Source organism: Chaetodon auriga, chromosome 24, assembly GCF_051107435.1.
Source record: "Chaetodon auriga isolate fChaAug3 chromosome 24, fChaAug3.hap1, whole genome shotgun sequence".
Lineage (NCBI taxonomy): Eukaryota > Metazoa > Chordata > Actinopteri > Chaetodontiformes > Chaetodontidae > Chaetodon > Chaetodon auriga.
Genome location: NC_135097.1, coordinates 759903 through 830747, shown reverse-complemented (window position 1 = coordinate 830747; position 70845 = coordinate 759903). Strand labels below are relative to the sequence as shown.

Below are 70845 nucleotides of genomic sequence, written 5' to 3'. Positions count from 1 at the left end.
CAACGTCTCTCAACCTGCACAGGACTGTATTCTGGGGCTTACAGTCGACAAAGAGAGTGCTGATATTGAGACAAAAAATCCATCGAGCTATTATGAAAATCTTTTCCGTGGCAAAGTACCAACCATTGTGAATGACCTTAAATGTTACGTAGAGATTGCTGGCTACTCTAGTTCATCTGTGAGTGTTCCTCAGTGTCATGACTAAATACATTTGACCAGTGTTAATGTTCACTCAACACAACTTAATTTGTTGAAAAAGCTTTTGAAGGAAACTTCCTAACAGTGTCTGTATCTCCTCTGTTGACTCTTTGCAGAGTAAGTTCAATCTAGCTAACTTTGGGACACAAGCAGTGCTGTTTTTCTTCATTATGAGGACTGGTTCATTTGTGAGTATATGAAATACATACATATTTGCATCCATATAAATATACTGACGGAATGATGTAAGGCTGCAGATGATTGATGAACAGTTACAGACTGTGTAGTTTTATGTGTGTGATGTCTGTTAGGATGAAGAACTGAGTTACTTGTTGTGTGTAGGATTTAGGGGGATCCACTGGCAGAAATGTCACATAATAATCATCATCGTGTTTCCATTAGTGTATAACCACGTGAAAATAACAACAGACGTGTTCTTGTTAGCTTAGAATGAGCTCTTTCTATCTCCAGAAGGAGCAGGTCCTCCTCCACAGAGTCCACCACGTTTCTACAGTAGCCCAGAGCGGTCAAACCAAACACTGACTCTGGAGACGGACTCTGACGTTTTTCACATTTCTCAGGGCCGTCGTAGAGGAGGGTGAGACGGGGGGTGTTCAGTTGGTTGCAGTCTGCAACTTGACCTCTAGATGTCACTAACTCCTGCACACTGGACCTTTAAAGCTGCTGTGTGTAGGATCAGAACATTTCTGACTCTGGCGACTCCTAGTGGTGGTATCAGGAAACACTTTGGCTGACAGCAGTGAAACTCCGTTCTCCCCCCTCCACCCTCCCAAACTCACCCAGTGACACTGACATGAGTGGACTGAAGGCTACACAGAGACTGCACCACTTTACATCAAGATCGTCTTATTTCCCAAAAAACACGACAGCAGAATCATTTCCAAGATGCTCCAATCACATACGACACGTGGAGCGTCCCGCAACCATGACATCACAACGTCCCTGATGGAGTCCAGCCAAAGACATTTGTGGATCGTCGTCTCTCGTCTGTCTCTCTCCTCATTTCCTGTCACTTTTCTACTGTTAGCTGTCTAAATAAGACAAACATTATCCCCAAAAATACTTTAAACGAACCTGCACATGGAGTCAAGGTCACTTTTTACTCTTGTCAAAAACTGGACAAAACGTTTAGTTTAACAAGTGGACGAAGACATTTTCCCACAGAGTTTGGTCTGTGTTTATGTTAACATGTATGAATTCAGTCTCCTCTGTGACAGTAACACTGGTTGTGTTTGTTGCTGTTTAGGAGTTTGAAACTTTGGTCAATGGATCCACAATCGATACGTTCACCTTCTCAAGTGGTGCTAACATAGGAGTCAATGATGGTGGCGACATCAGTGCATGCAGACACTCAGGTTGGCAAATCCACTGATTCCACAAATGAACCTCAGAGTCTGTGACAACTAAACTGAAATATTTTAACACTCCTGTTTTTGTTTGCTTTGGGTCACAGTTTGGAAACTTGTCAGTGAACTTTGACTTTTTAACCTGATGCAAACCTTTCGTCACCTTTCAGGTGTCATGTACAAATATGGAGGAAACGCCTCTGACCCAGAAACCTGCTTCAGTCTAACCTGTAATGATGATGCAGTCCTCAGTACCACTCAGTGTGGCCCTCTGGAGTATTGTCAAGGCAATAACATGTAAATACATGTCCTACATATGAAGCTATATTTATTCAGGGAAGTTCCATTGAGGGCATCACTCTCCTTTAAGTGGATCAGGACCAGGTTCGAACACAGCACAGTTTTCATTAACTGTGATGTGGTTACTGAGATCAAGTGTCCAGTGTGTTACTGGAGAACGTTCCAGAACAACAGTGAGACGTTTCCCTGGAAATGAACCAAATGTTGATTTTTCTGCCGAGTCCTTCAAGTCACTGCTGTTGGCTGACGTGAGCCAGGCCTGTGAAAACATTACAATCAATTATTATGTAGATAAATGCCTCAATGACGACATGAACATGAACACATGAAGACTTCACTCCTGCAGTTTGTTTGTTTGAGGGCCCCCTGGTGGTCGCGGCCCTCAGCAGCAGCTGCTGATGGTGTTTGTTGTTTCTGTCCTTCTGTGCCTCCATCAGCTGCATTCGTAACTCCGTCTGCACTGTGACCGGCCCCGCTGTCATCGGCTTTTACGGTGATCTTAACACGGTCCAGGATCGGTGTGCGTACACTCTGCTGTCTGGTTCGACAGTCTCCGGCCTCACTGTGGTGGGGTATTTCCGGGAACGCCGTCGTAGAGATGTGAGCTTTTTGGACAGTGTGACACTGCAACTGGACGGAGAAGAAGATGTTCACCTGGAACAAGGGGGGATAGTTAAGGTAAGCTACCTACAGCCACAGTCAAGTCAGTGTGGACTTTGATCCCAAATCCTCGTCTCATCCTCTGCTGTGTCAGCTCTCATCTTTCTTCTCAGGGACATGAGAAGCACTTATTTTAATACTGGTGAACTTGGTGGTTGTGGCAGTGAAAACAGCCTGTTTGTGTGTGTTTGTGATGATTGAACCTGTGTTTCCTCCACTTTGTCTCTCTGCTGTGATGCAGCTGGGAAACACAATGCAGACCATCAACGGCTCGACTGTGCTGTCAAACGGTGTGGAGGTCTCTGAGGACCAAACTGGAGTCACTGCCAAGGTGTCAGTGCTCAACTACACCATTTCTGTTTTCTTTGACGGCAACACCGCACAGATCTTCTCCACAGGTACAGAAACTGAAATCCTACCACTCACCACACAGGAGTAATGATGACACTCAGCGCTCATTTGGGGCATCAGAAAGATGAACCAAGCTGTCAGTTAGTGAGCTGCTGTTCATCCAGTTTGAACGTTGATACTGATCTAACACACATTCTTTCTCGAATCTGTCCAGGACCTGCTGGAGAATATCAAGATCTGGGGGGCTTGTGTGCCAACTCCAGCACGTCTTTGAGTGATGAGAGACTTCCTGGGGACAACGAGTAAGGCTTCAATCACAACCCACTGAATACTGTTGGTCACAGCGTTCAATGTACTTGTCTCTCATTGAAATTCAGTCTCTGAACACATCTCAACTTGTCTGGAACGTTCATGTTTCGGTTGACTGACTTGACTTTAAACGATCTGGACGCCTCTTGAAAAGATGAAAGGTTCCTTTGACTTGTGGACTGAAGCAACGATACAAAGCTCATATGAATCTATAACACTCAGAAAGTGTGTTTGTGTGCATCTGAACAAGTGCGAGCAGGGTGTCAGTCCTGACTTTGTGTTGTGTGTCGCCCCCTAGCTGTGAGGTGCTGTACAATGACACTGCTGACAGTTCGATCAACTGCACCACGATGACTGAACAGTAAGCAGATGAAACAAACTCTCTGTATTATACTTTCATGTGTGCTAAATGTCATGTTACATCACATGTTTCATGTCATGTGATGTGAGGAGGGATGGAAGATGAACACACCTGAACTCAGATGATCCACCTGTAACTCAGCACTGATTGGACGTCATCCTTCATCTCTCTTTCTGTCTCTTCACATCTGTGGAACAGCTGTAATCTCCTGAATGACACGGTCTTCACCAGCTGTCACAACCACATCGATCCAACCTCCTACATAGACGCCTGCATCGACACTTTGTGCAAATACCCTGCTGTGGACGGTCTCGACTGTCAGTTCCTGGATGCCTACGCCAGACACTGCAGCCTGCAGATCAACGACACAGTGGACAGCTGGAGGTCAAAGGCCGGCTGCTGTAAGACTTCTCTCACTTCACATCAATTCAGTGAAGCTTTATCAACATGTTTTGAATAACAGAATCTAAATGTAAATGTCAACTCGTTCTACTGTATTTAACCTGAAATACTCAGAAGAAAAAATAAGTCTAAATCTAAAGACTAAAACAAGACAACAAATGTCTGACCTGAAAAAATCTTTGTCTCGTTTTTCAGTTAAACTTTCAGAGCCCAGTTTTCACAGTAGTTGTGGAGAATTGATTGATTGCTGTTGCAGTCCTTGTGTGTTTGTGACAGAATCAGCAGGTCATCTGCATTAAAAACAGTCAGCGTCTCCACTGAACTGTGTTTTTTTAGTGCTGTTTCATTATTGCAGTTTGTGTCATTATTCTTTACATGTGTCTCTCTGTCTCTCTTTCAGCCTCCCCTCAGCCCTTCTGTCAGGGAAGGATCTGCAGTGATCATGAGTTCTGTGCAGAGACCATCGGTGGTGAACTCGGCTGCTTCTGTCGGGCCGTTTTTGCCTTCCCGTACAAATCCAATGACACTTTGGGTACGACAGCTGCGACACGACACCATGACTGACTGGTGCAGAGTCCTGATCCTCAGAGGATGGAGGGTTTTCTCACAGGGAGACTTGTTTCACACAGCTGAGCTGTTGTGGAGCTGATGATAACTGACCTTCAGCACTCAGTTTGACTGAATGTTTGTTATCAGGAGCACAGATGAGACTTCATTAACTCAGCTCTTCTTTTTCACTCTGATGGTATCAAACCACAAAAACTGGTAGTTCGGTTCCGAATGAAAGAACCGACAAAGGTCACCAAAGCAGGATTGAATGGTTTGACTTGTTTTTGTCCCTCATGGTGTAAGTGTCTGTCCGGTCTGTCCTCTCTAACATGGTCTTGTATTTGTCTCCCTCGTCTGTTCTGCTGGACGTTCAGGTGACCCGACGGTCTGCGAGGAGAACTCAGCTTCACTTACTCTGGTCGGGTGTCTCCTGGAGGAGAGAGGCATCAACTACACAACCTTACACCTCAATGACCCCACCTGCACAGGTCAGATGGATGAGGTGGACCACATGGTGACCTACAGCTACAACAGCAGCGACCCCTGTGGGACGGAGGTCACGGTGGGTTCTCCATCACATCTTTACTCTCAACAAGCAGCCAAATGTCTTCCAGCACTCTGCTGAGCTTCTCCTGCTCTCCTCCAGTTTGGGATCTTTCTGTGGGTTGGGCTTCAGCTCTGACCTCCTTGGTTTCCAGTGATGATGGTCATCTATGAAGCTTATTCTAGCCAGTCAACACCTCACAAATGTCACATTTTAAGGCTGAATGTAAAGAGTTGTGATGAATTTGTGAGGAACTTGTGCCGTAACAACATCTCCATGAATCTCCATCACCCTGCAGTCCAACAACAGCCTTCTGATCTACATGAACACCATCACAGCCCAGGACAGCTCCTCTGACAACATCACTCGCCAGGACCAAGTCGACATCGACTTCTCCTGCTACTATACTCAGCCAGATGTCAACAATATGACCTTCAGAATCAAGGACAGGTGAGTGGAGGCTGTTATCTTTGTGTTGTGAAAAGGTTTGTGAGTATAAGACAGCTGAAGTGTATTTGTTCTCTGCAGCTCTGTGATCCAGAAGATCATATCTGGAACTTGGAATTACACTCTGACCATGAAAGCCTACACTGACGCCAGACATACAGAAGCTGTGGACTCCAACACCGAAGTCCAGCTGAACCAGAAGATCTGGGTGGTGCTGGAGACTGACGGGCTGGATGACGGTCTGGTCGCCCTGGTGACGGACTCCTGCTGGGTAACCAACCAGGCTGAGACTCTGAGATACAACCTGATCAAAGATGGGTGAGATGAACACAGAGGTGGTTGCTGCTCGCTGCTGTTCCAAATGAATCAGAAGCAGGGACTCGTTAATAAATGTGCTTCTTGATTCCTGAAAACAAAGTGTGCTCTGATGTGATGTGTGTTTAACTGTTTGTGAGCAGCTGTGCGAAAAGCGATGATGAGACGGTGGATGTGGAGGGAAACGGAGAGGGACTGTCCAACTACTTCTCCTTCAACATGTTCCAGTTCACTCGGAGCTCTGGTGACGTCGACCTGCACTGCAAACTCCACCTGTGCGCCACCCTGAACCAGACCTGCACCCCGGTACGCCTCCCAAACACACCACACACACACTCGTGAAACCAGCTGCTCCTCCCTGGATAACAGTTAGAACAGGGTGTCTGCCGGCCTGGTGGTTAACTCACGTACCGCAATCTGTGATGGCAGCGTCCCCGGGTCGATTCCAGCTCAGGGCGTTCATTCCACATTCATCCTCGTTTCCTGTCACCTGTATATTTTCCTCTTCAGAATAAATGCATAAATGCCCCAAACAATCTTGATTAAAAGCAGTTAGAAGAGCAGTTACAGATGTGTCAGCTGCTGCTGAGCTTCCATCACCTCCACCAGAGACCGTCTGTTTCCTGTTGCTTTGTTCACTCTTCTAGTCCTGACCTGCATCACATGAACGCCCTCACTCTCAAACACTCGCTGCTGCCGTAACTAATTTTGGATCATCCAGAAACAGTTGATGGCTTTTTTTTTCCAGTTGTTCTCCCGAAATCACAGCTGCCATCAGCCAATCAGAGTGTCTGTCAGTCACTGTGTGTATTTAGACTTACATTTCTAAATACTTTCTCCCATTACAATAAGAAACGTAAAGGCTTGACAGAGGAGTACTTTCTGCTCACTGTTCCAGTGTAAAACATGTAGATGTTCAAACTGAAGGACACGAAAGGTGAGATGTTTGCTCTCAGCAGCATCGGTCCACCATGAATGGATCAGTGTTGATCTTCCAAAGTCTGGACTTCATCTCTCTGTCTTGAACTTCCAGGACTGTGGTGGAGCTCCTCGGAGACGCAGATCTGCCACGCTGAAATATGAAGATGAAGCCCCAGCCTTCATCACCATGACCTGGACTAATTAGGTAAGATACAACTCTGCTGCTGACTGGTGACATCAGAGCAGCTGACCAATGAGGCGACAGCAGAGTCCTGCTGACCAGTGAAGGTGTGGTCGACCAAAACACCTCAAGTCCAGCTCCAAAATCTCCTCTTTGTGTTGATGCAGAGGTGATGTGAGGTGAAGTCCAACCTCTGAATGTGTTTGAACAAGCAGGATAAAAGCTGCTTTAGTCATGTTGACCTCTGAAACAAAGCTACAGGATCATCATCATCATCATCATCATCATCATCATCATCTGTGGTCACCACTGCTGTATGAGAGTCCAATAATAAGCAAAAGGAGCCTCATTGTGCCTTCAGCCAGAGAGAGAACTAGATGCTGCATCTCTATCTACTAAATCAACCATCAGACGAGCAAACAGAGTTCAACAGTTTCCTCTTTATCAGGCGTTGGTGGCAGGTCAGCAGTGGGCGGGTGGCGCTCTCTAGTGGTGAAAAACGTGGTCAACATGTAAATGTGTTACTCAGAGACGCTCATGCTTTCAGACCGGTGGAGACGGATCAAAGAGAGTCAGAAGGAAGAACCGTGACATGAGTGATGTTTGATGATCCGATGTAGAAAGTAAGATGTGAGTCTGACAGGGAGGACAGGAGGGTTTTTCTGCTCAGCTTTCAGACTCATCACAAAACAACAGAATGAAGACAGTTCAAGAGTCACACATGCTGACTTCAGTCGGGATGCAGGTTTGGAGAAAAGTCATCACTCACACTTTGGTCTGCTTGTCTTCTCAGGTGGTTTCCACGGTGACTGGGACCGACCAACAGGCTGTCCACCTTCACAGCAATTGACTGTTGCTCGGTCCTGATCCAGAGCCCGGGCGAGTTCATCCTGCGCTCTCAGAACGACATCTCCTGAAAGGATTAGCTCAGTCCTCACAGCAGATTTTATGCAACTGGAAAACACTCTTTTGATTTCACCTTTTTTCACTGAAATAAGAAACAGTATAAAATCATCATTATCAAGAACTATATGGTGAAGGGAAGTGTGTGAGGAAGTTTGGCGTGAATTCCAATCATGTTATTCATGGTGTCGTATGTCTACTCTCCTACTAATCACAATAATCAGATGGTATTCAGGAACTCTCAGGGTGATTAATGATAAGTATAAGAACAGGTTCCATGTTGAAGACACTTCTTAGAAAAGAGGCAGCGATGTGGACACCACAGTAGAACTTTAAACTGCTTTATATGCACTTCTGTTCTTTTTCTGGAGACAGCAGTTTCTGTCAGCTTGTGCCTGTAACATGATATCAGTTCATCACATCAGCTCACTTTGATCCGTGGTTGAGAAGAGAAGCTTTGACACTACAAGGTTTAGAAGTGATCTCTGAGGAAAACAGTGAATTCAGTGCAAACGCAGCATCAACACATTGATGATTTACAGATTCCAGGTCAGTCAGAACTGATCTGTGCAGCCTCACTGTACCAACAATGTCAACACAAGACTGGATCCTGCTGTCATTCTCAAAGACATTCACAGGTTTTCTAATACAAGCTGCAACTCAGGACACCGACTAAAACGAAATCTGAACTCTTTAATAACTTTAAAAACTTACCCTTATTATTGTTGTTGTGAACGTTGCTTCCAAAACCTCATTTTGAATCATGAACACAAAATATCTTCTTTTATAACTCAAAATTATGTTATTGCACCTCAATTTTAACTGGCCAACAACAACATATCACATAAGTTAAAGCCTGAGAAACTGATTCTTTCAAATAAATATCAACTGACAAACTGCTGCTTTCATAACACTGAGATGTGGGTTGTGCTGTTTATCTTTATTACGTTACTGTTATTGCAACCAAAAAAAAAAAAAAAATCAATAAAAGGTTTGTGGGAAAAACTATGACTTTGGATCATTTTATTTCTTTATTTCTTAATGAAAATGAAGTCATTTCTTGATGACATCATCAAGCTTCTTATATTTACTTGTCGTATCTTATAGTTAATCTGTTGCTGTTTAAGTCCACGTTAAGATAACTTCATTGATGCCACGCCGGGGAAATTAAGTTGTTACAACAAGCAAAGTATAATTAGAGCATATGTTAGCATAAATCATGGTAGTGCAACAACAGTCGGTTTGTGATTGGAAATGGGAGACAACATCAGCACAGTGCTACATTCAGCAGTCCCTCAGTGCCATTCTGGACTCCTCTGACCATCTTCTCACATACCTTATGGTTGGCACTTGTTTATTCATCAGAGGTATGGAGGCAGGGAGCAGATGAACCTGATTGTGATCAGAACTACCCAGCAGGGGGAGGGGTGAAGAACAGTCGGCATCCTTAGTGTTTGCATACAGTAAGTCCAGTCTTCTGTTGTCTCTGGTGTGGCATTTAACATACTGGGTGAAGGTGGGGAGAGTGGAGGACAGGGAAGCAGGACTGAAGGCTCCAGAGATGAGGAGGAGGGCCTGTTGTCAGCTGTCTGTTATGATGTTGAGGCCGAGCAAAAAAAACAAGGACGTGAACCCAACAGACAAACAAAAAGGGCAGGACGGAAGCAGTTCAGGGAGGTATTCCAGGTAGGAGGTTCAACAAACTGAGTCTATCCCTGAACTCTGAGTTGACTTACCCTCAGATGGGAAACTCTGAGTATCCGGTTCCAGAACAGCCGATCTGAGTTCGTTCAATCAACTCTGAGTATGTTCACCTTGAGTTAAGCGCGTGCACAACCACTATAAAAAGCCATCATCAATGGAGCCCCGATACCACGAGTCACCATGACAACTGACAAACAAAGATCAAGTTATTTTACCCTGATGGAGCTGGAGGTCTGACTGCAGGCCTGAGTTTGAATGTACTATTCCACTGACTTAACCTTCAACCGTACCTACGATTGTAGCGTACAGTTACGAATATAAATAGGAATAAAATCTGATTTTCATTTAGGTGCAATCCAACAGGGGAGAAACAAACTTGGGAGCAGCTAAAAAGGAAAAATAAAAACACCATTCAAAAAGGTAAGGCATGTTTTGCCAGGCTGTGATTGAACCTCACTTTGATGTTAATTTGATTTTTTTCAATTGATTTATTAAACAAAGTAAATATTAATGCACTTCAAATAGTAATTTAAAGCCCTAACAACATGTTGTTTTAACACGTCATCTCACTTGATCCCCGACCCGGGGATTGAACCAGCGACCTCCTTGCTGTGAGGCACGCGCACTACCTGCTGCGCCACCGTGCTGCCGAGACAGCTGAAGATGTGACAGGAAATTGGGCAGAGAAAGGGGATGACACACAGGAAATGAGCCACAGGTGGGATTCGAACCTGCGGCCACTGCAGAGGACTGACAGCCTCAATACATGGGGGTAAACCCTACCAACTGAGCTATAGGGGCACCCTGTCTACACGAAAACTCAATAAAATACTAATTTAGAAAAGATTAACATTTGAGTTCTGTTCAGCCAACAGAAAGAAGGCAGAGGCCCTCACAGAAAAACCACATGAATTTCACATGTGATTTTGCACATGTTAAGCATAGGAAACATGTGGTTTTGGAACATTTTTCATGGTGTAATGTGTGAAACCCATGTAAATTCCTATGTGAAGCCATGTGATCAGATGTGAAACACATGTGGTACCACATGTTACAACATGTGATCACATGGCTTCACATCATCCATTTCCTGGAATACACCCCGGCTCTGCCTGGGGGGGAAGGGCAGTGGCACTGTATACATCTTTTGCATTTTCATACAGTAAGTCTAGTGTGGCGCGTTCTTTGGCAGGACAGTTGATAAACTGGTTGAAAGTTGGCAGAGTTTATTCCAAAGTATTGTGGTTAAAGTCTTCAGTAATGACTACAAATGCATTTGGTTGCTGCATTTGTAGCTCTGCTACGGTGGAGTGGATGACGTCACGCGCTGCTCCCCCGTCAGCCTTTGGAGGGATGTAAACAGTGACCACGATGGCAGACGTGAAGTGCCGAGGCAAATAATAAGGCCGCATCCTCACAGCTAGCAGCTCAATGTCCGGGCTACAGAAACGTTCCTTACGGTAACAGTAGCATGTCCCGGATTACACCGCTTCTCACTCACAAACATGCCTCCTCCCTTCTTCTGACCGCTCCGAGCCACGTGTCTGTCCGCCTGCACGCAGCTGAAGACGGGTACCTCCACACTCCGGTCTGGGACGTCTGAATGCAACCACGACTCAGTGAAGGCCATAAGGCTGCACTGTCGGTATTCCCACTGAGTCCTGACCAGCGCCACAAGCTCGTCTGTCTCATTTGCTAAGGACCTCACGTTCCCTGTGATGATCACCGGAACAGACAGTCTGTATTTGCGTGCCCTCACCCTCCGTTTGGCTCCAGCTCTGCAGCCCGGACGTCGTCTCTTCATCTTGTCTGGGACTACAATCCTCTCTCCGGGCAGCAGCGTGGGTTTACACAACGTGATCAGCTGCTCGCATGTGTAGACAATGTCCTCACTCCCCTCTGTACGGCCCTCCATTGTAAAGAGTGTAAAAAGACCAAAAGAAACTGCGCTAACATTGCGGCCCAACTACCAAGAACACAGTTAAGAAGCAGACATTAAAAAAACTCACTAAATGAACAAAAATGAAGGAAAAGGACAGAGCTACTGCAACAGGCTGCCACCTAACACAGCGCCATCTTGCATTGTTAACTTTTTGGACAAAAGTGGAGCTCTGTGCCACAGAAGAAGGAGATCTATCAGGCTGTGGCACACAATACTTGTTGGTAGATATATTCACTGCTGGTTTGTCACCAGACTCGTATTTAAATCATTGTGTCATAAAATGGTTCAGGTCATTAGTAACATAACTGTATGATCTACCTTTACTCGGACATACAGGGCCGATCTTCCTGTCCCAGTGGATTTGATGGACCTTTGGATCTCCTCTGGCGTCCGTGTCTGTAGGTTCAGTGGCGTCAGTTTCCTGCTTGCGTTGGTTGTGAAGACATCAAACCGTCCGGTCAGCTGAGGGAAGGTGGCCCTCAGCAGGTCCGGAAGTCAGGCTCCTGCAGGCCTTGACGACACCTCAGGTCCTTCATCGGGGACATTAACACTACCACACCATCAAATCCACCATCGCAACATTCAAGGAACAAATTGTTTTATTATGATTTGTTCTGACAAAACTCTCCAACAGTGAAGTTTCCACCCAATGTGCCACATGTTTTGACCAAACTAGTAAAGTAAGTACTTCATTTATATATCCTCTATCTCTGTGTCGCATTTCGTTTTACAACACACCAACATTTCCACACATAAACTGGATCACTGTGATACTGAAGAAAATGTAAAAGCTTGATTGATGATTGACAGACAGCTTGTGCAGTTGTAAGGAGTGTCTGTGTTTCCTAAAAGTCATTCATGAGGGACATTATAATGAGAATGTCCTCCGAAGGTGTAAGTCACACTGAAGCCTGTAGCGTGTGCATGTTTGAAATTCGACACAGAACACGCTTGAAGTTTCTCCTGAAGTGCGCCAAGCAGCAGGATTTTAAAGGTCCTGTTGTCTAAGCCCAGCTTTAGTTTTAGCTGGAAGTACCTGATGACCTGAGAGGACATTTCACTTGTATGCTGGACTCCTACCGCCATTTTTGAGCACACTGATGTGGGAGTCCTGTAACACACAGACTCTGAGGTTTAGAGGACCCCTCCTCCTGCACTTCACAGACTGACCTCTGCAAGAACATAAACCAATCAAGGAAAAATGGAACAATCCTTCAGTGAAGATCTGTGTGTCAGTGTTATTCACCCACAGACCTACATCTCTGTCTCACTCCAAGAAAACATATTAAATGGCAATATATTCTATCAAACCGTGTATTTGGTGTCTGATGATCCAGATCCCTCAGATCCTCCTGATCTGGACTGGAGCTCTGCACTGGCTCCTCAGCAGACTCCTTCTCCTGATCTTCACCATCCTCTTCCTCAGCATGGCCCAAGACATCCCGGCTCCCTGAGTCCTCCACATCTGAACAGAGAAAAAAAATAAACATACAAAATTAATAAATAAATCAAGACAACAAACCTCTTTAAAAGAGTACAGTGAGGACGTACACATAGGCACAAATACCACGCTGTACAAATACTCCAACAAAAAACAGACTTGTGTGTATATATTTATATTGTTATACTTTGTGCTCTTATTTTTAGTAGATGTGTCCTACACCAACTTCACCACAACAAATTCCTCGTATGTGTAAAATCATACTTGGCAATAAAGCTTTTTCTTCTTTCTTCTTCTTCAATGTTACTAAACTAAAAGTATAGAGTATAATCAGGACAATGTACTTTAAGTATTCAAAGTACTCATTGCAGTAAAGCGTCTCCTGTGTCTGTTGTCCTCTTGTCTCTGGTCTCTGTAGATCATTGTGTGTCTGTGTCTGTTGTCCTCATGTCTCTGGTCTTTAGATCATTGTGTCTCTGTGTCTGTTGTCCTCTTGTCTCTGGTCTTTAGATCATTGTGTCTCTGTGTCTGTTGTCCTCTTGTCTCTGGTCTTTAGATCATTGTGTCTCTGTGTCTGTTGTCCTCTTGTCTCTGGTCTTTAGATCATTGTGTCTCTGTGTCTGTTGTCCTCATGTCTCTGGTCTTTAGATCAGTGTGTCTCTGTGTCTGTTGTCCTCTTGTCTCTGGTCTTTAGATCATTGTGTCTCTGTGTCTGTTGTCCTCTTGTCTCTGGTCTTTAGATCAGTGTGTCTCCTCATTCATGTCTCAGCAGGATGTTCCTGTTGGAGTTGGTTGAGGTGGAGCTCATTTTAACTCAGACTAATGATTCTTTTCATTCTGGATCAATCAGCTGATCATTTCCTCCATCGATTGATCGATTGATCGTCCAAAGCTCCACATTATTACAAACACATTGAGATCATTGAGAGGAAAAGCAGCAAATCAAACATCTGAGAACATCAAACATCTCACAGCAGAGATCAATGAAACCATTAAAACAACAGACGACCAATCATTTTCTGTCAATTGACTAATGGACTGATCGTTTCAGTTGTACTTGTATAAACTGTTTACTTTATCACAAAACATCATATTTGATCAACTCTTCACGTGTTTTATGTGTAAAACTCTTAATTTGCAAAGTACCTAAAGTAATCAAATACATGCAGTGCAGTAAAAAGTACAATGTTTCAATGTAGAAGGAGAAAGTAGCATGAAGACACTCCAACAGTCCGTGATTAGAAGCTGAGGTACAGATGAGCTCCAGCTGTTTCCGGTCAGCATGGATGAAAACAGTCCACGCACCGACCGTGCGTGCGTGCGTGAGGGGAAAGACGTCTGTCTTTGTTTAACTGTTCACAAAGTTCCTCGCGCCACGCCAGCCCTTCGGGTTGTTATGACGGAGCGCACGAGGAGGCGTTTTTCAGGCGGCCGTCAGAACGTCGTTGCGCGCGTGCGACGCTCGCGGAGCTCCGTAGATGAGGAGAATCACACTTTTTTTGACGTTGTCAGAGGAACGGCTTGTTTTTACTTCCACTCGGACTTCGCGCGCTCTTCAGTCACTTTACGGCTTTTTAGCAAACGTTCAAATGAAACAAGCCTCAAATCTTCTCTTTGACTTTATTGTTCACTCGTTTCTTCTTAAATCGAATCTTTCACCGATTTTATCCACATTTCGACATTTGTACCGGCTCCGAGTCGCTCACATGCGTTTTCAAGCCGCAGGTGGATTTTAGCTCGTTTCCGTTCCGAACCGGACCGGACCGGACGGAGTGGGACAGGTAACCGGCCGAGTGAGTGACGCGGGTCCGGGGACAGAGGAAGACGATGCCGTCCCGGGTCAGCCTGCTTCTGCTGTCCGCGGTGTGCATGTGGAGCCAGAGCCAGCGCCTGGACGACGACAGGTCCACAATTTATCTCTGTTTCCAATCAGCGTCCGGTTCGTGACTTCAACCTGTCTTGTGTGGACAGACTGAAGTCTCCCCTCAGCCTTGTTTCTGGTGTTTTAAACCAACTGTCCTGCAGACGAGCTTAAAAAGGTCTCATTGTCCATCGGAGCCCAGCAGTGGACTGACAACGTCTCTGTGTGCTTTCAAACTGCTCGTCTTTCACATTTGGCTCATTGAACTGATGCTGTTTGTGGGCTTTGGTAGACGGCAGCTAAAAGTGGCAAAATCCACTGACAGCCGTGAATATTGATTATTGATTCAGTCATAAAGAATTGGGTCTGAAATCAAACAAACACGAGCATCCAGACTGAGGAGAGGAGGTCTGAAGAGAGGGTGGAGAAAGAGAACACCACCCTCCCTGAGGAAATCATGTTCAGACAGGCACGCGGAAACAGGGCACACACACACACACACACACACTCGAGCCGGTCCAAACATGTAGAGCCGACATAACCTGAAGAGCTTCAACTTTTTACAAAGGAAGGACCCCCCCCCCCGCCCCCCCGCGCGCGCATGTGTTTCTGTGCATGTGCATGTTCTGAAAATCTAGTCATCCAAACATCCCGTCGCACTCTGAAAATGTTTGTGGATCTGTGTGTTTCAGCTGGACGGACCAGACGGTGTCACCCAATGGCCTCTGTCGCTATGGCAACAGCGTGGAGTGTTGCTGGGGCTGGAGACAGATGGACAAGGAACGCTGTCAACGTGAGAAGACACACACACACACACACACACACACACACACACACACATGATTATGATAATTAATTTGTACAACACCCTTCATACAGGAAGAGCTTTACAAGAAAAGACAGAACGCACAGAAAAGAGAGAAATAAGACGTGTGTGTGTGTGTGTGTGTGTGTGTGTGTGTGTGTGTGTGTAGCTCACTGTCAGCAGGGTTGTAAACATGGAGAGTGTGTCGGACCAGAAAGATGCAAATGTCACCCAGGATACACCGGCATGGCCTGCAACCAAGGTATCTGTGTGTGTGTGTGTGTGTGTGTGTGTGTGTGTGTGTGTGTGTAGTGTTAAATTACAGAGTGAGAGAGCGTGTGTGTGTGTGTGTGTGTGTGTGTGTGTGTGTGTGTGTAGTGTTAAATTACAGAGTGAGAGAGCGTGTGTGTGTGTGTGTGTGTGTGTGTGTGTGTGTGTGTCTCGTTCCCACCTCTCTGTAGTGTCACACAGATTCAATTTCCCATCATGCCTCACAGAGATGCACACATTCCTGTCATGCTTGTTTGACCTGCAAAGGCGTGTTTTACCTGAAGACCCCCAAAATACACACACACATGTGTAATCTTCTGATTAGAGGCTAAATAATGAGTCATATCCTGACTATAAAACACCATCTGGCTTTAAACTGGGGCTTCACACACACACACACACACACACACATACACATACACACACACACTTAAAATGCTCTTTGTGACTAAGAGAAATCAGTATCAGAATCAGAAAAAGCTTTATTGCCAGGTATGATTTTACACATACGAGGAATTTGTTGTGGTGCAGTTGGTGCAGACACATCTACTAAAATAAGAGCACAAAATATAACAGTTTAAATATATATACACAAGTCTGTGTTTTGTTGTTATTTTCCGGAAACACAGTCTGTTTTTCAGAAAGAAGTCCAAGCTGAGCGTTAATGTAACACATAGAGTTGTATTTATGTCAGAGTGACAGATGAGGCAGAGGTGGAGTGTGAAGAGTGTCGGGGGGGTTCCGGGCCTTGTTGGTCAGGCTGACAGCAGACGGGAAAAAACTGTTCTTGTGGCGTGAGGTTTTGGTCCTGATGGACCGCAGCCTCCTGCCAGAGGGGAGTGGCTCAAAGAGTTTGTGTCCGGGGTGAGAGGGATCAGCCACAATCTTTCCTGCACGCCTCAGGGTCCTGGAGGCGTACAGGTCCTGAAGAGATGGGAGATTACAGCCAATCACCTTCTCTGCAGACCGAATGACACGCTGCAGTCTGCCCTTGTCCTTGGCAGTGGCAGCAGCGTACCAGACGGTGATGGAGGAGGTGAGGATGGACTCAATGATGGCTGTGTAGAAGTGCACCATCGTTGTCTTTGGCAGGCTGAATTTCTTCAGCTGCCATAGGAAGAACATCCTCTGCTGTGCTTTCCTGATGAGGGAGCTGATGTTCGGCTCCCACTTGAGGTCCTGGGAGATGATAGTTCCCAGGAAGCGGAAAGACTCCACAGTGTCAGTAGTGGAATCACAGAGGGTGATGGGGGCGGGTGAGGCTGAGTTCTTCCTGTAGTCCACAACCATCTCCACTGTCTTTAGAGCATTGAGCTCCAGGTTGTTCTGGTTGCACCAGGTCACCAGATGGTCAACCTCCCACCTGTAGGCGGACTCGTCGCCATCAGAGATGAGTCCGATGAGGGTGGTGTCGTCCGCAAACTTCAGGAGCTTGATGGACTGGTGACTGGAGGTGCAGCTGTTCGTGTACAGGGAGAAGAGCAGAGGAGAAAGAACACAGCCCTGGGGGGATCCGGTGCTGATGGTCTTAGCGTCGGAGAAGTGTTTCCCCAGCTTCACGCACTGTTTCCTGTCAGACAGGAAGTCTGTGATCCACCTGCAGGTGGAGTCAGGCACGCTCAGCTGGGAGAGCTTCTCCTGAAGCAGAGTTGGGACGATGGTGTTGAAGGCAGAGCTGAAATCCACAAACAGGATCCTGGCGTAGGTTCCTGCGGAGTCCAGGTGCTGGAGGATGAAGTGGAGGGCCAAGTTGACTGCATCGTCTACAGACCTGTTGGCTCTGTAGGCAAACTGCAGGGGGTCCAGGAGAGGGTCAGTGATGTCTCTGATGTGTGAGAGCACAAGGCGCTCAAAGGACTTCATGACCACAGAGGTCAGGGCGACGGGTCTGAAGTCATTAAGTCCTGTGGTCCTTGGCTTCTTGGGAACAGGGATGATGGTTGAAGACTTGAAGCAGGCTGGCACGTGACATGTCTCCAGTGAGGTGTTAAAAATGTCTGTGAACACTGGGGACAGCTGATCAGCGCAGTGCTTCAAGGCAGATGGGGAGACAGAATCCGGTCCAGCTGCTTTCCGGGGGTTCTGTCTCCTGAAGAGTCTGTTGACGTCCCTTTCATGGATGGAAAGAGTCGTCACTGAGGTGGGTGGGTGGGGGGGGGGCTTTAAGGTGGGCGTTGGTGGAGGTGACTGGAGCTGGAGCTGTTCAGAGGTGTCGTGGGGGATGGTTGCTGGACTGTCCCTTTGTCTTTCAAAGCGGCAGTAGAACTGGTTCAGGTCGTTGGCTAGGCGTCGATCGTTGATGGAGTGGGGGGCTTTAGGCTTGAAGTTAGTGATCTGCCTGAGCCCTTTCCAGACAGACGCAGAGTCGTTAGCTTGTCAGAGTACAGTCGTTTAGCCTCTTTCACCGCCTTGCTAAACTTGTACTTCGACTCTTTGTATCTGTCTTTGTCCCCACTCCTGAAGGTCTCTTCCTTTGCCAACCTTAGCTGCCTGAGTTGGGCTGTGAACCAGGGTTTGTCATTGTTGTAACTCACCCTGGTGCGTGATGGAACACAGCAGTCCTCACAGAAGCTGATGTAGGACGTCACAGTCTCCGTGTACTCATCCAGACTGTTGGTAGCAGTCCTGAACACATCCCAGTCAGTAGAGTCCAAACACGCCTGGAGATCCTCCACAGCCTCACTGGTCCACTTCCTTGATGTCCTCACTACAGGTTTGCAGAGCTTTAGTTTCTGCCTGTACGCAGGAATCAGGTGCACCATGACGTGGTCAGAGTGGCCCAGTGCAGCACGGGGGACGGCGTGATAAGCATCCCTGACGGTGGTGTAACAGTGATCCAGAATGTTCTCCTCTCTGGTCGGGCACTTGATAAACTGTCTGTATTTAGGGAGTTCGTGGGTGAGGTTACCTTTGTTAAAGTCGCCAAGGACAATAACTAAAGAGTCCGGGTTGGTCCGCTCCACACGCAGTATCTGGTCAGCGAGCATACGCTGTGCGTCCTGCACGCTGGCTTGCGGCGGGATGTAAACGCTGAAAGTCAAAGGGTAATCCGACAAGTTGACAAGGAGTGAAAACAGAGAAAAGGAGCCTCTCACTTTAATGTTTGTTCCTGCCCTTTGACCTGTGTGTGTGTGTGTGTGTTCGTGTGTCAGATCTGAACGAGTGCGGCGTGAAGCCTCGGCCCTGTAAGCATCGCTGCATGAACACACCGGGCAGCTACAAGTGTTTCTGTCTGGATGGATACGCAGCGCAGCCAGACGGCAGCTGTAGGAGTGAGTCCACACACACACACACACACACACACACACACACAGAGAGTCAGCTGTCAGTCACCATTTCCTGTAGTTATTATCAAAGAATTTCAAAATAAGAGCATGATGTGTGATGAAATCAACATACACAACGATGGGCTTAGACCATCAGAGGTCAGGTGTGTCTCTGGGCGTCAGGTACAGAAAGAGAAACCAGGTGTGCAGCTGTGTCACTTCAAGGTGAATCGACGTTGTGCTGTCAGCTCATATCAAGTCAAACATTCAGGCCAGTGTCTTTATGGGTGAAAAGTTTTGGACATCTTGTGCATCATATTGGACAATTACCCATAATTCAGTCTGACACGTTGTAAATAAAGTTCTCTGTGTTTGAACTGACTGATTACATGCATGTTTGTACTTGAAGATGCTCGCACCTGTTACCATGCCAACTGTCAGTACGGCTGTGAGGTCATCAAGGGGGTGGTCCGATGTACCTGTCCGTCGCCAGGGTTACAGATTGGACCAGACAGACGCACCTGCATCGGTCAGTCAGCCTGTTTCACTTTGCTGCTGGATGACGAGATGTCGACCGAGATGAGGTTCATCCTCAACCTCTCTGTCTGTCTCTCTCTGTCTCTCTGCAGACATTGATGAGTGTGTGTTTGGCGGAGGTGTGTGTCCTCGTCGCAGGAAGTGTGTCAACACGTTTGGGAGCTTCATGTGTAAATGTCACCTCGGTTTCAAACTCGCGTACATCAACGGACGGTACTCCTGCGTCGGTGAGGCTGTGTGTGTTATGTTGTATTCAGTTCTGTGGAGACACAGACTCACATCAGGGCCCGTATTCACAAAACATCCTGAGGCTAAAAGCAGCTCTTTGTGACGTCATTCTCAGAAAAATCTTCCTCGAATTGAACAGTGATTTAATAAGACGCTGCCGGCTCGATCGTGCAGGGATAATGTTTGTGCTTGACCTCATCAGGGATGAGCTTACTTGTCCCACCCAGCGCAGTAATGCTCTCGCTTGGGATTGCAGCACGTAGCAGCGCTTCTCACACTCGTCTGTCGCTCGTCGTAAAGGAGAGCGAACGACGCGTTGATCTGCGGCAGTGCGCTCCCAAGGCTGCCTCTTCCTGTGGGCTGTGATCCCGGGACCCAGTTTCCCTTTAATACTGTTTTATTTCCATCCACGAGCTGTGCCGACAGCAGGCTGCTCTCGTGTCCGGTTTGGCTTCTTCTTCTCTTTTTATCCATTTCGTTAGTTGTTTTGGTCTTTCTGCCAAACCAAACCGCTTTTTATAAGGACGCCAGCAGTCACAGGAGGTGCTGACTGCTGAGTCTGCGTCCACCATTAATATCAAATACATGAAGGAGTAAAATTACCCACATGGACAGAAAACAGAACAGTAAGCCAATCAATACAACCGGCATGTGAACGAGGTCCGTTCAAACATTTTGAATTAGTGTCACAATTCATTTCATTTTGCTGAGTTTCATGAAATTAATGTCACGATTCCACGTTTCTTAATACAGTCCAAATATATGATGGGTTGATTTTACCGTCCATTCATTTTTGTCTCTTTCCCTTTTTGTAACAACCAATCACAGCCTTTAGAAGACTGCGTCATACCTATCAACGGGGTCAGCCACATCTCCTCACTCAGATCGAAGTTTCTGTTCCCTCCTTGCTCAGAGTTGCTCTCACACACTTCCTGAATCACTCTTAAGCTCAGATTCCTTGCTCGCAGTTTTAAGGCTACGTTAGGAGCTCTGTCAGAGGACTCTAAGAAGCTTTGTGAATACGGGAAGCTGATGTGGGACTGGATCCAGTTTGAGTCAGATGGACCAGGTCTGCTTCTGTCCACGCAGGATCTCACCAGACTCTGAGCTTTTTTCCTCCAGCACTGATGTTATCCGTCCATATCTCAAAGCAGTCTTCTGTCCAGCAGAGGTCATCTCAGTTCATCGACTGTCACAGTGTCTTCTGAAGGTCCAACAAACAGAAAGTACAGCAGAACACAAGTGTCATACCTCCAGAGCGACAGCGTCTGTCTTTGTCTTACAGATAAGGACACTCGGCCGTTCTGTTCTCTGAATCCGGCCTCTCCAAAGTGCAGGTGTAAGGACAGCAGCTGTACAGGTAACAGCACCTTCACGGGGCTCTTTGGCAGTTGTCAACACCTTCTTCTTCTTCTCGGACTCCTCTGAAAAGTTGCTTTGACAGTTCAGGTGACTCCCGATGAAACACAGAGAGAATCCAAGGAGGGACCTTTTCTGGAAACTTGTCACTTATGTGTCAGATTAGCAACAGGAAAATGGCGTCAGAGTCCTTACGAACAAGTTCACTGCTGTAATATTACCTCGAGATTTGGCAGTTGCAGAACATCTTAAAAAACGTCTTGAAAAGGGCAATAAAGCTTTTTACGTTGTGGTGGAAACACAGCTCTCGGTGTACGTCACTGACAAAGTTCAGCTGTAGTGTCTGTTTTCTCCCAGCTGTCCTCAAAGTCACGCTGGAGCCTCAGAGACCAAGAAGTACAAGTCCAGCACTTGCAAGAACCACCACCCGCCTCACCACCACCGCCACTGCTACCAGTACCACCACCACCACTGCTACCAGTACCACCAACACTACTGCTGTGCGAATGACGACCACTACAATGTCAGCAACCACCACGGCCACATCTACTTCTACCAAAACCACGCCAATACCTACTCCTACCACTACATCTGCTGCTACTACTACTACTACTACTACTACCTTCACTGCTGTTTCAAGTAAAATGCCTGCTACTACTACCACTGCTGGTACAACTACCTCAACAATGCTGCCAACTACAACTGAACTGGATACTTCAACTCGTACAACTCCTCATCCTACTACTATTACTACTACTACTACTGCAACTACTGTTTCAAGTCTTACTATTACTACTCCAACTATTCCTCAATCTACAGAGGAACCAACAAGCACGAGGCCCAGCAGCACCTCCCTGCTAACGACCACAGTGAACAACAGGCTTAATAAGGAGGTGACACACCGACAGAGAGGAGACGTGCACAGTGAGGACGCGTGCACACACACACACACACACACACACACACACACACACACACACACACCATTATTTTACATGTTGAATGTCTGTGTGTGTCGCAGTCCCTCGACACCCCACTTATAACCACGTGTGGGAGTTTGACATCGAGCTGGGAAACACAGCCAAGGACGCCGGAGATGATCCTGGTGAGTGTGTGTGTGTGTGTGTGTGTGTGTGTGTGTGTGTGTGTGTGTGTGTGTGTGTGTGTGTGTGTGTGTGTTTTAGTCGTCTTCGTGAGCCAGAGAGTTAGTAGCCAACCTGAAAGTGACCTAACGTGGAGAGACTCAAACCGTGACGTCCTCAACCTCAGCAGGACCTGCTACTGCTGGTCTGTCCCCCAATTTCAGCTTGGAACTACCATAGTTACTGTATTTGTGTGTGCACAATTTTCCTGAGCACTGAGGGATTATCAGCGACATTTGAGGTGTGCTCACGTTCAGTCTGACCTCCAGCTCGCTAACACATGTGAACGTCCTCACTCACACTCTGAACAAACACTGATCAGGGGCCGGACTCACAAAGCAGGTTACTGATGGGCTCTTCACTCCGGGTTTGCCAATCCAACTTTGAGCTTGTGATTTCATTTTTACAAGCTATTCCATGAAAAGCCAAAGTCATATTCATGAAATAATGCTGAAATATTTTAGAGGCTTTCATGCTCAGCTAAAATGTAACATTTTAAGCAGCTGAAGCAGAATGTTGTTGGCCTGAAGTTCTGGTTTGTTTCATTCATTTCTGTGTAAATTAGCCTAAAAGGCCATCTAAAGTACATCTGAAGTAAACTGAAAGCTGTTCTCGAACCGTCTGGAGTCGCTGCATGGTTTCGGTCTCTTTTCAAAGATAACACTCGGAACTTGTATCTCCCACAGGCAGAATCACTTTAAGTGCTGCTGACATCAAGGAACAGAAGTTTGAACACACTGAAGTAGAAGGTTTTCATTTCTGCCTAAATATTTTCTTGAGAGATGCTTGCAGGTGACGATATCTGGGACTTATGAGCTGGAAAACATAAAGGAACCACAGCATGCGCCCTTAGCCTGGCCCAACTTCAATAATTTACCACAGAAAATTCATATTTTACATATGTTTTCCAACAGTATGTCCAGGTGTTCCCCAAAAAGGCTTTGTACTACATTTATCAACATAAATATTTGAATTTATATTCAGGCAATCTATTTGTAGGCCAACTATACTTCTATTTAGGCTTAAATCTTCCTATTGAGGCCATGTTCGGTCATAATCATTTCAAAAAAAATGTTTTGCATCAATCGAATCACACATTTTTTTAAATTTGTTTTCCGACAATGAATGGCACGAGTCAAACCTTTGACACAGCAGTTCTGTCACTAAATGGGCGAACCACTGAACACTCTGGTGACCCATGGGCGGGCTGTTGTAGTAGAGGTGTAAATGCAGTATTTTGTCCTCTCTGGGCTCCTGTAGGAATAATGGCTCCATTTTTGGCTAACCACGTGTGTGTGTTTGTGTGTGTTGTAGAGGTTGGTGTGCTCCGCTGTACCTTCGATCGTGGACTGTGTGACTGGATGTCAGACAGAGACGGAGATCTATACTGGGAGACGACTCACAACCCTGCCGGTAAAACTCACACACACACAATTTATCATATTTAATTAATATATGACCTGTGTATTTCTAATATATGATGACGATTTTTTTCAACTTATTCTGGCGTCGCCCTTCGTTTTCATGGGAGGGTCTTCACCCACGTAAGTTAGTAGTGGGTTTTTGGTCCAATGGTTGTGGCTAACCAGTAGCTTGCTGTACGGTCCTCCCTCTCTCTTCTCCTTTCTCTTAGCTGCCCACTAAAAACGAACATGCACCTTCTGCATCACAAGCACCCCCATGTGGCCCCATGTTCAATTATTTTTTCTAAAAAAAACATTGATTCAAACCATTCAAATATCTATTTTTGCAGATTATGTCCATAAGAGGGACAACCAATACAACAGAGACATTCTGCTTGTACATTATGTCAATATAAAAATGTCTTTTAAAGGTCTACATACGTATGCATCACAAAATAAACAAATAAAATAATGTCCTGTCCCCTGTTGTTGAGTTACTCGGGCATATCAGCTTGACCCACATTGCAATAAAATGATAAAGAATGATTTTGCTCACACACCTACAGTTCATGGTCAGTCAATGAACAGTCAACACATCTGGAGATACAAGCTTTTCAGTGGACAGGAAGGAATCTGAAAGTAATGAGTAACTATAGCCGAGAGACAAATGTAAAGTAAAGCAATAATATGAAAACATCTACGGGTTGTTGTGAATCACTGTACACCTTGACCTTTTTAAGAAAAGATAAGTAGAAGTAGAAGTAGAAGTAGCACTATAGGCTCTGTGCACAAGCCTCGTGACGTACTTCCGATTCCGTCTGAAATCGGCAAACCAGTTTCCGGTTTACTTCCCTCTCCAGTCAAAACAGCGCTAAAATAAATACAAGGAATGAAAAATGAATCAACATCCACGAAAGGAGACGAAGTATAATGTGAGAGGGACTTTTAAGTTCCAGAAGACGGTGAATGGCTCTAATGAGCACTGTTGTGTGCCACTTTGTGCCAGCTCAAGTCGCTATAACAGCGAGCTTAGCTTCCACTGCTTCCCGAAGGACACCGAACTTCGTGCACAGTGGCTGCAGAAAATATGCAGAACGGGATTTTCGGTAACAGTTAGCAACAGTAAAGAACATACGAAGCAAACACAAAACTAAAAAATTAGCACGTTGCTAACGTCAGCTAGTCAGCTAACGTCACCAATAAATCACTTATCCTCGTACTGGTGAACGTAACTAGAGATGTAGAGACGAAACCCTTTTTCCCGTTTGCTCTTCGGAGCAGGAGAGTGGGCATCCACGATACGATGAACATCGTTGATAGATATCATTGACAGGCATCTTGTAAAGTTCATTGTGATGACTAGCTGACGTTAGCAACGTATGTTCTTTACTGTTACTTGTTGTGCTAACTGTGTTGACTTTATGTCCATTTCAGTGTCAGACAAAGATCAGGGCACAGGTGAGGTTTCTCGGCTTGATGTCAGTCGAGGGCGGCGATCCCAAACACCGGCTCTTGTCTTGGTTGCTGTGTAGCTGTTCCATTCAAACAGTGTTGGCACTGCGTTTGCTGCTAAAACCCGTCTACCTTTGGGGGTATTTCGAATTTGGGCATTTTCGAAATGTCGGCTGCATACCTTCGTATGCTGAGTTACCGAAAATCCCGTTCTGCATATTTTCTGCAGCCACTGTGCACGAAGTTCGGTGTCCTTCGGGAAGCAGTGGAAGCTAAGCTCGCTGCGACTTGAGCTGGCACAAAGTGTCACACAACAGTGCTCATTAGAGCCACCCACCGTCTTCTGGAACTTAAAAGTCCCTCTCACATTATACTTCGTCTTCTTTCGTGGATGTTGATTCATTTTTCATTCCTTGTATTTATTTTAGCGCTGTTTTGACTGGAGAGGGAAGCAAACCGGAAACTGGTTTGCCGATTTCAGGCGGAATCGGAAGTACGTCACGAGGCTTGTGCACAGAGCCTATTAAAGTCATTAACGCTGACAAGAATTTGAACTCCAGTATTAATATATATGAATTTTGCCTCTCAGGTGGGCAGTACCTGTCCATCCCGGAGCTGAAGGCAGGACAGAGGAGCGTCCGCGGTGCTCGGCTGGCCGTCCGAATAGTTCCACCCTGGAGCCATGGCGACCTGTGTTTCTCCTTCTCCCATTGGCTGACGGGGCATCATGTGGGCGTGTTGCAGCTGTTTGTCAGGAAAAGAGACCGAAGGTGCCAGAGCCAATTACAGATGACAGTAAACTTACAGTAAATGATGTGTTACAATTGTTTTCACTCATTTACAATAACTTCTGTTAGAATCACCTGTGTAAAGTCTTGTTCCTGATTGGCTGTTGCAGGTATAGCCCCGCCCTCTGGAGCAGGACAGGTGGACACGGTTGGAGACACACACAGGTTACCTTAATGACGCACTTTGTTGACAAGGTGAGACACACACGTGAGCTCAGTTATGTGGGTGAGTGTTTGTGTTGCTGATGTCAGGTGTGTGTGTGTGTGTGTGTGTGTGTGTGTGTGTGTGTGTGTGTCTGCAGGTGTTGCTGAAGGCTGAACGTAGGAAAGGGCAGCGAGGACAGATTGCTGTTGATGATGTCACACTAAGACAGGGGCCGTGTCGATGACATCACTGCGTCATGAGTCGCTCTTTCCATGAACGACTCAAAAGTTTGCTTGAGAATTTTCTGCCGTGTTTGTTCAAGAAGCAGGAGCGTTAATTTAAAGCCTGACAGACTAAACACACACACACCAGCTGTGTGTGCGTGCGTGCGTGCGTGCGTGTGTGCGCGTGCGTGCGTGTGCGCGTGTGTGTGCGTGCGTGTGTGTGCGTGTGTGTGTGTGTGCGCGTGTGTGCGTGCGTGTGTGTGTGTGCGTGTGTGTGTGTGTGTTTTGCTGATTGACAGGCTGACCTTCCTGTGACCTTGACCTTCATTCTTTGCAGTTGAAAGTGAAGCTGCAGGTCAAACGTTCACTGCAGACTGAACTTTGCTCTCGTGTTAAATATTCTCTCAGGGTTTTAGTTCAGTGACTTTCTCCGTTTCTTTGTTCCTTTTTGTTGTTTTTTGGAAATATTTTCATTTTTTTGTCTTTTTGCTCGTCGGGCAGGTCGTGAACTCCTGGTCAAACACTCTGCGCTGCTGTCTTTAAATCAAAATACTCACATTCAGATGCAGCCTGTCCTGCTTCCTGCTCTCATGTGACTCTTCAAAAGCAGCATCTTTAGCACATCTGCTTCCCGCACTGACACATCCCAGCTGCCGTACTTGTGTCTATGCAAGGCCTCATGGCTGGTGTGTGTTGAGACTGCAGCAGCACCGTTCACAGACTTCTCTGCATACTTTGTCAGGGAACAGACTGAGCATTACTTCTGATGTTCAAAATGGAAAACCACTGGGACTCGAATAAATTTCTCCTAAACTCTTTGCCAAAATCGCCTTTGAAGACACTTGTGGTATTGAACCACAGCAGTGACTTCAGATATTATCTGGAATCATTGTTATTGTAATACTGTGATCCCAAAAGCTTTAATCAACTGTCAGTCGAACTTGTTGTAGTTGTGTTTAAGTATTCTTTGAACAATCGGATGATTTATTGATTGATTGTTAAATTTGTAATACTTTAAACAAACCACTCTTCCTCTTCTTCATTTGCTCCTCTAAATAGCAGTTTACATACTTTAAACAAATACTTACTCTGACAGATCTTAGTCCCTCCCACACAGCTTGACTGACATGTGACATCACATCCCCTGTTGAAATTATTATATGACTACTTGTTTATTTGACAATAGCTGCAACTAATGGTCATTTTCACTGATGATTAACCCAGTGGTTCATCTTTTAGCCAATGAGAAGCATCATGCAGAGGGTGGGATGGGTGGTCCATCCCATCGATGCCAGCCTGGCTAACATCCTCCTCTCACCCACCTCCTCGATGGTGTCCTGACGGCAGTCCAGGACAGAGCCAGCTCTCCTGACCAGTTGGTTAATCTTTTCCTATCCGTCTCAGACCTTCCACAGCCCCAGCAGAAAAACCTGGATGGAAAACTGCAGATGCCACCACAGAGTCATAAAATGTTTTTTACAGTGTCCTACAAACTCCAAAAGACCTCAGTCTTCTTAGCAGAAGACTCATTTTAACTCAAACTAATGATTCTTTTCATTCTGGATCAATCTGCTGATCATCTCCTCCATCAATCAATTGATCGTTTGCTTCGGAAACATTGTGAAAATAGTGAGAAATGTGGTGACAATGAGCCCAAAGTGACGCCTTCACCATGTTTGTTTGGTCCAACCAACAGTCCAAAGCTCCACATGATTCCAAACACATTCAGATCATTGAGAGGAAAAGCAGCAGATCAAACATCTGAGAAGATCAAACATCAGATGATTCCATATTTTTATGAACTATTTATGTGTGAAAGATCTTAATCTATAAAGTCACAACCACTCTGACTCCAAACAGCTGTGAAACATCAACCAATCAGAGGTGATCACCTGATCTGATCCTCTCTGACAGAAACGGACCTGAAACCAGCTCAAAGTCAATATATTTAATGTTCTTCCTCCTCAGCCTCATTGATTTCTGTAAATATCTGTTATTGTGTATTACAGTGACCAGATGTCCCGCTTTGTGCTGGACAGTCACACAATTCCATTACTTTTCACACGTCCTGCAAATTGTGACGTAACGAATTGTTATTGACAGTGTCGCTAACAATTCACAATCGGTTGCCCTATTGTGAGTCTGATGCAGCGACACGTTTCACAGACTGAAAGATGTGGAACGCTCCGAAAACACCTGTTTGGAACATTCCACAGGTAAACAGGCTGATTGGTGACAGGTGAGAGGATCATGATTGGGTACGAAAGGTGAACACATGATTGAATGAAGGATGTGACGACATGAAGCTGCTGTCAGTGAACAGTTTGATTATTGATGATTGATTCTGGTTATTGATGTTTCAGAGTCCAGACTTTGACTATCAGGGTTGTAGTGACTAAAGCTGATGAACGCAGAAGAAGAAAGTAGTGTGAAAAGAAAATACTTCTGCAGTAAAGTACCTAAAATTTACCTGAGTAAATGTAGTTAGTAACTTTCAATCATAATACCACTCTTAGAAGCTGAATATGGTGAATATTACACCTGCTAAACATGATCAAAATAGCTGCCAATCAACTGTCTGTCAACCAATCAACTTATCTTTTTATTGACTGATTATTTTCACTTCGCCTCAGACTGAATAATCACTCGCAGGTGTACAGTCTCCACCTCAGTTCTCCACCTTCAGCCTCTGACCTCTGCAGCATCGCCTGCAGGAAGAGCGAGAGGAAGAAGCTGGTGATTTGTGTGCTGAACATCTGCTTTGGAGCCTACACACACACACACACACACACACACACACACACACACAGATGGGTGGAGCATCCTGATTGGTGCTTTACTGTGAGCTCAACGGATTCCTGACTTTATAGACACATGTACATAAGCAGTCAGTTCTGTGATTTAGCAGCTTCCTGTGGTATCAACACTGTGTGTGTGTGTGTGTGTGTGTGTGTGTGTGTGTGTGTGTGTGTGTGTGTGTGTGTGTGTGTGTGTGTGTGTGTGTGTGTGAAAGATGCTGGAGTTAAACAGTCTGACCTGTAGGAATGAAGGACCTGTGGTAACGTTCTTTCTTTCCACTGCATGGAAAACCACAGATGCCACCACAAAGTCATAAAAATTTTTGTAATAGTGTCCTCCACACTCCAAAGGTCCTCGGTCTTCTTAGCAGGTGCAGACTTTGGTTTAAGACTTTGGTTCTTCCTGAGCAGGACATCTGTGTTGTTTGCCCAGTCCAGTTTGTGGTTGAGGTGAACATCCAGATATATGTAATCCCCCACGATCTCAATGTTCACAAGTGTAGTCTGTGGTACATTCTGTGGTACATTCATTCAGTTTGAATGAATGAGATATTCCACAAACTGATTTCTCCCTATGACATAATTTTGGACCAAGAGGGGGAATGAAACCAACGTTTTCAATTCAATATTCCTTTATTTGTCCCGCGAGGGGAAATTCCAGTATTGTTGTGAGGTGAAATTAGATGGTGCAAAAGCAGTCCTTGTGATTTTGTGGAATTTCCACCAGACTGTGCTTAATGTGGTTAAACAAGGATGGTGTTTATTAGGCTGACTGAGAAAAGGTAAAACTGAAATCTGAATATCTTTCCAAAACTGTTCTATATCTAATCACGTGTGGTCTGATTGATTGGGGTGGATCTATTTGAATATGTATTGGCGTTGATTTGCTAGAGAGTGATCGTAAACATTTGGTGCTTCTTGTCCTCCTTGTGTTTTCAGTTTTTGCAGGGTTACCAGTTTGTTTCTTGGTGAACCAGGAGAGGGTGGGGTGGGTTGGAATCACTGTCAAAACATTATTTATTTTAGCAAGTATTGTCATTCTAACGGTGGGTATTCTGCCCATAAAGGATGGTGGAAGGTTAATGTTTTGAGTAGTGGGGTGAAGTGAAGCAGCTCTGACAGCCTGGGGGAAACATTAATGCCTAAATACATGATGTGACCTGTGCATAAAGGGGTAGGTGGTGTGTGGGTTATTCCAATTAATGGAGCAATCAGAAGTTTTAGAGTATTCTTTAAATGATTGTCGTAGCCACGAGTGATTGCAAAAACAGCAATATATTGTTTCCATAGAGACTGATCTTATGACGTGTATTGGGTGTGTGGTTTCCCTTCATGTGGAAGCTCTGATGAATGGCTGCAGCGAATGGTTCGACGAAGAACGTGAACAGGGAGGGACGGAGTAGGCGTGCTTGGCTGGTCCTCCTCTGCACTGTGAAACTTGGTGAGGTTTGTCCGTTGCCTCAAGGTCAGGCGTCCACAATCTTGACCCAGTTAATAAATGACTCCCCAAAGCCAAACTATTGTCATGTGGTTATGAGGAAGCACCAGTTTACTCTTAGGCACATTTAGAAGATTGTTTGGTGTATTCGTTTTTGAATATATTGTACAGTATTTTGAAATATTGAAGTCTTTCAGAACTGTTTTATTCTATTGAAGTGCTATCATGGAAATTGTTTAAAAGCACTCAAAAACACAGCATATAATGAACAAACACGCTGATGTAAGATAAAAAAGATAATTATTATGGTCATTACAATAAAGAGACGCACCTTTGTAAAAACTGAGATCAGGAAAAGTGAGTGACAGGCAGCAGTCTCAAAATGTTTCTGCTACATTTTGCGACGTGGACTTAAACAGCAACAAATTAACTATAAGATACGACAAGTAAATACAAGAAGCTTTGATGATGTCATCAATAAATGACTTAATTTCCAGAAGAATTGATGAAGAAATGAAATTACCCAAAGTCATATTTTTTCCCACAAACCTTTTTATTGATTTTTTTGGTTGAAATAACAGTAACATAATAAAGATAAACAGCACAACCCACATCTCAGTGTTATGAAAGCAGCAGTTTGTCAGTTGAGATTTATTTGAAAGAATCAGTTTCTCAGGCTTTAACTTATGTGATATGTTGTTGTTGGCCAGTTAAATTTGAGGTGCAATAACATAATTTTGAGTTATAAAAGAAGATATTTTGTGTTTATGATTCAAAATGAGGTTTTGGAAGCAGCGTTCACAACAACAATAATAAGGGTAAGTTTTTAAAGTTATTAAAGAGTTCAGATTTCGTTTTAGTCGGTGTCCTGAGCTGCAGCTTGTATTAGAAAACCTGTGAATGTCTCTGAGAATGACAGCAGGATCCAGTCTTGTGTTGACATTGTTGGTACAGTGAGGCTGCACAGATCAGTTCTGACTGACCTGGAATCTGTAAATCATCAAAGTGTTGATGCTGCGTTTGCACTGAATTCACTGTTTTCCTCAGAGATCACTTCTAAACCTTGTAGTGTCAAAGCTTCTCTTCTCAACCACGGATCAAAGTGAGCTGATGTGATGAACTGATATCATGTTACAGGCACAAGCTGACAGAAACTGCTGTCTCCAGAAAAAGAACAGAAGTGCATATAAAGCAGTTTAAAGTTCTACTGTGGTGTCCACATCACTGCCTCTTTTCTAAGAAGTGTCTTCAACATGGAACCTGTTCTTATACTTATCATTAATCACCCTGAGAGTTCCTGAATACCATCTGATTATTGTGATTAGTAGGAGAGTAGACATACGACACCATGAATAACATGATTGGAATTCACGCCAAACTTCCTCACACACTTCCCTTCACCATATAGTTCTTGATAATGATGATTTTATACTGTTTCTTATTTCAGTGAAAAAAGGTGAAATCAAAAGAGTGTTTTCCAGTTGCATAAAATCTGCTGTGAGGACTGAGCTAATCCTTTCAGGAGATGTCGTTCTGAGAGCGCAGGATGAACTCGCCCGGGCTCTGGATCAGGACCGAGCAACAGTCAATCGCTGTGAAGGTGGACAGCCTGTTGGTCGGTCCCAGTCACCGTGGAAACCACCTGAGAAGACAAGCAGACCAAAGTGTGAGTGATGACTTTTCTCCAAACCTGCATCCTGACTGAAGTCAGCATGTGTGACTCTTGAACTGTCTTCATTCTGTTGTTTTGTGATGAGTCTGAAAGCTGAGCAGAAAAACCCTCCTGTCCTCCCTGTCAGACTCACATCTTACTTTCTACATCGGATCATCAAACATCACTCATGTCACGGTTCTTCCTTCTGACTCTCTTTGATCCGTCTCCACCGGTCTGAAAGCATGAGCGTCTCTGAGTAACACATTTACATGTTGACCACGTTTTTCACCACTAGAGAGCGCCACCCGCCCACTGCTGACCTGCCACCAACGCCTGATAAAGAGGAAACTGTTGAACTCTGTTTGCTCGTCTGATGGTTGATTTAGTAGATAGAGATGCAGCATCTAGTTCTCTCTCTGGCTGAAGGCACAATGAGGCTCCTTTTGCTTATTATTGGACTCTCATACAGCAGTGGTGGCCACAGATGATGATGATGATGATGATGATGATGATGATGATGATCCTGTAGCTTTGTTTCAGAGGTCAACATGACTAAAGCAGCTTTTATCCTGCTTGTTCAAACACATTCAGAGGTTGGACTTCACCTCACATCACCTCTGCATCAACACAAAGAGGAGATTTTGGAGCTGGACTTGAGGTGTTTTGGTCGACCACACCTTCACTGGTCAGCAGGACTGCTGTCACCTCATTGGTCAGCTGCTCTGATGTCACCAGTCAGCAGCAGAGTTGTATCTTACCTAATTAGTCCAGGTCATGGTGATGAAGGCTGGGGCTTCATCTTCATATTTCAGCGTGGCAGATCTGCGTCTCCGAGTAGCTCCACCACAGTCCTGGAAGTTCAAGACAGAGAGATGAAGTCCAGACTTTGGAAGATCAACACTGATCCATTCATGGTGGACCGATGCTGCTGAGAGCAAACATCTCACCTTTCGTGTCCTTCAGTTTGAACATCTACATGTTTTACACTGGAACAGTGAGCAGAAAGTACTCCTCTGTCAAGCCTTTACGTTTCTTATTGTAATGGGAGAAAGTATTTAGAAATGTAAGTCTAAATACACACAGTGACTGACAGACACTCTGATTGGCTGATGGCAGCTGTGATTTCTGGAGAACAACTGGAAAAAAAAAGCCATCAACTGTTTCTGGATGATCCAAAATTAGTTACGGCAGCAGCGAGTGTTTGAGAGTGAGGGCGTTCATGTGATGCAGGTCAGGACTAGAAGAGTGAACAAAGCAACAGGAAACAGACGGTCTCTGGTGGAGGTGATGGAAGCTCAGCAGCAGCTGACACATCTGTAACTGCTCTTCTAACTGCTTTTAATCAAGATTGTTTGGGGCATTTATGCATTTATTCTGAAGAGGAAAATATACAGGTGACAGGAAACGAGGATGAATGTGGAATGAACGCCCTGAGCTGGAATCGACCCGGGGACGCTGCCATCACAGATTGCGGTACGTGAGTTAACCACCAGGCCGGCAGACACCCTGTTCTAACTGTAATCCAGGGAGGAGCAGCTGGTTTCACGAGTGTGTGTGTGTGGTGTGTTTGGGAGGCGTACCGGGGTGCAGCTGTGGCTCTGTTCAGCACACAGGTGGAGTTTGCAGTGCAGGTAGACGTCACCAGATTTCCTAGTGAACTGGAACATGTTGAAGGAGAAAGAGCTGTACTTTCCTTCTCCGTTTCTCTCCACTTTCACCGTCGGGTCCATGTGGTTCGCACAGCTGCTCACAAACAGTTAAACACTCATCACATCAGAGCACACTTTGCTTTCAGGAATCAAGAAGCACATTTATTAATGAGTCCCTGCTTCTGATTCATTTGGAACAGCATAGACCAGCTGCCTTCTCTATGCGCGTCTCACCCATCTTCAATCAGGTTGTATCTCAGACTCCCAGCCTGGTTGGTTGCCCAGCAGGAGTCTGTCACCACAGCGATCAAACTGTCGTCAAGCCCATCAGTCTCCAGCACCACCCAGATCTTCTGGTTCAGTTGGACCTCGGTGAACGAGTCCACAGATTGTGTGTGACCGGCATTGGTGTAGGCTTTCATGGTCAGAGTGTAATTCCAAAATCCAGATGTTATCTGCTGTATCACAGAGCTGCACAAAACACAAACAGACGCACACATTTGTGTTTCTATCATTTTTCAGGACATTACATAGACAGAGACTTGTCCTGACCCTAGCTTTAACCTAATTGTAACCCAATTCTTGACCCTAAAATTTAATGATTGACATTAGGGGGACTTGTATTTTGTCCCCATAAGAAAGGCAATAAAGCTTTTGACCAAGCTTGTAGTTAAGGCTGGCTCAGGCTTGCTTTGGACGATCCCCTACTAATGCTGCTATCGGATTAGACCGTCCCATGCTACACTGAGCTCCTCTGTTCTTCTCTTCCTCTCCATCTGCATGCATTCACGTCCTACTAAGGCCTGTTACTAACTTAGCTTCTTCCCTGGAGTCATCTCGCAGGTTCCCATGGATTGTGGCTGAACCTGGATTGTGGATTACAGCTATGTCTCCTGCCACGCCCCTGCTTGACATCCACTGCAACTACTACTGCTATTAGTCATACTTCCATTATTATTAAATCAATAGTGCTGTATTGTGTACATATGCTATCTGTTACTAATATGTACATATATGACATACATAAATATATAATGTACGTATATACTTTGCTATATTCTACATATAATTAAGAGTCAATGATTAGAACTGTCACATTCATTCCATTCCGTTCTCCTCCCAACAAGTTGCACAACACAAAGTTGACAACCTGCACTCACCTGTCCTTGATACTGAAGGTCATAGTGTCGACATCTGGTTGAGTGTAGAAGCAGGAGAAGTCAATGTAGACTTGGTCTTCATAAGTTATGATGGCAGAGGACCTGTTGTGGCCCGTGATTGTATTCTTGTAGATCAGTAGGCTGTTGTTTGCCTGCAGGTTCATAGAGATTCAGATGTTGTAATGGCACAAGTTCCTCACAAATTCATCACATCCTTACATTTGTGAGGTGTTGACTGGCTAGAATAAGCTTCATAGATGACCATCATCACTAGAAACCAAGGAGGTCAGAGCTGAAGCCCAACCCACAGAAAGATCCCGAACTGGAGGAAAGCAGGAGAAGCTCAGCAGAGTGCTGGAAGACATTTGGCTGCTTGTTGAGAGTAAAGACGTGATGGAGAACCCACCGTGACCTCCGTCCCACAGGGGTCGCTGCTGTCGAAGTTGAAGGTCACCATGTGGTCAACCTCATCCATCTGACCTGTGCAGTTCTGGTCATTGAGGTGTAAGGTTGTGTAGTCGATGCCTCTCTCCTCCAGGAGACACCCGACCAGAGTAAGTGAAGCTGAGTTCTCCTCGCAGACCGTCGGGTCACCTGAACGTCCAGCAGGACAGACGAGGGAGACAAATACAAGACCATGTTAGAGAGGACAGACAGGACAGACACTTACACCATGAGGGACAAAAACAAGTCAAACCATTCAATCCTGCTTTGGTGACCTTTGTCGGTTCTTTCATTTGGAACCAAACTACCAGTTTTTGTGGTTTGATACCATAAGAGTGAAAAAAAAGGGCTGAGTTAATGAAGTCTCATCTGTGCTCCTGATAACAAACATTCAGTCAAACTGAGTGCTGAAGGTCAGTTATCATCAGCTCCACAACAGCTCAGCTGTGTGAAACAAGTCTCCCTGTGAGAAAACCCTCCATCCTCTGAGGATCAGGACTCTGCACCAGTCAGTCATGGTGTCGTGTCGCAGCTGTCGTACCCAAAGTGTCATTGGATTTGTACGGGAAGGCAAAAATGGCCCGACAGAAGCAGCCGAGTTCACCACCGATGGTCTCTGCACAGAACTCATGATCACTGCAGATCCTTCCCTGACAGAAGGGCTGAGGGGAGGCTGAAAGAGAGACAGAGAGACACATGGAAAGAATAATGACACAAACTGCAATAATGAAACAGCACTAATTTAGATTCTGTTATTCAAAACATGTTGATAAAGCTTCACTGAATTGATGTGAAGTGAGAGAAGTCTTACAGCAGCCGGCCTTTGACCTCCAGCTGTCCACTGTGTCGTTGATCTGCAGGCTGCAGTGTCTGGCGTAGGCATCCAGGAACTGACAGTCAAGACCGTCCACAGCAGAGTATTTGCACAAAGTGTCGATGCAGGCGTCTATGTAGGGGGTTGGATCGATGTGGTTGTGACAGCTGGTGAAGACCGGGTCATTCAGGAGATTACAGCTGTTCCACAGATGTGAAGAGACAGAAAGAGAGATGAAGGATGACGTCCAATCAGTGCTGAGTTACAGGTGGATCATCTGAGTTCAGGTGTGTTCATCTTCCATCCCTCCTCACATCACATGACATGAAACGTGATGTAACATGACATTTAGCACACATGAAAGTAGAATACAGAGAGTTTGTTTCATCTGCTTACTGTTCAGTCATCGTGGTGCAGTTGATCGAACTGTCAGCAGTGTCATTGTACAGCACCTCACAGCTAGGGGGCGACACACAACACAAAGTCAGGACTGATACCCTGCTCGCACTTGTTCAGATGCACACAAACACACTTTCTGAGTGTTATAGATTCATATGAGCTTTGTATCGTTGCTTCAGTCCACAAGTCAAAGGAACCTTTCATCTTTTCAAGAGGCGTCCAGATCGTTTAAAGTCAAGTCAGAGTCAACCGAAACATTAACGTTCCAGACAAGTTGAGATGTGTTCAGAGACTGAATTTCAATGAGAGACAAGTACATTGAACCCTGTGACCAACAGTATTCAGTGGGTTGTGATTGAAGCCTTACTTGTTGTCTCCAGGAAGTCTCTCATCACTCAAAGACGTGCTGGAGTTGGCACACAGGCCCCCCAGATCTTGATATTGTCCAGCAGGTCCTGGACAGATTCGAGAAAGAATGTGTGTTAGATCAGTATCAACTTTTAAAGTGGATGAACAGCAGCTCACTAAAGCTTAACTTGTGCCAGGATCAGACTGCACAATATTTCTTGTCTTAAACGATGGTCAACGTGTCACAACAAACGACCACAGTGCCATAAACTCTTGCCATGTCTTGGTTGGGTGACTGACAGGACTATATGTATGACCTTGACCAATCACAGCACGTCTACTGGAGTAATGGTAAGCATGTTCCCACAGTTTGGACCGGGGATAATGTTATGACAGCACATTTCCTTGAGGAAATGTCAAATAGACAGGGGTACTGTTGCCACAGCTCAATGAACTTTGCCTCTGTTTCACTGTCCCACCCAACAGCAACAACCTCAGCAACCCTCCTCCTCCTCCTCCTCTCCATCATGCTTGTCCTGACTGCACTCTGGAGAGAGCACCTGATTTATCAATACTCTAGGAACTAATAGGAACATGTTGTGGGAGATGTCAGATTAGATGTGAGTCTTCAGGAAGTTGTGGGGCATCCCAGATGCTGCACGACAGGTCGTTTTGTATGTCACATTACAGGGGTATACACCCCCAACTTTCATTCATCATTGGCCAGGACGCTGGTGATTCATCGACCACAACAAAATCATCTCAAAATCAGGATAGATTTGTATAGTCTGATCCAGGCATTAGCTGACATTCCTGATGCCCCAAATGAGTGTCATCATTACTCCCGTGTGGTGAGTGGTAGGATTTCAGTTTCTGTACCTGTCAAGAAGATCTGTGCAGTGTTGCCATCAAAGAAAACAGAAACAGTGTTGCTGCCGATTGTCTTCACAGCAGTGACTCCAGTTTGGTCCTCAGAGACCTCCACACCGTTTGACAGCACAGTCGAGCCGTTGATGGTCTGCATTGTGTTTCCCAGCTGCATCACAGCAGAGAGACAAAGTGGAGGAAACACAGGTTCAATCATCACAAACACACACAAACAGGCTGTTTTCACTGCAACAACCACCGAGTTCACCAGTATTAAAATAAGTGCTTCTCATGTCCCTGAGAAGAAAGATGAGAGCTGACACAGCAGAGGATGAGACGAGGATTTGGGATCAAAGTCCACACTGACTTGACTGTGGCTGTAGGTAGCTTACCTTAACTATCCCCCCTTGTTCCAGGTGAACATCTTCTTCTCCGTCCAGTTGCAGTGTCACACTGTCCAAAAAGCTCACATCTCTACGACGGCGTTCCCGGAAATACCCCACCACAGTGAGGCCGGAGACTGTCGAACCAGACAGCAGAGTGTACGCACACCGATCCTGGACCGTGTTAAGATCACCGTAAAAGTCGATGACAGCGGGGCCGGTCACAGTGCAGATGGGGTTAAGAATGCAGCTGATGGAGGCACAGAAGGACAGAAACAACAAACACCATCAGCAGCTGCTGCTGAGGGCCGCGACCACCAGGGGGCCCTCAAACAAACAAACTACAGGAGTGAAGTCTTCATGTGTTCATGTTCATGCCGTCATTGAGGCATTTATCTACATAATATTTGATTGTAATGTTTTCACAGGCCTGGCTCACGTCAGCCAACAGCAGTGACTTGAAGGACTCAGCAGAAAAATCAACATTTGGTTCATTTCCAGGGAAACGTCTCACTGTTGTTCTGGAACGTTCTCCAGTAACACACTGGACACTTGATCTCAGTAACCACATCACAGTTAATGAAAACTGTGCTGTGTTCGAACCTGGTCCTGATCCACTTAAAGGAGAGCGATGCCCTCAATGGAACTTCCCTGAATAAATATAGCTTCATATGTAGGACATATATTTACGTGTTATTGCCTTGACAATACTCCAGAGGGCCACACTGAGTGGTACTGAGGACTGCAGAGTCATTACAGGTTAGACTGAAGCAGGTTTCTGGGTCAGAGGCGTTTGCTCCATATTCGTACATGACACCTGAAAGGTGACGAAAGGTTTGCATCAGGTTAAAAAGTCAAAGTTCACTGACAAGTTTCCAAACTGTGACCCAAAGCAAACAAAAACAGGAGTGTTAAAATATTTCAGTTTAGTTGTCACAGACTCTGAGGTTCATTTGTGGAATCAGTGGATTTGCCAACCTGAGTGTCTGCATGCACTGATGTCGACAGATCGCTCGATATTTGTTCTTCCAGTACTTGAGAAGGTGAACGTATCGATTGTGGATCCATTAACCAAAGTTTTAAATGTCTAAACAGCAACAAACACAACCAGTGTTACTGTCACAGAGGAGACTGAATTCATACATGTTAACATAAACACAGACCAAACTCTGTGGAAAAATGAGAGAAATGCCCACTTGTTAAAACCCCTTATCATTCCAGTAAAATTGAGCCAAAAATGCCATCCAAAGCAGAACCAAGGAAACTGAAAGCTGTTCTTGACCCATGTGGAGTCCATGCATGGTCTTGATGTCTTTTGAAAGGTGACTCTCTGAACTTTTAGCTCCAGCCGTCAGAATCCTTGTAAGTGATGCTGGCTTTGCGTAATCGAAGTTTGAACACACTAACACATAGTTTGAACACACACACACACACACTATATATATATATATATATATATATATATAGAGAGAGAGAGAGAGAGAGAGAGAGAGAGAGAGAGAGAGAGCAAGTAGATGCTTGCAGATGGCTCTATGTGGGACCTATTAGCGGGAAAACACAATGGACACAGACGTCACACACATAAAACTACACAGCCTATTAAAGGAGCTAGTCTGTTAAGCCTGGTTTATGCTTCTGCGTCACGGCGACGCCGTACCTACGGCGTACACCTGACGCCGTCACTGAGCATTCGTAGTTCTGCGTCGAGGGAACGTGTTGCTCCGCAATTCACCGCCAAGCCGCTAGGGGGGTGTGGCTGTGTCTTTGTATGGTTTCGGGGGGCTCTTGTTAGTTGTAGAGGTGGTCGTACTTGCGTACCTCCTCGATAATTCTTTCTTCGGCTTGGTCCATTTTTTCTTGTAGCTCTCACCACAGAAACTTTGAAAATGGCGGCGTTGTTGTGCTGCGACCATAGAGCTGCTACTGAACCGAAAATTACGTTCTGAACGGACCAATCACAGTCCTCGACGTTCACATCACGACGCGTCGACGCGATGCGTAGTCAGGATTTTTTGGAGGTGCGCATCAGGCTACGGCGTAGGGTCCGCGTAGGGGTCTGCGTCAACGGCGTAGGTACGGCGTCGCCACGACGCAGTAGCATAACCACGCTTTACCAGCCACTGAGATGTCTTACCCCGGTGTGACCTGGTTGACGCACTTCGCTTGGTTGATTACTGTAACTGTGTGTTGCTTCCTCCAAGAATCTACAGGCAGTCATCGTTGCAGCATAACAATTTCTTTATTGCTTTAATGTGCTCAACGTGAACAACAACCATTTCTTCTTTTACCAATAGACCAAACACTCAGCTTCCCAGCAATCGTTTCGGCGTCACAGCAGTCAAAACCTGTTTGCCCCTCCGGGGTTTAACACCTGACATCAACAGGAATCCTCCTACATTTGTACCTGAGCCCATACACTTACAGCGACACCCGTGTTCACAACAGTGAATAGCACATATAAACCTCATGACAAATTAAACACATTTTTGGCTCCTACACAGTCTGTAACTGTTTATCAATCATCTGCAGCCTTACATCATTCCGTCAACATATTTATATGTATGCAAATATTTGTGTATTTCTTATACTCACGAATGGACCATTGCTGTTATGGTAGAAACGCAGCACTGCTTGTGTCCCAAAGTTAGCTAGAGTGACAGTACTCTGCAAAGAGTCAACAGAGGAGATACAGACACTGTTAGGAAGTTTCCTTCAAAAGCTTTTTCAAAAGGTTTTCATGTCAAATCCTTTATATACCTAAAAATTAACTTGTGTTGAGTGAACATTAACACTGGTCAAATGTATTTAGTCATGACACTGAGGAACACTCACAGATATATCACTGTAGTCAGTGATCTCTATGTCACATTCAAGGTCATTCACAATGGTTGTTGCTGAGCCACGGTAAAGATTTTCATAATAGCTCGTTGGATCGTATGTGTCAATATCAGCGCTTTCTCTGTCGACTGGAGGCCCCAGAATACAGTCCTGTGCAGGTTGAGAAACGTCGTACTGGGCATCGAAACAGACGACTAACTGTTGACTCTCGAAGCTCACCTGAGAAAATCAGAGACAAGAAGTAAAATACCAACAATAACTTTTGTACAAAACTGAACTTTGACTCAGAGAGTTGCAGAGGTTTCATTCAGTTCGCTCTCCAATGAAAGACATTCAGAAGATGAAGACACGATGAGAGGACGACGGTTTTCATTATTGATCTGACTGATGGAATCAATCGACCACACAACATTCAGCGTGTTAACAGAATAAACCTTCAGAGGACAAAATCTGACTAACACAGTCAGAATCTCTCCAATTCAACACAAAATGAAAAGTTTCTATGAAACGTCATGTTTGATCCAACATCTAAACCAATCAGCTCTTAGATCAGGGGAGAGTCAGCCGTTTCCCATCATGCCCTGAGGTTTTACATTCGGAGGAGATCAACTGCGACACCTGGCTCAGAATCTGCAGCGTCTTGATCTCGTCAGGTTATGGTTTCATCGACTGGTGACGTTCCCTCAGTCTGCACACATCATCTCTACCACAGCTGGACGCTGAGCATCGGTAGTGACGGCAGATGGAAGCAAACAAAGACATTCTCAAGCATCAGGCCTCATCCTACTCACATAGAGTTCTTCATACTGCTTTCCATAAAACGTGATGGAACAATTGCTGATGTCGACGACTGAAGAACCATTGACCAGCTCAGCACCTGAAGACGATGGAGACACATGAGAGGTCAGAACTGTCTGTGAGCTGGTTGGACAGCAGAGAAGGATTCAAATGTGGACTTCATGAAGGAAAATAAAACAGAGTTTGTTTATCAGTCAAATCTCTTCGTGTCTCATCATCAGTTACTGCTTCTTCTTAGAAACAAACAGATGTCAGCAACGTTTCTGCACATCTGGCAGATTATCAGCTCTTAAAGTTACTGATGGACTTAAAGTCATTCTGCTCTTCGCTCTGAGATCGTTTGCTCTTCGTTCATGTTGCTTCTACTGAACTCCCTCAACTCGTCTTGTGGCTGAAGATTCAAAATAGCGTGTGCTTACCTGCCAGCCCAATGAGAGCAGACAGGAAGAGCAGGGGGCGGAGCATGTTGGAGGCGGCCAATCAGCTGAGAGAGAGCTGGAAGACACACAGATGGACATCTTTGATTGGACAGAGTCACAGCCACATTTTAGATTTCCAGGACTTGTTCATGATTTTCCAGGTTTTCCATCACTCTCTAAACCTCGCCATGTATGTGATGGGTCATGTTTGTAAATGCTGCAACATTCACTCACTCAAACAGGCATTACTTAGAAGAGCAGCTCAACTTTTCTAACTGAATCGAGAAATTATTGTCACAATCATTTATTTGGTTTACAAAATGTTAAAAGGCAGTGAGTGCTTTCATCACAGCTCCCCAGAGTCCAAAGTGACGTCTTTAAATGACTCATGCAATACCCAAAGGTATTCAGTTTACAATAAAGTGTATTTAAATCTTAAAATAAGCTTTGATAACCCTTTCATTCAAATGTTTCCACATTTTAAGAGTAAAGTGTCATCCTTTGGCTTCTTGTTCAAACAGCATTCAGCAGCATAAAATAGTTGGACGCCCTATGTGTTAAATGTGTACATCCCTCAACAGGAGGCATGACACACCATCATGTTGTTGAATGTGTTCTTTTGTTACCTGCCTCTAATGGGTCAGTGTAGAGAGACATCATGTTTCCTTAATTATGATTGGCCAGGAGGTGGGACAAGTGGAGAGGAGAGGGGGGGTATCGTGGTGATCGACAGAGCTGTCTGACCTCCCAGACAGCAGCGCGTGTGGCTTTTTTTAGCGTGGCGATTTGCCACTAGCTAGTTAAGCTAAAAGTGAGGGAAAGTAAACTTGGTAGTAGCCTAACCGTTTTGTGAACAAGATGTTAAACCGCTACAGGCTGTGTTTGAAAGCTAACTGTAACTCAGTCGGCTTACTATCGGTTAGCATGCGTGCTAATGTTGTTCAAGTGCTTGAGGTACAACGAGCACGGAGCTCCCGACAATGCACCGCGGGAGGGGACTAGCATAGTTGCCTCACTGTCTAGAGGAAGAGCCGCCGTTTCCCTCCTCCATCGCACTTGGACTTTCCACATCGCCGCGTGGACGTTCTTATTTCCCAGCCCAGACGGAGTGTGGAGGTTACGGACCTTCGTTCTTCATCATCCGCAGTTACCGTAAGGAGACAGTTGAGCTGCTGGTTTGCCGCGGGTGAGTGAGTTAGCGATGTGTCGGTCGCAGCAGGAGCCGCTTTTTTTCCGACTTTTTTTCTGTTCAAGCCGCACGTGGGGGGGGGGGCGCAGAGGCATAGCGCGCGCGCGCACACACACACACACACAGAGCCGCGACAGACAAAACGCTTAAAAGGTGAGAAAATTAGTGACCACAGGAAATTCAGTAAAATTTGCTATGAAGTATGTTTTGTACATTAGCAATTAATTGTACTCATAATTTTACATTATTTTGGTAATAAATCAATTTAAGCAACATAAAATCTGAGGAGCCACTTGGGAGCGGGAAGAGCGGCTCCCTTAAAGTGAGTGAACGTTTCTTCACGCAGCACCTGAGCTTCGTTCCAGCCTGCAACTGGGTTTGGTTTTTATTGATTGCCTGCTGTTATTTTTCTGTGGGCCGACATAGAGTGTAAACAGTGAACATTTAAGTTATTGAGGATTTGAGCATAACTGTGGGAACAGCAGGTGTTTTGTATCTGATAAAGGTATTTTTTGTGGCCTATATAAGTATTTTTGGACCAAGTTTAATTAATACCCTAGAAAAGTAACTTTTTTTATTTTAATTTATATGAAATGTTATGAATAAGAGTAGTTTTCTTTTTTCTACTGGAAAAAAATGCATACTTGCTTAATTGCTTAATTTAATAAATAAGGACCATTAATAACAAAGGTTAACAGTGAGAAAAGGTCAAAAATATATCATTACACTGTGGTACTTAAATTTCATTTGTGGTACAGGGGAAAGTGAGTTCAGGTAGGTTTTAATGCAGGACATCTAAACTTAAAGGAGAAATCCAAGAAATAACTCTACAGTCAAATTTAAGTTAAAGAACCCAGAGCACTGTGTCTCGAAAGAGCTGATAGAAAGAAAGTACTGCAAATGTTTTTAACATCTGCTGTTGTAACTTCCATGAAAACAAACTGTGATGAGCCAGCTTGTCTGGAAAGATTCTCGTTCATCCAGGCTGAGGTACTTCTAAGTGCTTTCCAAAGGTAACTGGACTTGTTTGTGGTCCTAGAAGATGTTCTACCTTCTGTAGGTAGCACAGGCTTCTTCAGGTCTAACTGACTGCTGAGGAGTCTGAGGCATGAGGCAAGAGAATAAATGCCTGGGACTCCTCACCTCTTGGATGAGAGGTGGAACGTCTTCTAGAACCAGTCTAGTTACCTTTGGAAAAGCAGCCAATTTGCATGTTTTTCTCACCTCAGTTCATATCTTTAACCCTGATGAGTGCTGAAACAATGTTTGAATATTAAAATAACACAGTTTCAAGTCAGCCAACCATTTTAATAAGTCATCCCAAAGAGAGCATGTAGATGATTAATCAGTCATTTGGTTGACAGAAAATTGATCTTAAACTTTTTTTTCCCAGCCAAAATTTTCTGGTTTCATCTTCTGTGAGACTGTGCAGTTGTCAGATTAATCAATAATGAAAGTATCTGTTATTTTCAGCCCCTGTTTGACTAGATCCGACACAGTTAATTGACTAATGGATCAGTCTATTGACTACTTTGATAAATGGTTAATCACACAAGTTATCACCATTCTTTGGTTCCAGCTTCTAAATTGTGAGGCAGAACAAATTTGCTATTTTCTTTGTCTGCTGTGGCAGTAAACTGAATATCTTCTGGTTTCACACTGTCACATTAAAGAAACAATCTGAATTTGTTTTGGACAATTTTTGAGTATTACCTGGGGGGGGGGTAGAAGAAGAGAGGAGGACTGTGCAGGTTGTCTTACCGTCTGGAGGTTTGATGGAGGAAGAAGAGGATGAAGGCTGATGTTCAGGAGACTGATGATTATGCAGCTGTTTGTCCGTTTCTCTCTTGCTGTGGAGGATGCTGCTGTCTCTGTCACGTTCTCTCTTTTTAAGTGCATCCTCACTGCTCTTCACACCCTGGCAGGTAGAAGAGGTGGGGTGGGGGTGGAGTCAACAGTGGTGATACCTGTTGTTACCACTCCTTTCATTTTTCCTCTGCACCTTTTCACACAGCCCAGTCGGGAACAAAGATGAAACACAGCCAAGAAGACAAAAGAAATGTTAAAGAAATTACAATATAGTAATGGTTTCAGATAAAGTATTACTTAGCTATTATTAATCAATTAATTTAATTAAAACATTAATGCAGATCTGATTTTGAATGATTTCTCTTGTTTTAAAGCCACTTAAAATTTAGTTATTGCATCTTTCAAATTATTGTCATGATGGAAGTTTTTATTTCTAGGAACATGAAAGAATCTCAGTGAAACTCGAGGCAGTTTATGTATTGCTTCCAGTCCATTCATGTCAGTGTCCCCAGGTCAGATATGTGGAGGCCCTGTGTCTTCTATTGATGCTATGACAAAGAGTCACCAATCTCAGAGAGTTAAAACTCCTTCACCCAGGGAGATTAAATAAAGACAAAACTCAGATTACTTTGTTGATGTCAAAGAAGAAAGAGAAGACCAGCTTTAACTGCCACATCAAGACAAAGATATATTATTTCCACTTGAATGTAGCAAGAATTAAGACAATGTCTAAAAAAAGATTTAGGTAAACTAATCCATGTGCACTGATGATGGCCTTTCCCAAGGTCATTGTGAAAAAACTAAAGACAAAAGTGGTGGTCTGCACAACCACAAAAACCTCATAGGTACTGGATAAAACTTGTTAGGAATGCACTGATCCAGCATTCCCTCTCCTGGTACAGAATTTGGTACCCACAATCTGATGATACCAATCTGATATTGGTGTCTGCTTTTTCCCAAATTTAATATCAGTAAGACTCACTGTGCGGAACTCTCTATTCAGTCATTGGTCACCTCTGTGATTCTCTAGAGGCCACAAAAGTTTGAGGGGTTCAGCAAAATGGCAATGTTGGGGAGGAGAGTTTTTTTCAGTACCGCGGCAACATGGCTTTAATTGCTGACAGATCACTGAAACAAACTGGGGAACCCCAAAGAACTGCTGCAGCTAATTTAGGGAAGATGGTGTCAGCCACTCTACCACCGCCTGACTTCACCCTCCCGCTTTTAGTGATGTAGCCCAGGAAACCAACATGGGAGTCAACATGGGATTGACACTTTTCGTCTTTGACAAAGTTTGCTTTCCAAAAGTCTTTGGAGCACCTGCCTGACATACAGTTCCACCATGGTCATGGAGATGAGCTCTTCACCAGAAAATGAAAAACCGCAGGAGCCTTAGTTTAACCCAGAGGCAAGGCCAGACATTTGATGTCACCAAGGGCTGTGTTGAATGATCTCTTCTACTCATATACTTCTTGGATTCAAACCAAGAGGTAGGCATTATGATGATCCAGTTTTGTGACATGCCATGGAGCATCTCAAAATCAAAGAGGGAGAGGATATTTGTTCCTAACCTTAATTCGGTTGAAGCAATCAAAATCTATACAGGGGTTAAGAGTCTGGTCGTTCTTGGCAACAGAGATGGGGAGGAGGAGGATCTGGTGATCCCAGCAGTCATTGAGTCATGGATGCACTTTTCCATGGATTCCAATTTTGGATGGGATAGATTGCAATGGCAGCTGGAAGGCAGGGGAGCTCCCAGTAGGTCAATATCACAGTCATAGGGATGATGCATGGGCAGACAGTCTTCACCTAGATCATGGTGGCCCACCAGGAGGGAGGAAACATCAGGGGGCTCAGGAACAGACAGAGGAGCAGTGGCCCCCCCGGGAGCCAAAGCAGAGATTAAACAGTTATGGCAAAAAGAACTTCAACTCACCTCTCAGCCAGAGTCCCAATCAAGTGGGGATCATGTCTCTGTAGCCAGCGGTGACCAAGGCAGCATGAGGAGATGGAATGACACAAGACCAAATGGACTCATGAAGGTTGCCAGAAAGTACCAGATCCAAGGGGGATGTGTGCAAAAAGGACTGAGACTTGGGACAGTTAGCTGTCTCTCTAAGCCTCTTACAAAGTCGACCATCTAACCTGATGCCTTGAGGGATTAGCTTCACTGAACTGCTGTTTCATCCTTAGCACCTAAGCCAACCTTTTATGAACTTGCTGAGCCCATTGATGAATATGTCATAATAGACTCATCATTCCACCTACACTCAGCTGTCCTAAACTGTACAAAAGTCAGCTATACTATATACTACCTGGTTGATAGATAATAGCCATGAAGTGGCATCACCGCCAATAACAGGGTGATCAGTCTTGGAGAGATGTCAACCTTCATTCTTCTCCTTCTCCTGTATGGACAAGAGTGGAGTGGAGTTCAGAGGTCGTCACAGATGTTTTTCAAGCCACAGTCTGTTATCTACAAGGTTGTGGATCCTGCTAGTCATCACTGTTGAGCTGCTGCAGACTGGGACTGGGATAAGTCTGGTGAGAGGGGAATCTACAGATGAGTTAGGAACTGTTCTCATGCGACAAAAGGAGGTATTGCTGTACTTCATGAGCTCCAGCGTTAAGCATGCCAACAAATCCTACTGCAGGGTTGCTCCAAAACCACACTTACACAAAAGGTGCACTCAACGCAGACTGATTACCAACATAAACTACGCTCTGAACACACACATCACGAACACTCTTCTACCAACACTGAAGTTTGAAAGTATCATTTGCATTTGGGAAAACAGCAAATGTAACAAATTACTCAGTCCAGAACGGTATGAAGGGAAATGTGGGCTGTTGCATTTAGAAGAAGTGTGACAGTGTATACGTGTTATTAAAACAGTCAGTGATTATGTGAGATGGTGATTGCATTACCTTAAATAGCTTTGACAGGTACCTCATAAACTAGTCACCCGATGTTCTTGGCTGAGTGTAAGGGCGTAGTGTAAGGTATTGTGCCTTGATTAGAATAATTACAGTTAACAACAATAAAATCATAAGTGCTGTGGAATGTAAGTCAACTAGAAATAGTCTGAAAGGTATTTTAGTTGTGACTGATTGTTTATTGTTGTGACTGATGACTTTTTACCTGCAGGTTTTCACAGGGCTCAAATGCTATCTTCTGTATGATCTTAGATGGAATAAACTCATGAGCTCTCTCATCTATTTAGAATAACCCTCGCAACCCCCCCACCCACACACACCTGTGGATAAAGGAGTCCCTCACTAAAAGCCCACAGACTGTTAAATTGGGCCCAGTCTCTCCAGGCACTCCATGTAGCTGTGTGCTGAGTCCATTACTCTATGCTCTATACACCTGTGACTGCACTCCAACCCACCCCACCCCAAAAACAGAGGAAATCATCATTGACTGTAGGTAGCACAGAGCAGACCCTGCCCCACTCTACATCAATGGGGACTGTGTGGAAAGGGCTCCAACCTCCAAATTCCTGTGAACCTACACCTCCAAGCACCTCTACTGGTCTGGTCTGGTTGTTTAGAGCTGCTGCGACTACACTTGCTGAGAGGGTTCAGGAGAAATAGGCTCAAATAAACGCTGCAGGTGGTCTTATACCACTCCTCCATCCAGAGTGTCGTACTCTTGTTTGCTCAGCAGGAGACAAGAGAGCTCATCGGAGGATCATCAACAGATAATCAATCTTTCACAGTCTTTGATCCACACCTCCTCCTGTCCACATGTGGAAGTGCACTTGCTCCCATCATAAAGTGAGTGAGTGTTGAATGGGTGACTGAGCAGCAAAAGCCTTGTCAGGGGCTTTTGATAAACGTGCTATATAAGTGTAGCCATTTGTCATTTCTTGGACAAGTCTTTAGATGTCCCGGACCTTCAAAGTGCTGTTCATTGTCACAGGATAACTCCAACAGATGCTCGAGTGTCAGGCCAATAAAATCACTTGTAGTAGTTGCAGCAGGGACAAAAAGGACGACACACCCAGTTCCACAAAGCATTGTTGACGTTTTAGACGAGTGGTGTGATTAAGTGGTTGACGCAGGCATCAACCACTTAATTACAATAATCATTCAGAATGTGACTAATCACGTTCTGACAAAGAAAGCTGAACACATCAAACCGGTTCTCTGATCTCTGCACTGGCTTCCAGTGCGTCACAAAATAGACATTAAAGTATTGCTGATTGTCTATAAATAGAAAGATGTGTTGCTGTTTAGTTGAAGTTTAACAGTCATATTTCAGTGCTGTGACCATTACATGCTAAATGTTATTCATCTCCATTGTTTTGGACTGGAAGCAGAAGTCTGAAAGACAGAAATGTCAAAAGTTGGACAAAGAAAGTTAAACTTATCAGTGTAGACAGATGCCACTAGAGGGAAATGAGAAATGTGTTTGTTTGTAATTTGAGTGAAATTATGCTTTAGTGATTATGTCTAATGCATGTGGGCATGTTGTTTGAAAAACAATACGTGATAGAAATAGAATTTAAAATAGATAATAGAAAGTGAAATAAGTGAGCCAATATGAAGGAGACGCAGAGGTGTTTTCTCTTTTTTCAGTCTCTCTGAACACAGTCTTTCTGCTCAGTCGACTGCTCTCAATTAAAAGGGATTTGCTTTGTTGAGAGACTGATTGATCTCAATGGTGAACTGAAACTTTGCTCATTTGAAATCATGTTAAGTGAAAATGTGGTTTATGATAACAGTAGTTTATACGTGTATATAGGAGGGCCACCCACGGAGCATGTAATTTCTAACACATTATTAATGCAGTCGATCTCTGATGATGTGCTTTGCTGTGTTGATTGTTGCTTAAAATAACACCAAATATGCCGCCACAGTGTTCTGACCTGGAACAGATGTCATCAACAACTTACACACAATGTTGCTGGCTGAGTGTGAGAAACTATAGTAAGTGCATGTTGTGCTTAAAATTCAATTCAATTCAATATTCCTTTATTTGTCCCGCGAGGGGAAATTCCAGATTACAGCAGCATCAGTAGAGCAGATTAATATAAGAAGTGCATGCAAATTAGAAACATCAGTATATATACAAAAGAGTGAGAGTGGCGTGAGGTTTTGGTCCTGATGGACCGCAGCCTCCTGCCAGAGGGGAGTGGCTCAAAGAGTTTGTGTCCGGGGTGAGAGGGATCAGCCACAATCTTTTCTGCACGCCTCAGGGTCCTGGAGGCGTACAGGTCCTGAAGAGATGGTAGATTGCAGCCAATCACCTTCTCTGCAGACCGAATGACACGCTGCAGTCTGCCCTTGTCCTTGGCGGTGGCAGCAGCGTACCAGATGGTGATGGAGGAGGTGAGGATGGACTGATCCTGGACTTGCACTGATTACTTGGAGTAGTTTTTATTGTACAATCTGACAGCTGCAGGGAGGAATGACCTGCGATACCGCTCTTTCACACACTTTGGATGTAGCATCCTGTCACTGATGGAGCTCCTCAGTGCAGTGAGTGTGTGTTGGAGGGGGTGAGAGTCATTGTCTGTCATGGAGGACAGCTTGGCTGTCATCCTCCCCCCCCCCCCACTTCCTCCACCAGTTCCAGAGGGCATCCCAGGACAGAGCTGGCCTTCCTGATGAGTTTGTCCAGCCTCTTCCTGTCAGCTGTAGTGATGCTGCTCCCCCAGCAGACTACACCATAAAAAATGGCAGAGGCCACAACAGAGTCATAGAAGGTCTTTAGGAGTGTCCCACGCACCCCAAAAGACCTCAGCCTCCTGAGCAGATAGAGTCTGCTCTGTCCTTTTTTGTAAAGTGGAGTGGTGTTATGAGTCCAGTCCAGTTTGTTGTTCAGATGAACAGCCAGGTACTTATAAGATGTCACCATCTCAATGTCCCTTCCCTGGATGTTCACTGGTGTTGGTGAAGAGTGCGGGCGCCGGCGAAAGTCCACAACCAGCTCCTTGGTTTTATCCGCATTAATCTGGAGGTGGTTCTGCTGGCACCAGTCCACAAAATCCTGGATGAGTCCTCTGTATGACCTGTTGTCCCCATCTGTGATGAGGCCGCCAATGGCAGAGTCATCAGAGAACTTCTGCAAGTGGCAGGTGGGTGACAGGTGGGAAAAGTCAGCTGTGTAGAGGGTGAAGAGGAACGGTGCCAGCACCGTTCCCTGGGGGGCCCCCACCCTGACACACAGTCCCATGTCCTCACATACTGTGGGCGGTTGGAAAGATAGTCCACTATCCAGCATGTGAGGTATTGGTCCACTCCCGAAAGTTCCAGTTTGTTTCTCAGGGTGGCAGGCCTGATGTTGTTAAAAGCACTGCTAAGGTCCAGGAAAAGGACCCGAACAGAGCTCCCAGGTGATTCCAGGTGAGATAGAGCTCGATGGAGGTAGTGGGGTACTCGGGCAGGGTGCTGGCAGATCAAAAGAGGTCTGCTGCAGAGCTGGGGCAGATGTTTTCTTCAAATCTACAGCTTGTTGCTTTGCAGCTCAGTGGTTTCATGTTGTCAGTTGTCAGAAACATCACCTGGTGCCACCTTCAACAGCAAATATGTTCAGCTCCTTTTGTCGACTCTTTGTGTCCTAAAACTTCTCCCCAAATGACTGATGGAGTTTCCCCCTCAGCGCTGTTTCCTCCTCAGCTTTAATTTCACTTCACATGGTTTCACGCTTGACAGCAGAGAGCTGAGAAGCTGCTGGAGCTTCAGCTTCAGCTCTGAGCTTCTTGGTAATGTCCACCATGAAGGTCAGATCACACGGACACTTTCTATCACTGAGCTTCATGTCAGCTTCTCCTTCATCTCTGTGAACTGACACTTTGGACAGTTTGACTTTGTCTGCTGCTCTCAGCTCCACAGCAGCAACGAGGCTCTCCTTCACTAACCCTGTGTTCCCACCAAACGCGATGTCGCAAGATCGCGCAACAAGATTACATAAAAAGTCAATGCAAAGATGCGATTTGAGGCGTCATCGCGCCGGGCGATGCGCTGGACGCGATCGCGCGGCGCGATGGACGTGTTGGCCGTGAAAATCACTCCCATCGTGTCGCCCCATCGCCTCATCGCTTCATCGCTCGAGTTGAAATAATTGAACTTTTGCGGCGGCCTATCAGCGTTGAGATCGCCATCGACGTGCTGACGTACGGATGTCCTGGTGTTCCCTCGCTGCGCAAACCAAACCGCCAGAAACAATGGAGGAGCAGCTAATTGTTGCCGTCACCGCTCACCCAGAGCTGTATGACAGTTCCTGTCCCCTCTACAGGGTCACTGTCACACTGTCTCATTCAGGACGAGGTCTGTGAAAGCTGCTTGTTGAGCATCAAACTCCACTGAAGAGCGCTCACTTTGTCCGAGAGCGTTTTTCCTCCACTTTGGCATGTTTCAGTCTGTAATGACTCTTGAGATTAGTCTTTTTCATCGCTGCGAGCTCGTCCCAACAAACTTACTTAGACACATTGACTTTTCTCTCACTTCAACAAAAAGCGTAATCGTTTGACCACCAAGCATGACATCCCACTCCCACTTCTGTTTTGTTGATGGGATGCATTGATTTATTTGATTTGTTTTTATTTATTTTTTACATTTTCTGTATTTACTTGTGAACTGGTGAAATTAATGTGATGTGGAAACATACCAATGTATGCAGTGATTGACGTAGATCTAAGTGTAAACGAAACATTCATGAACATTTTCGATGGTTCCAGGGAAAATATTGTGCAGTCATGGTGCATCTGTGTCTCTCTGAGTACTCTCTGATAATGAGTGTGTATTAATGTTGCTGCAGATTAAGAAGATTTGGTACATGTTGCCCATCAAAATTCGCTTGCCACATATTCTTTCATTCTGTACAAATTTTACTCTCATCTACTCTAACACACTTAAAGGTAGAAACTTTCTTGAAATATTCACACCTTGGGCTCATTTAGAAGATACTTGGTCTATTCAGATTTTGAAAATATGTCACATTTTGAGATATCGAAATCTTCATGAATTTTTCTTTCTTCTCTATTGGAGTGCACATGAAATTATGCAAATTCTGCAATTCATGTCCTAGTTTGAATTCATTTTATGTTGGTTTAGTTTCTGCTACACTTGCAACATGAACCTAAACAACAAGAAATTCACAGTAAGTTATGACAAGTAAATATAAGAAGCTGTGATGATGTCATCAAGAAATGGCTGAATTTTCATCAAGGAATGATGAAGAAATGAAGTGATCCAAAGTCATAGTTTTTCCCACAAACCTTTTTATTTATTTATTTATTTGGTAGAAATAACAGTAACATAATAAAGATAAACAGCACAACCCACATCTCACTTTCATGAAAGCAGCAGTTTTTGACATTTATTTCAAGTCGTTCTGTGAGGATTTAATTTATGTCATGTATTGTTGGTGGCCAGTTGAATTAGAGGTATGATGTAATTTTGAGTTCTAAAAAAGTTTTCTGTTTACTTCTAAACCTTGTAGTGTCAAAGTGAGCTGATGTGATGAACTGATATCATGTTACAGGCACAAGCTGACAGAAACTGCTGTCTCCAGAAAAAGAACAGAAGTGCATATAAAGCAGTTTAAAGTTCTACTGTGGTGTCCACATCGCTGCCTCTTTTCTAAGAAGTGTCTTCAACATGGAACCTGTTCTTATACTTATCATTAATCACCCTGAGAGTTCCTGAATACCATCTGATTATTGTGATTAGTAGGAGAGTAGACATACGACACCATGAATAACATGATTGGAATTCACGCCAAACTTCCTCACACACTTCCCTTCACCATATAGTTCTTGATAATGATGATTTTATACTGTTTCTTATTTCAGTGAAAAAAGGTGAAATCAAAAGAGTGTTTTCCAGTTGCATAAAATCTGCTGTGAGGACTGAGCTAATCCTTTCAGGAGATGTCGTTCTGAGAGCGCAGGATGAACTCGCCCGGGCTCTGGATCAGGACCGAGCAACAGTCAATCGCTGTGAAGGTGGACAGCCTGTTGGTCGGTCCCAGTCACCGTGGAAACCACCTGAGAAGACAAGCAGACCAAAGTGTGAGTGATGACTTTTCTCCAAACCTGCATCCCGACTGAAGTCAGCATGTGTGACTCTTGAACTGTCTTCATTCTGTTGTTTTGTGATGAGTCTGAAAGCTGAGCAGAAAAACCCTCCTGTCCTCCCTGTCAGACTCACATCTTACTTTCTACATCGGATCATCAAACATCACTCATGTCACGGTTCTTCCTTCTGACTCTCTTTGATCCGTCTCCACCGGTCTGAAAGCATGAGCGTCTCTGAGTAACACATTTACATGTTGACCCCGTTTTTCACCACTAGAGAGCGCCACCCGCCCACTGCTGACCTGCCACCAACACCTGATAAAGAGGAAACTGTTGAACTCTGTTTGCTCGTCTGATGGTTGATTTAGTAGATAGAGATGCAGCATCTAGTTCTCTCTCTGGCTGAAGGCACAATGAGGCTCCTTTTGCTTATTATTGGACTCTCATACAGCAGTGGTGACCACAGATGATGATGATGATGATGATGATGATCCTGTAGCTTTGTTTCAGAGGTCAACATGACTAAAGCAGCTTTTATCCTGCTTGTTCAAACACATTCAGAGGTTGGACTTCACCTCACATCACCTCTGCATCAACACAAAGAGGAGATTTTGGAGCTGGACTTGAGGTGTTTTGGTCGACCACACCTTCACTGGTCAGCAGGACTCTGCTGTCACCTCATTGGTCAGCTGCTCTGATGTCACCGGTCAGCAGCAGAGTTGTATCTTACCTAATTAGTCCAGGCCATGGTGATGAAGGCTGGGGCTTCATCTTCATATTTCAGCGTGGCAGATCTGCGTCTCCGAGTAGCTCCACCACAGTCCTGGAAGTTCAAGACAGAGAGATGAAGTCCAGACTTTGGAAGATCAACACTGATCCATTCATGGTGGACCGATGCTGCTGAGAGCAAACATCTCACCTTTCGTGTCCTTCAGTTTGAACATCTACATGTTTTACACTGGAACAGTGAGCAGAAAGTACTCCTCTGTCAAGCCTTTACGTTTCTTATTGTAATGGGAGAAAGTATTTAGAAATTTAAGTCTAAATACACACAGTGACTGACAGACACTCTGATTGGCTGATGGCAGCTGTGATTTCTGGAGAACAACTGAAAAAAAAAAGCCATCAACTGTTTCTGGATGATCCAAAATTAGTTACGGCAGCAGCGAGTGTTTGAGAGTGAGGGCGTTCATGTGATGCAGGTCAGGACTAGAAGAGTGAACAAAGCAACAGGAAACAGACGGTCTCTGGTGGAGGTGATGGAAGCTCAGCAGCAGCTGACACATCTGTAACTGCTCTTCTAACTGCTTTTAATCAAGATTGTTTGGGGCATTTATGCATTTATTCTGAAGAGGAAAATATACAGGTGACAGGAAACGAGGATGAATGTGGAATGAACGCCCTGAGCTGGAATCGACCCGGGGACGCTGCCATCACAGATTGCGGTACGTGAGTTAACCACCAGGCCGGCAGACACCCTGTTCTAACTGTAATCCAGGGAGGAGCAGCTGGTTTCACGAGTGTGTGTGTGGTGTGTTTGGGAGGCGTACCGGGGTGCAGGTCTGGTTCAGGGTGGCGCACAGGTGGAGTTTGCAGTGCAGGTCGACGTCACCAGAGCTCCGAGTGAACTTAAACATGTTGAAGGAGAAGTAGTTGGACAGTCCCTCTCCGTTTCCCACCACATCCACCGTCTCATCATCGCTTTTTGCACAGCTGCTCACAAACAGTTAAACACACATCACATCAGAGCACACTTTGTTTTCAGGAATCAAGAAGCACATTTATTAACGAGTCCCTGCCTCTGATTCATTTGGAACAGCAGCGAGCAGCAACCACCTCTGTGTTCATCTCACCCATCTTTGATCAGGTTGTATCTCAGAGTCTCAGCCTGGTTGGTTACCCAGCAGGAGTCCGTCACCAGGGCGACCAGACCGTCATCCAGCCCGTCAGTCTCCAGCACCACCCAGATCTTCTGGTTCAGCTGGACTTCGGTGTTGGAGTCCACAGCTTCTGTATGTCTGGCGTCAGTGTAGGCTTTCATGGTCAGAGTGTAATTCCAAGTTCCAGATGTGAACTGCTCGATCACAGGGCTGCAGAGAACACACACACTTCAGCTGTCTTATACTCACAAACCTTTTCACGACACAAAGATAACAGCCTCCACTCACGTTTCTTTGATTCTGAAGGTCATATTGTTGACATCTGGCTGAGTATAGTAGCAGGAGAAGTCGATGTCGACTCGGTCCTGGCGAGTGATGTTGTCAGAGGAGCTGTTCAGGGCTGTGATGGTGTTCATGTAGATCAGTAGGCTGTTGTTGGACTGCAGGGTGATGGAGATTCATGGAGATGTTGTTACAGCACAAGTTCCTCACAAATTCATCACAACTCTTTACATTCAGCCTTAAAATGTGACATTTGTGAGGTGTTGACTGGCTAGAATAAGCTTCATAGATGACCATCATCACTGGAAACCAAAGAGGTCAGAGCTGAAGCCCAACCCACAGAAAGATCCCAAACTGGAGGAAAGCAGGAGAAGCTCAGCAGAGTGCTGGAAGACATTTGGCTGCTTGTTGAGAGTAAAGACGTGATGGAGAACCCACCGTGACCTCCGTCCCACAGGGGTCGCTGCTGTTGAAGCTGAAGGTCACCATGTGGTCAACCTCATCCATCTGACCTGTGCAGTTCTGGTCATTGAGGTGTAAGGTTGTGTAGTTGATGCCTCTCTCCTCCAAGAGACACCCGACCAGAGTAAGTGAAGCTGAGTTCTCCTCGCAGACCGTCGGGTCACCTGAACGTCCAGCAGGACAGACGAGGGAGACAAATACAAGACCATGTTAGAGAGGACAGACCGGACAGACACTTACACCATGAGGGACAAAAACAAGTCAAACCATTCAATCCTGCTTTGGTGACCTTTGTCGGTTCTTTCATTTGGAACCAAACTACCAGTTTTTGTGGTTTGATACCATCAGAGTGAAAAAGAAGAGCTGAGTTAATGAAGTCTCATCTGTGCTCCTGATAACAAACATTCAGTCAAACTGAGTGCTGAAGGTCAGTTATCATCAGCTCCACAACAGCTCAGCTGTGTGAAACAAGTCTCCCTGTGAGAAAACCCTCCATCCTCTGAGGATCAGGACTCTGCACCAGTCAGTCATGGTGTCGTGTTGCAGCTGTCGTACCTATAGTGTCATTGGATTTGTACGGGAAGGCAAAAATGGCCCGACAGAAGCAGCCGATTTCACCACCGATGGTCTCTGCACAGAACTCATGATCACTGCAGATCCTTCCCTGACAGAAGGGCTGAGGGGAGGCTGAAAGAGAGACAGAGAGACACATGTAAAGAATAATGACACAAACTGCAATAATGAAACAGCACTAAAAAAACACAGTTCAGTGGAGACGCTGACTGTTTTTAATGCAGATGACCTGCTGATTCTGTCACAAACACACAAGGACTGCAACAGCAATCAATCAATTCTCCACAACTACTGTGAAAACTGGGCTCTGAAAGTTTAACTGAAAAACGAGACAAAGATTTTTTCAGGTCAGACATTTGTTGTCTTGTTTTAGTCTTTAGATTTAGACTTATTTTTTCTTCTGAGTATTTCAGTTTAAATACAGTAGAACGAGTTCACATTTACATTTAGATTCTGTTATTCAAAACATGTTGATAAAGCTTCACTGAATTGATGTGAAGTGAGAGAAGTCTTACAGCAGCCGGCCTTTGACCTCCAGCTGTCCACTGTGTCGTTGATCTGCAGGCTGCAGTGTCTGGCGTAGGCATCCAGGAACTGACAGTCGAGACCGTCCACAGCAGAGTATTTGCACAAAGTGTCGATGCAGGCGTCTATGTAGGAGGCTGGACTGATGCGGTTGTGACAGCTGGTGAAGACCGTGTCATTCAGGAGATTACAGCTGTTCCACAGATGTGAAGAGACAGAAAGAGAGATGAAGGATGACGTCCAATCAGTGCTGAGTTACAGGTGGATCATCTGAGTTCAGGTGTGTTCATCTTCCATCCCTCCTCACATCACATGACATGAAACATGTGATGTAACATGACATTTATCACACATGAAAGTATAATACAGAGAGTTTGTTTCATCTGCTTACTGTTCAGTCATCGTGGTGCAGTTGATCGAACTGTCAGCAGTGTCATTGTACAGCACCTCACAGCTAGGGGGCGACACACAACACAAAGTCAGGACTGATACCCTGCTCTCACTTGTTCAGATGCACACAAACACACTTTCTGAGTGTTATAGATTCATATGAGCTTTGTATCGTTGCTTCAGTCCACAAGTCAAAAGACCTTTTCTTCTTTTCAAGAGGCGTCCGGATCGTTTAAAGTCAAGTCAGAGTCAACCGAAACATTAACGTTCCAGAGAAGTTGAGATGTGTTCAGAGACTGAATTTCAATGAGAGACAAGTACATTGAACCCTGTGACCAACAGTATTCAGTGGGTTGTGATTGAAGCCTTACTCGTTGTCCCCAGGAAGTCTCTCATCACTCAAAGACGTGCTGGAGTCGGCACACAGGCCCCCCAGATTTGGATCCTCTCCAGGAGGTCCTGGACAGATTCAGGACAGAATCAGTATCAACGTTCAAACTGGATGAACAGCAGCTCACTAACTGACAGCTTGGTTCATGTTTCTGATGCCCCAAATGAGCGCTGAGTGTCATCATTACTCCTGTGTGGTGAGTGGTAGGATTTCAGTTTCTGTACCTGTCAAGAGGATCTGTGCGGTGTTGCCGTCAAAGAAAACAGAAACAGTGTTGCTGCCGATTGTCTTCACAGCAGTGACTCCAGTTTGGTCCTCAGAGACCTCCACACCGTTTGACAGCACAGTCGAGCCGTTGATGGTCTGCGTTGTGTTTCCCAGCTGCATCACAGCAGAGAGACAAAGTGGAGGAAACACAGGTTCAATCATCACAAACACACACAAACAGGCTGTTTTCACTGCCACAACCACCGAGTTCACCAGTATTAAAATAAGTGCTTCTCATGTCCCTGAGAAGAAAGATGAGAGCTGACACAGCAGAGGATGAGACGAGGATTTGGGATCAAAGTCCACACTGACTTGACTGTGGCTGTAGGTAGCTTACCTTAACTGTCCCCCCTTGTTCCAGGTGAACATCTTCTTCTCCGTCCAGTTGCAGTGTCACACTATCCAAAAAGCTCACATCTCTACGACGGCGTTCCCGGAAATACCCCACCACAGTGAGGCCGGAGACTGTCGAACCAGACAGCAGAGTGTATGCACACCGATCCGGGACCGTGTTAAGATCACCGTAAAAGTCGATGACAGCGGGGCCGGTCACAGTGCAGATGGGGTTAAGAATGCAGCTGATGGAGGCACAGAAGGACAGAAACAACAAACACCATCAGCTGCTGCTGCCGAGGGCCGCGACCACCAGGGGGCCCTCAAACAACAAACTGCAGGAGTGAAGTCTTCATGTGTTCATGTTCATGTCTTCATTGAGGCATTTATCTACATAATAATTGATTGTAATGTTTTCACAGGCCTGACTCACGTCAGCCAACAGCAGTGACTTGAAGGACTCGGCAGAAAAATCAACATTTGGTTAATTTCCAGGGAAACGTCTCACTGTTGTTTTGGAACGTTCTCCAGTAACACACTGGACACTTGATCTCAGTAACCACATCACAGTTAATGAATACTGTGCTGTGTTCGAACCTGGTCCTGATCCAGATAAAGTGTCAGCTGCTTTTAAACTGATTGGAGGTCAGGCAGCGTTTTGCTGTGAGCTCTGTATGGCCTGCAGAGTTTCCACTGCAGCCCCACAGCAGAGGATAACTGCTCTGACTCTGTTGTGGTCCGGCTTGGAGACAGAGCCGACCGGGGCCGACCTGTGACGGTCTCCTCCCTCAAAACAGATCCTGGTCTCTCACTAAACTGATGTGTGGACTTTGCTGGACACCAGAGAGAAGACACTGATTTGCAAAGTCTGTCAGTGTTCAGCTCTCAGAAACTGAATGTCTGTGTTTTTGGAGTTTAGGTTCACTTCTACGTTCCTGTTCTTGCTTTGGTCTCACAGATATCAGCCTCACGGTTTACTCATCTCTTTGCTCCTATCAGAGCAGCGTTTGAGCTGTGTTGAGTTACTGCTGATGCAAACCCAACATTTCCTGCTGCTGCTGCTGCTTCACATTAAAAGCTTTCTACTGTTGAACCTGCAAAGGAGAGCGATGCCCTCAGTGAAACTTCCCTGAATAAATGAAGCTTTAGGAAGTCCTCGTCAAGTCCTCATATCATCACAGCTCTTTCTGCTAAATATGTAGGACATATAATTACATGGTGTTATCTTGACAATAATCCAGAGGGCCACACTGAGTGATACCGAGGACTGCAGTGTCATTACAGGTTTGAAAGTAGCAGATGTCTGGTTCAGAGGCGTTTGTTCCAGGTTTGTGCACAACACCTGAAAGGTGACGAAAGGTTTGCATCAGGTTAAAAAGTCAAAGTTCACTGACAAGTTTCCAAACTGTGACCCAAAGCAAACAAAAACAGGAGTGTTAAAATATTTCAGTTTAGTTGTTACAGACTCTGAGGTTAATTTGTGGAATCAGTGGATTTGCCAACCTGAGTGTCTGCATCCACTGATGTCACCACCATCACTGATTTCTGTGCCATTACCACTTGTGAAGTTGAACGTATCGATTGTGGATCCATTGACCAAAGTTTCAAACTCCTAAACAGCAACAAACACAACCAGTGTTACTGTCACAGAGGAGACTGAATTCATACATGTTAACATAAACACAGACCAAACTCTGTGGGAAAATGTCTTCGTCCACTTGTTAAACTAAACGTTTTGTCCAGTTTTTGACAAGAGTAAAAAGTGACCTTGACTCCATGTGCAGGTTCGTTTAAAGTATTTTTGGGGATAATGTTTGTCTTATTTAGACAGCTAACAGTAGAAAAGTGACAGGAAATGAGGAGAGAGACAGACGAGAGACGACGATCCACAAATGTCTCTGGCTGGACTCCATCAGGGACGTTGTGATGTCATGGTTGCGGGACGCTCCACGTGTCGTATGTGATTGGAGCATCTTGGAAATGATTCTGCTGTCGTGTTTTTTGGGAAATAAGACAATCTTGATGTAAAGTGGTGCAGTCTCTGTGTAGCCTTCAGTCCACTCATGTCAGTGTCACTGGGTGAGTTTGGGAGGGTGGAGGGGGGAGAACGGAGTTTCACTGCTGTCAGCCAAAGTGTTTCCTGATACCACCACTAGGAGTCGCCAGAGTCAGAAATGTTCTGATCCTACACACAGCAGCTTTAAAGGTCCAGTGTGCAGGAGTTAGTGACATCTAGAGGTCAAGTTGCAGACTGCAACCAACTGAACACCCCCCGTCTCACCCTCCTCTACGACGGCCCTGAGAAATGTGAAAAACGTCAGAGTCCGTCTCCAGAGTCAGTGTTTGGTTTGACCGCTCTGGGCTACTGTAGAAACGTGGTGGACTCTGTGGAGGAGGACCTGCTCCTTCTGGAGATAGAAAGAGCTCATTCTAAGCTAACAAGAACACGTCTGTTGTTATTTTCACGTGGTTATACGCTAATGGAAACACGATGATGATTATTATGTGACATTTCTGCCAGTGGATCCCCCTAAATCCTACACACAACAAGTAACTCAGTTCTTCATCCTAACAGACATCACACACATAAAACCACACAGTCTGTAACTGTTCATCAATCATCTGCAGCCTTACATCATTCCGTCAGTATATTTATATGGATGCAAATATGTATGTATTTCATATACTCACAAATGAACCAGTATTGAGAAAGGAGAAATACATCATTGCTTGTGTCCCAAAGTTAGCTAGATTGAAAGTACTCTGAAAAAGAGTCAACAGAGGAGATACAGACACTGTTAGGAAGTTTCCTTCAAAAGCTTTTCAAAAGGTTTTCATGTCAAATCCTTTATATTCCTAAAAATTAAGTTGTGTTGAGTGAACATTAACACTGGTCAAACGTATTTAGTCATGACACTGAGGAACACTCACAGGTGTATTAGAGTAGTCAGTCATCCGTATGTCACATTCAAGGTCATTCAACATGGTTGGTACTGCAGCTAGGTAAAGATTTGCATTGTCATCATTTAGATATATTAAAACATTAGCAGTCTCTTTGTCGACTGGAGGCCCCAGAATACAGTCCTGTGCAGGTTGAGAGACGTCGCAATAGTCGTCGAAACAGACGACTAACTGTTGACTCTCGAAGCTCACCTGAGAAAATCAGAGACAAGAAGTAAAATACCAACAATAACTTTTGTACAAAACTGAACTTTGACTCAGAGAGTTGCAGAGGTTTCATTCAGTTCGCTCTCCAACGAAAGACATTCAGAAGATGAAAAGACACGATGAGAGGACGACGGTTTTCATTATTGATCTGACTGATGGAATCAATCGACCACACAACATTCAGCGTGTTAACAGAATAAACCTTCAGAGGACAAAATCTGACTAACACAGTCAGAATCTCTCCAATTCAACACAAAATGAAAAGTTTCTATGAAACGTCATGTTTGATCCAACATCTAAACCAATCAGCTCTTAGATCAGGGGAGAGTCAGCCGTTTCCCATCATGCCCTGAGGTTTTACATTCGGAGGAGATCAACTGCGACACCTGGCTCAGAATCTGCAGCGTCTTGATCTCGTCAGGTTATGGTTTCATCGACTGGTGACGTTCCCTCAGTCTGCACACATCATCTCTACCACAGCTGGACGCTGAGCATCGGTAGTGACGGCAGATGGAAGCAAACAAAGACATTCTCAAGCATCAGGCCTCATCCTACTCACATAGAGTTCTTCATACTGCTTTCCATAAAACGTGATGGGACAATCGCTGATGTTGACGACTGAAGAACCATTGACCAGCTCAGCACCTGAAGACGATGGAGACACATGAGAGGTCAGAACTGTCTGTGAGCTGGTTGGACAGCAGAGAAGGATTCAAATGTGGACTTCATGAAGGAAAATAAAACAGAGTTTGTTTATCAGTCAAATCTCTTCGTGTCTCATCATCAGTTACTGCTTCTTCTTAGAAACAAACAGATGTCAGCAACGTTTCTGCACATCTGGCAGATTATCAGCTCTTAAAGTTACTGATGGACTTAAAGTCATTCTGCTCTTCGCTCTGAGATCGTTTGCTCTTCGTTCATGTTGCTTCTACTGAACTCTCTCAACTCGTCTTGTGGCTGAAGATTCAAAATGGCTGCCGTGCGTGTGCTTACCTGCCAGCCCAATGAGAGCAGACAGGAAGAGCAGGGGGCGGAGCATGTTGGAGGCGGCCAATCAGCTGAAGACAGAGCTGGAAGACACACAGTTGGACATCTTTGATTGGACAGAGTCACAGCCACATTCAGAGGTCATTCAAAAAGGTTTGGACTCATTCACATTTTGGATTTCCAGGACTTTAAACCATCAAAGAAATAAAAACTAACTATTCCAAAGTGTGTTTGTACACAGCAGAGTGATGATTTGATGACATCACGCTGTCATTTTATCAACTTTTGAAATGAGAATCATGAGCTGAATCTGCTGTGGGGATCCACAGTTCCCGTCCTCTTTCCCCTCCGTGTCTCCTCTCCCTCTGTCTCCTGTCTGTCTCTCCAGTGACACCTTTTCCTTGCCTGCCTTCCTGACTCTTGTCTTTTGTGCACGTTCAGGTGCCTTGCCCTCACCTGTCTCCGTCCATGCCCTGTCTGTCTGTCTGTCTGTCTGTCTGTCTGTCTGTCTGTCTGCGTCTTTTGAAAGGTTTTCATCTACACTCGTCTGGCTTACTCCTCCTCAAGCTTTGGAAACTCATCGACTCCATCGGTTTGCTTCAGTTATCACTCATCATTAAAGACTTTAAACCTTTTTGATCTCCTGTCCTCTCTGTCTAAATGTGGCATTTTGGTTCCTATCTAATTAATCAAATTAATCTAATTTTAACATTAACACAACATCTGTGGCTCCCCTCGGCTTCACCGAGCTTTATAATGACTTTCAGCTCATTGATTATCTGTCTGGACACAGCGTCACTGCTGGGGTTCACGCTCAGCGCTCTCATAGCCTCGTTTTCAAAGAAAATGCTGTAAAAAGCTGCTGTACACTGAAATAAGCAAGTTCCACATATCAACTGCAAAGGTGATGATGTGTCAATGTTTTGTTCATAACTTGTTTGTGCTGAAAACAAATGATTTTTTGCAGATTGAAATATGAATTTAGTGAATATCTTCCAAAGTTACAGTCTTTTCAGTGTGAATTTCCTCCTTCTGTTATTATCTCTCCAAAGCAAAAGAGGGCATTTGGTACTAAACAGACTGTAGCTGGGGAAGATCCACTCATACTGAGTTCAGATCAGCTTTCAAAGGAAGCTTTACACACAAGGAGGACTGTGGACTTTGTCCCCCATCCCTTGAGTTAAAGTGCATGATGAACACATCTCTTAAGGTCCGGTGTGCACAGGAGGAGTGATTACAGCAAGCGCCGTTCACATGGGCACCTGACCACTGTTTTAAGACAGACTTGAAAAATGATGAACTTGTCCTTTAAATGGGGATTCAGTCATGTAATAATTTACACTCTGACGTCTTTAATTTTCCTTTATGAAACCAAAACATGTCTTTCCTTTTGTTAAAGCCACTGTGCCGCATGTGTGACACAACCTGTTGATACATAACCTGTTTGTATTCTTCTCCTTCAGCACCTTTGTCACAGTCCTCAAACACATTTGAAATGTCCATGTGTCCACTGAGCGTCCTGCTGTGTGTCTGAACATGTGATTATCAGCTGAGGTGTGCAGATTGTCTTACCCTCTGGAGGTCTGCTGGAGGATGAGGAAGATGAAGGCTGCTGTTCAGGAGACTCTGATGGTTCTGTTGGACGACTCGTCTGTCTCTCTCTCTCTGTCTGTCTCTGTCTCTGTCTCTCTTTATGTGCTTCCCCGCTGCTGTTCACACCTCCCAGGGATGTAGAAGGGGTGGGGTTCAGGTGGAGCCAACCAGTGCGTTGTGTGTATGATTTAAGAACACTGGAGGCTTCTCCCAGACCTCTGTGGGAGGGCCTGGGGATCTTTTTTTTTTTTTTTTTTTCCAGAAACAAGCATTGTTTTGATGTATTCTGATGCACTCTGTCACCTTCTTTACATTCAAAGTACACATCTTAATCACTGAAAATTAAAATCCTTTGTACACTCGTGTTCACAAAGTGGTGAACCTCGCTCCATCCTCACTGTGAATGACTGAGTCTTTCCGGGATGCCTCTTTCATAACCAATCATGATGCTCTCACCTGTTACCAATGAACCTGTTTACCTGTGGAATGTTCCAAACTGGTACTCCCTAAGAGTCTGCCCTCTGACCTGTTCTCTCTTTAGCCAGGCTAATGGATGGATTGTCAAGAAATCTGAAGTGTGACGATGCCATAACTTGGGAAATGTGAGTGGGTCATTTTTCTGTTGGTTCCAAATTTAACAGTAGAATTCTGAACAAGTTGGAGTCACTTAACAAAAGCCTGAAAGAAGCTACAGAGGAGTGTGCTTTCGTAGTCTAATCAGAATATTACAAAGGCATGGGAGACTTTCTCAGCATCCCAAGGAAAGTAGAACTGTCCTGGCAGTCGGAGTAGAAGCAGTGATTCATATCTGTGTTTTGCAAACGTTAAATTGTTGGAAGTTTTACTCCATCCGTCTCTTCATATGAGGAACTCTAGCAATCTGGCCTTTGTCTGGAGAAGTACAATGACGCCTGCAGGGTTGTTTGAAAGCACCAACCAATCAGCCATTCTTCATGCTGAGATCAATCACAGTCTCACATGATGAGCTACCTGTCATGTAATATGTCAGAACTTTCCTGGCTGAGAGTGACAATCTGTAGGTGCTTTAGTATGCTGTCAATGCTCTTAATTAAAAGATTCCATAGTTGTGACTGTCGAGCAGAGGAATGTAACTGAGCAAGAAATAGTTTGAAATGGTTGTTCATGAAAAACGTCCCTCTGAAAGAAAAATGTTTTTTCAGGTGTGCGGAGCTACTGAAAACTGCTTTACTGAGTCCAGTTTTCATACTGGAGACAGTCAGTAGAGCAGTGCCTGCCATCCTACATCAAACTTGCATCGTTGATCTATAATGAAATGACCTCAATCAGAGCCAGCATTGCTGCTGAGGTGAACACAGATTAGCTCAATAAACCCTGTAAAAAAAAGGTGTAACTAGAGGAAAATTCACCTGTATTACATTGGCTGAGCTCTGCAAGACTGTGGCTGAGTCAGACTCATCTAGCTCATGTGTTGACCCTGTACCAACAGTATTTTCAAACCAGGCGTTTGACAGTGTGTCACATCACGTCCTGCAGATTATAAATACATCTCTGCAAACAGAGAACAAACACTCAGAGACTTCAACTCATTCAAAACTCTGTAGCTCCACTCGAACCAGAACCAGTAGCAGAGAGCACATTGGTCCAGTTTCAGCTGCTCTGCACTGACTTCCTGTAGCATTCAGCGCTGATTTTAAGGTCCTCTTCCTTGTATACAAAGACCTGAATGGACTAGGACCAAGCTACATCGCTAACTATCTTGTTTATTATTTGCCTTGAAGAACACTGTGATCATCTGCTGCTGCTTTATTGGAGGTTTCCAGAAACAGTCGAAAGAAAATTGGTGATGCAGCCATTGTCCACGAAGCTCCAGAGCTCTGGAACAAACTCCCCTCAGATATCACAGAAGCAGTTCGCTGAATATTTTCCAAAGAAAGCTAAAAGCTGATCTCTTCACTTTGGCATTTAATTAACCAGCTGTTGGTTCCTGATACAGGTCTAAAACTAACTAGCTAACACACAGCTGCATTTATTTTAAAATGTCCTTTTTTATTTGATTTTATGCATTCTGTCTATTTTAACCTATATTTCATCATTTTATGCTGTGATTTGCTTTATCCCTATTTATATTTTGACCCTTATTCTACTGTCAGTGAATAAAGACTTGTGGTCTCTGGGGTAACACTGGGTTGTGCCCTACAGGCAGATAAGACCCATGGTGAGATGACATCCAGGAGGAGATGTTCTGAGTCGGCTGTGAAATGTGTGATTCAGTGTAATCCAGCCCTGTGGTGAATCAGCATCTGTAGAGAAGGAAAAACATTCTGTTGTGTCTGAAAACCATGTAAAGCAGTAGACGTCAGACGAAGAGTTCTTTAGAGCTTCATCCTTAGAGACTTCTTCAGGTTTTTATCCTTATTCTGCTCTATTTTTTACTTAGAATTTGATATTGTGTGGTTTTATGCATTGTCTTCATTTTCATTTTCATTCATTTTTCATTTTCAGTTATCATTTTTATCTATTTTTATGTCAATTCTTTGTCCTTTTTTTGTTTGTTTGTTTTCTATGTAACGTACTTAGCTGGTACATCTGATTTCTTTCTTGTAAAGCACTTTGAGCTGCAATTCCTGTATGAAAAGTATTATTATTATTATTATTATTATTATTATTATTATCAGAATCAGAAAAAGCTTTATTGCCAAGTACGATTTTACACACACGAGGAATCTGTTTTGGTGAAGTTGGTGTATGACACATCTACTAAAATAAGGCGTACAGGTCCTGAAGAGATGGGAGATTACAGCCAATCACCTTCTCTGCAGACCGAATGACACGCTGCAGTCTGCCCTTGTCCTTGGCGGTGGCAGCAGCGTACCAGACGGTGATGGAGGAGGTGAGGATGGACTCAATGATGGCTGTGTAGAAGTGCACCATCATTGTCTTTGGCAGGCTGAATTTCTTCAGCTGCCGTAGGAAGAACATCCTCTGCTGTGCTTTCCTGATGAGGGAGCTGATGTTCGGCTCCCACTTGAGGTCCTGGGAGATGATAGTTCCCAGGAAGCGGAAAGACTCCACAGTGTCAGTAGTGGAGTCACAGAGGGTGATGGGGGCGGGTGAGGCTGAGTTCTTCCTGTAGTCCACAACCATCTCCACTGTCTTTAGAGCGTTGAGCTCCAGGTTGTTCTGGTTGCACCAGGTCACCAGATGGTCAACCTCCCACCTGTAGGCGGACTCGTCGCCATCAGAGATGAGTCAGATGAGGGTGGTGTCGTCCGCAAACTTCAGGAGCTTGATGGACTGGTCACAGATGTGAGTTAAAGTTGAAGCAGAGTAAAAGATGTATTTAGGTTTTAAACCATGTGGTGATTAATATAGAAGCAGCAGTTTTATCAATTCTCAGTCAATTCCCTGACAGACTGGAAGCCAGTGCAGAGAATGGAGAACTCACTGCAGCGCCTTTATCAATCAGCAAATGGTGAGGGACCAAAACAAATATCTGTTTATTTGTTAACGTGTGTTCCAACCCATTGGACTTGTGGGCTCAGTCAGCATTGCTCTGCTGATTGAAGCCAAAATTAAAACCCAACATTGTGAAACTGCTTACAGCTGCTAAGCTGCACTGACAAACTGGATCAAGCATCCTAAACAGGTGACACCTGTGTCACACCTACAGGGACAGTATGTGGCAAATAGCTTCTTGACTGCTAACAAGAAGTTCCTGACTGAGCGTGTGAATCTATAGGCAGGCAGCGAAGGCATGATGTAGGTATTTCAGAACCACGTCAACGTAGTCATTATGTTGTCTTCTGTAAAATGTGACTGAGCAAGAAATACTTTGAAGAAGTTGAAGAATGTTTCCTGCAGTGATGAGCTCGCTCCATCACTGAAACTCACTCCAGCCAGTTTATATATTAAAGAATGTGAATTATGGAAAAATAAAGGCATTGTGCTTGACGACATAACAATCATGATTTGGGATTGTGATGAAATATGCACAGTTTTTTCTTGACATAACCGGAAATAAATGCAACAGCAGCAGGTCGGTGTCCTACCTGTTAGCTTGAGGGCAAGGAAGAGCTCCTCCTTGCATGAGAAACCAGAATCCGATGTTTTCTGACCAAGCCAGCCCACAAAAACGTCAACAGGTTTTTGTTTTTTGTTTTTTTTTGACTGACGGTCTCACCACGGGGCAGAGATGGACAAGGACCAGCCTCCCCAGGGTCTTCATCAGGTGTGATGTCAACGCAACTGGCCGGTAGCTGTTGAGGTTCTTGGGGTTCAGAGTCTTTGGCTCCGGTAACACACAGGATGTTTTCCACCGCTGTGCCACTCTCCCCAGCTTCAGGCTCAGGTTGAACATGTGCTCAACTGTCCTCACAACTGGTCTGTGGTGGACTTCAGAAACCTTGAGCTGATGCCATCCAGACCAACAGCTTGCCACACCTTGATCCTCCTTTTTGATAGATGTCTGCCACTCAAAGATGATGCATTTGTTTACCATCGTAAAATAACTAATACATATGTACACGCACATAAATACATGCATATATAGCATATGTGTGATACACACACACATTTATGTATAAGCTTCAATTTAGCTTCTGTCCGCCATCACTTATATTAATTGAATTTCAGTGGTCAGTGTGGAGAGGAGAAGAAATTACAGCAACCAATTACTCTTTTGAAGGTACATATGGGTGTGTCAGGATTGGTTGAAGGTAGACTTTACAAAATATGAACGTAGCCAGAATTAAAGCCAAACATGGTGAAACTGCTTACAGCTGCTAAGCTGCACTAACAAACTGGATCAAACATCCTAAACAGGTGACACCTGTGTCACACCTACAGGGACAGTATGTGGCAAATAGCTCATTGACTGCGAACAAGAAGTTCCTGACTGAGCGTGTGAATCTATAGGCAGGCAGCGAAGGCATGATGTAGGTATTTCAGAACCACATCAACGTAGTCATTATGTTGTCTTCTGTGAAATGTGACTGAGCAAGAAATACTTTGAAGAAGTTGAAGAATGTTTCCTGCAGCGATGAGCTCGCTCCATCACTGAAACTCATGTATGTATGTGTGTGTGACACACACACACACACACACATACATATATATGCATATATAAGATAAGCTGCTCTATTGATCTCACACCGGGGAAGTTATGTTGTTACAGACAGCAACAGTAGCAAGAATAAAAAGGAGACATAGAAAATGAACAAATAGACAATAAAAAGGAATACAAAATAGAAATCAACCATATAGAACTGTACATTATATACAAAAACTATATAAAAATAAAGTTGCCTTTAGAAGCACAGCTCATTTGTTGAGTGGAAAAAAAGAGGAAGACTCTGTCCACACAGACCCCCTCTATCTGTAGTGGAACAGCGTCAGCTCTCTTCTTCCTCCAGTCCATCACCATCTCGTTAGTTTTGCTGGCGTTCAGCAGGAGGTTATTTGCTGAGCACCGGGCTGCGAGCCTCTTGACCTCCTCCCTATATGCTGTCTCATCGCCCCGGACATGAGGCCCGCCACTGTCGTGCCATCCGCAGATTTCACTATGATGTTGGAGTGGTGGGATGGTACACAGTCATAAGTGTA

The 70845-nt window shown here is 44.8% G+C and overlaps 4 protein-coding genes across 4 annotated transcripts in view; 2 read left to right on the top strand and 2 right to left on the bottom strand.

Moving 5' to 3' along the window:
• LOC143317402 (alpha-tectorin-like) overlaps positions 1 to 6929 on the top strand; it is an 8032-nt gene extending 1103 nt beyond the window's left edge. The window contains exons 3-15 of the mRNA XM_076725552.1: positions 1 to 56; positions 1736 to 1862; positions 2303 to 2543; positions 2767 to 2923; positions 3091 to 3178; positions 3484 to 3546; positions 3745 to 3947; positions 4349 to 4480; positions 4872 to 5059; positions 5340 to 5491; positions 5570 to 5806; positions 5947 to 6109; positions 6837 to 6929. The exon at positions 1 to 56 is cut by the window's left edge and continues 47 nt beyond it. Of these exons, the coding sequence (XP_076581667.1) occupies positions 1 to 56; positions 1736 to 1862; positions 2303 to 2543; positions 2767 to 2923; positions 3091 to 3178; positions 3484 to 3546; positions 3745 to 3947; positions 4349 to 4480; positions 4872 to 5059; positions 5340 to 5491; positions 5570 to 5806; positions 5947 to 6109; positions 6837 to 6929 (1900 nt within the window). The remainder of the gene's footprint in view (positions 57 to 1735; positions 1863 to 2302; positions 2544 to 2766; positions 2924 to 3090; positions 3179 to 3483; positions 3547 to 3744; positions 3948 to 4348; positions 4481 to 4871; positions 5060 to 5339; positions 5492 to 5569; positions 5807 to 5946; positions 6110 to 6836) is intronic.
• A 7694-nt stretch (positions 6930 to 14623) lies between these two features.
• Positions 14624 to 27732, top strand: LOC143316737 (nephronectin-like). Its single transcript, XM_076724359.1, has 13 exons — positions 14624 to 14799; positions 15449 to 15549; positions 15731 to 15823; positions 18984 to 19103; positions 19507 to 19626; positions 19727 to 19861; positions 21148 to 21222; positions 21579 to 22145; positions 22243 to 22326; positions 23678 to 23776; positions 25808 to 25988; positions 26117 to 26201; positions 26309 to 27732. Exons 1-13 carry the CDS (start codon positions 14723 to 14725, stop codon positions 26393 to 26395), a joined length of 1824 nt encoding a protein of 607 aa, XP_076580474.1. The 5' UTR covers positions 14624 to 14722; the 3' UTR covers positions 26396 to 27732.
• A 5291-nt stretch (positions 27733 to 33023) lies between these two features.
• On the bottom strand, positions 33024 to 42430 carry LOC143317401 (uncharacterized). Its single transcript, XM_076725551.1, has 17 exons — positions 42385 to 42430; positions 41959 to 42044; positions 41162 to 41386; positions 40922 to 40993; positions 39308 to 39416; positions 39020 to 39146; positions 38339 to 38579; positions 37959 to 38115; positions 37099 to 37186; positions 36729 to 36791; positions 36330 to 36532; positions 36060 to 36191; positions 35481 to 35668; positions 35075 to 35226; positions 34149 to 34385; positions 33846 to 34008; positions 33024 to 33116 (listed from the first exon to the last, which is right to left on the bottom strand). Exons 1-17 carry the CDS (start codon positions 42428 to 42430, stop codon positions 33024 to 33026), a joined length of 2382 nt encoding a protein of 793 aa, XP_076581666.1.
• Positions 42431 to 54338: 11908 nt separating this feature from the next.
• On the bottom strand, positions 54339 to 63721 carry LOC143317400 (alpha-tectorin-like). The gene is made up of 16 exons (XM_076725549.1): positions 63676 to 63721; positions 63242 to 63327; positions 61018 to 61126; positions 60730 to 60856; positions 59519 to 59759; positions 59139 to 59295; positions 58895 to 58982; positions 58525 to 58587; positions 58124 to 58326; positions 57591 to 57722; positions 57012 to 57199; positions 56580 to 56731; positions 56265 to 56501; positions 55962 to 56124; positions 55142 to 55234; positions 54339 to 54381 (listed from the first exon to the last, which is right to left on the bottom strand). The coding sequence occupies exons 1-15, from the start codon at positions 63719 to 63721 to the stop codon at positions 55142 to 55144; spliced, it is 2085 nt and encodes a 694-aa protein (XP_076581664.1). The 3' UTR covers positions 54339 to 54381.
• Between the last annotated feature and the right edge of the window lie 7124 nt (positions 63722 to 70845).

Bases quoted from the DNA above. Each gene is read 5' to 3' on its own strand.
- LOC143317401 (XM_076725551.1), bottom strand. From the start codon at position 42,430: ATGCTCCGCCCCCTGCTCTTCCTGTCTGCTCTCATTGGGCTGGCAG. The intron at 41,387-41,958 runs GTGAGTAGGATG...TGATTTTCTCAG, and splicing joins AGCAGTATGAAGAACTCTAT to GTGAGCTTCGAGAGTCAACA. The intron at 35,227-35,480 runs GTGGGTTCTCCA...ATGAACCTGCAG, and splicing joins CCTGTGGGACGGAGGTCACG to GCAAACAACAGCCTACTGAT.
- LOC143317400 (XM_076725549.1), bottom strand. From the start codon at position 63,721: ATGCTCCGCCCCCTGCTCTTCCTGTCTGCTCTCATTGGGCTGGCAG. The intron at 61,127-63,241 runs GTGAGTAGGATG...GTTGCTGTTTAG, and splicing joins AGCAGTATGAAGAACTCTAT to GAGTTTGAAACTTTGGTCAA. The intron at 58,327-58,524 runs GTAAGCAGATGA...TCTGTGGAACAG, and splicing joins TGCACCACGATGACTGAACA to CTGTAATCTCCTGAATGACA.
- LOC143316737 (XM_076724359.1), top strand. From the start codon at position 14,723: ATGCCGTCCCGGGTCAGCCTGCTTCTGCTGTCCGCGGTGTGCATGTGG. The intron at 15,550-15,730 runs GTGAGAAGACAC...GTGTGTGTGTAG, and splicing joins GGACAAGGAACGCTGTCAAC to CTCACTGTCAGCAGGGTTGT. The intron at 19,862-21,147 runs GTGAGGCTGTGT...TTTGTCTTACAG, and splicing joins CGGACGGTACTCCTGCGTCG to ATAAGGACACTCGGCCGTTC.